General features: G+C 40.8%; 1 protein-coding gene and 1 pseudogene across 1 annotated transcript; both read right to left on the bottom strand.

The window, feature by feature from the left end:
- Nucleotides 1-24802: 24802 nt before the first annotated feature.
- LOC147001576 (large ribosomal subunit protein eL43 pseudogene) lies at nucleotides 24803-25381 on the bottom strand (annotated as a pseudogene).
- Nucleotides 25382-31306: 5925 nt separating this feature from the next.
- On the bottom strand, nucleotides 31307-64546 carry Papolg (poly(A) polymerase gamma). The gene is made up of 22 exons (XM_021175987.3): nucleotides 64147-64546; nucleotides 60891-61052; nucleotides 59359-59425; nucleotides 54859-54940; nucleotides 54536-54645; nucleotides 53472-53525; nucleotides 51613-51724; nucleotides 49151-49240; nucleotides 45586-45724; nucleotides 43182-43254; nucleotides 42495-42615; nucleotides 41924-42008; nucleotides 41125-41178; nucleotides 39461-39580; nucleotides 38923-39032; nucleotides 37097-37218; nucleotides 36692-36861; nucleotides 36240-36328; nucleotides 35937-36157; nucleotides 35372-35437; nucleotides 35154-35210; nucleotides 31307-32827 (listed from the first exon to the last, which is right to left on the bottom strand). Exons 1-22 carry the CDS (start codon nucleotides 64161-64163, stop codon nucleotides 32729-32731), a joined length of 2220 nt encoding a protein of 739 aa, XP_021031646.1. The 5' UTR covers nucleotides 64164-64546; the 3' UTR covers nucleotides 31307-32728.
- Nucleotides 64547-72089: the final 7543 nt, after the last annotated feature.

Raw genomic sequence — 72089 nt, 5'->3', positions numbered from 1 at the left:
GGGAGACTATTAATGACTGCTTCTATTTCTTTGGGGGATATAGGGCTGTTTAGATCATTAACCTGATCTTGATTCAACTTTGGTACCTGGTATCTGTCTAGGAACTTCTCCATTTCATCCAGGTTCTCCAGTTTTGTTGAGTATAGCCTTTGGTAGAAGGATCTGATGGTGTTTTGGATGTCTTCAGGATCTGTTGTTATGTCTCCTTTTTCATTTCTGATTTTGTTAATTAGGATGCTTTCCCTGTGCCCTCTAGTGAGTCTGGCTAAGGGTTTATCTATCTTGTTGATTTTCTCAAAGAACCAGCTCCTTGATTGGTTGATTCTTTGAATAGTTTTTCTTGTTTCCACTTGGTTGATTTCACCCCTGAGTTTGATTATTTCCTGCCGTCTACTCCTCTTGGGTGAATTTGCTTCCTTTTGTTCTAGTGCTTTTAGGTGTGTTGTCAAGCTGCTAATGTGTGCTCTCTCTAGTTTCCTTTTGGAGGCACTCAGAGCTATGAGTTTTCCTCTTAGAAATGCTTTCATTGCGTCCCATAAGTTTGGGTATGTTGTGGCTTCATTTTCATTGAACTCTAAAAAGTCCTTAATTTCTTTCTTTATTCCTTCCTTGACCAAGGTATCATTGAGAAGAGTGTTGTTCAGTTTCCACGTGAAGGTTGGCTTTCTATTATTTATTTTGTTATTGAAGATCAGCCTTAGGCCATGGTGATCTGATAGGATGCATGGGACAATTTCAATATTTTTATATCTGTTGAGGCCTGCTTTGTGACCAATTATGTGGTCAATTTTGGAGAAGGTACCATGAGGTGCTGAGAAGAAGGTATATCCTTTTGTTTTAGGATAGAATGTTCTGTAGATATCTGCCAGATCCATTTGATTCATAATTTCTGTTAGTTTCACTGTGTCCCTGTTTAGTTTCTGTTTCCATGATCTGTCCATTGGTGAAAGTGGTGTGTTGAAGTCTCCCACTATTATTGTATGAGGTGCAATGTGTGCTTTGAGCTTTACTAAAGTTTCTTTAATGAATGTGGCTGCCTTTGTATTTGGAGCATAGATATTCAGGATTGATAGTTCCTCTTGGAGGATTTTACCTTTGATGAGTATGAAGTGTCCCTCCCTGTCTTTTTTAATGACTTTGGGTTGGAAGTCAATCTTATCAGATATTAGAATAGCTACTCCAGCTTGTTTCTTCATGCCATTTGCTTGGAAAATTGTTTTCCAGCCTTTCATTCTGAGGTAGTGTCTATCCTTTTCTCTGAGATGAGTTTCCTGTAAGCAGCAAAATGTTGGGTCTTGTTTGTGTAGCCAGTTTGTTAGTCTATGTCTTTTTATCGGGGAGTTGAGTCCATTGATATTAAGAGATATTAAGGAAAAGTAATTGTTGTTTCCTGTTATTTTTGTTGTTAAAGTTGGCATTCTGTTCTTGTGGCTGTCTTCTTTTAGGTTTGTTGAGGGATTACCTTCTTGTTGTTTCTAGGGCGTGGTTCCTGTCCTTGTATTGGTTTTTTTCTGTTATTATCCTTTGAAGGGCTGGATTCGTGGAGAGATAATGTGTGAATTTGGTTTTGTCGTGGAATACTTTGGTTTCTCCATCTATGTTAATTGAGAGTTTGGCTGGGTATAGTAGCCTGGGCTGGAATTTGTGTTCTTTTAGTGTCTGTATAACATCCGTCCAGGATCTTCTGGCTTTCATAGTCTCTGGTGAAAAATCTGGTGTAATTCTGATAGGCTTGCCTTTATATGTTACTTGGCCTTTTTCTCTTACTGCTTTTAGTATTCTATCTTTATTTAGAGCATTTGTTGCTCTGATTATTATGTGTCGGGAGGTATTTCTTTTCTGGTCCAGTCTATTTGGAGTTCTGTAGGCTTCTTGTATGTTCATGGGCATCTCTTTCTTTAGATTTGGGAAGTTTTCTTCTATAATTTTGTTGAAGATGTTTGCTGGTCCTTTGAGTTGAAAATCTTCATTCTCATCCACTCCTATTATCCGTAGGTTTGGTCTTCTCATTGCGTCCTGTATTTCTTGGATGTTTTGAGTTAGGATCTTTTTGCATTTTACATTTTCCTTGATTGTTGTGCCGATGTTCTCTATGGAATCTTCTGCACCTGAGATTCTCTCTTCCATCTCTTGTATTCTGTTGCTGATGCTCGTATCTATGGTTCCAGATTTCTTTCCTAGGGTTTCTATCTCCAGTGTTGCCTCATTTTGGGTTTTCTTTATTGTGTCTACTTCCCTTTTTAGGTCTAGTATGGTTTTGTTCATTTCCATCATCTGTTTGGATGTGTTTTCCTGTTTTTCTGTAAGGACTTCTACCTGTTTGATTATGTTATCGTGTTTTTCTTTAAGGATTTGTAACTCTTTAGCAGTGTTCTCCTGCAATTCTTTAAGGGATTTTTGTGCTTTCTCTTCATTGTCTTCTGCCTGTTTAGCAGTGTTCTCCTGCATTTCTTTAAGTGTGTTATTAAAGTCCTTCTTGAAGTTCTCTATCATCATCAGGAGATATGCTTTTAAATCCATGTCTAGCTTTTCCGGTGTGTTGGGGTGCCCTGGACTGGGCGAAGTGGGGGTGCTGGGTTCTGATGATGGTGAGTGGTCTTGGTTTCTGTTAGTAAGATTATTACGTTTACCTTTCGCCATCTGGTAATCTCTGGGGTTAGTTGTTATCGTTGTCACTGTTTAAAGATTGGAGCAGAAGCTGTGTTCCACTCACCAGCAGTCTCTAAATCCTGCGGCGGGGGTCGTGGGTAGCTGACGGTACCCCGGTGCTGGTCCAGCCGGAAGAGGCCTGTGGTCCTACACAGGCCGTTTTTCTGCTTCCCTAACTAATGCAGTCTCTGGTCCCGTGTGCAATTGGATTGGAGCAGAAGCTGTGCTCCACTCACCAGAAGTCTTAGGATTCTGTGGCGGGTGTTGTGGGTAGCTGGCGAGTGTCAGCAGACCCTGCGCCCCAGCTGCCCCTGTGCTTTTCTGACCGGAAGAGGGTTGTGGCCCTATGTAGGCCGGATTTCTCTCTCCCCAACCAGAGCAGTCTCAGGTCCCGCGTGATTGGACTGGAGCAGAAGCTGTGTTCCACTCACCAGCAGTCCCAAAATCCTGCGGCGGGGGTCGTGGGTAGCTGGCGGGTGTCAGGCAACCCTGCGCTCCCGCTACCCCGGCGCTGATCCGGCCGGATGTGGCCTGTGGCCCTACTCAGGCCGGTTTCTGCTTCCCTAACTAATGCAGTCTCAGGTCCCGCGCAATTGGATTGGAGCTGAAGCTGTGTTCCACTCACCAGCAGTCCCAAAATCCTGCGGCGGGGGTCGTGGGTAGCTGGCAGGTGTCAGGCAACCCTGCGCTCCTGCTACCCCGGCGCTGATCCAGCCGGATGAGGCCTGTGGTCCTACTCAGGCCGGTTTCTGCTTGCTGGTGACTTCTTATTACTGGACATTCTCTCAGGGGTGATTTTCCCAAGTTCAGTGAAATCTTGAATCAATGAGAAACAATGGATTCTTTTTTTTTAATTTTTAATATTTTTATTACATATTTTCCTCAATTACATTTCCAATGCTATCCCAAAAGTCCCCCATAGCGCCCCCCACTTCCCTACCCACCCATTCCCATTCTTTTGGCCCTGGCATTCCCCTATATTGGGGCATATAAAGTTTGCAAGTCCAATGGGCCTCTCTTTCCAGTGATGGCCGACTAGGCCATCTTTCGATACATATGCAGCTAGAGACAAGAGCTCCGGGGTACTGGTTAGTACATCATGTTGTTCCAACTATAGGGTTGCAGATCCCTTTAGCTCCTTGGGTACTTTCTCTAGCTTCTCCATTGGGAGCCCTGTGATACATCCAATAGCTGACTGTGAACATCCACTCCTGTGTTTGCTAGGCCCCGGCATCGTCTCACAAGAGACAGCTATATTTGGGTCCTTTCAGCAAAATCTTGCTAGTGTATGCAATGGTGTCAGCGTTTAGAAGCTGATTATGGGATGGATCCCTGGATACGGCAGTCTCTAAATGGTCCATCCTTTCATCACAGCTACGAACTTTGTCTCTGTAACTCCTTCCCTGGGTGTTTTGTTCCCAATTCTAAGAAGGGGCACAGTGTCCACACTTTGGTCTTCATTCTTCTTGAGTTTCATGCGTTTAGCAAATTGTATCTTATATCTTGGGTATCCTAAGTTTTGGGCTAATATCCACTTATCAGTGAATACATATTGTGTGAGTTCTTTTGTGATTGTGTTACCTCACTCAAGATGATGCCCTCCAGGTCCATCCATTTGGCTAGGAATTTCATAAATTCATTCTTTTTAATAGCTGAGTAGTACTCCATTGTGTAAATGTACCATAATTTCTGTATCCATTCCTCTGTTGAGGGACATCTGGGTTCTTTCCAGCTTCTGGCTATTATAAATAGGGCTGCTATGAACATAGTGGAGCATGTGTCCTTTTTACCGGTTGGGACATCTTCTGGATATATGCCCAGGAGAGGTATTGCTGGATCCTCCGGTAGTACTATGTCCAATTTTCTGAGGAACCACCAGACTGATTTCCAGAGTGGTTGTACAAGCTTGCAATCCCACCAACAATGGAGGAGTGTTCCTCTTTCTCCACATCCTCGCCAGCATCTGCTGTCACCTGAATTTTTGATCTTAGCCATTCTGACTGGTGTGAGGTGGAATCTCAGGGTTGTTTTGATTTGCATTTCCCTGATGATTAAGGATGTTGAACGTTTTTCAGGTGCTTCTCTGCCATTCGGTATTCCTCAGGTGAGAATTCTTTGTTCAGTTCTGAGCCCCATTTTTTAATGGGGTTATTTGACTTTCTGGAGTCCATCTTCTTGAGTTCTTTATATGGATTCTTTCTAGAATAAATTTTTTAAATTTGAGAAAGACCATGTGTTAGTCTTCCTGAATCAAATGTTCACATTTCTGCTGTCTTTCCAGTTGAACAAAATACTACCTTATCTGCTGAGACTGGCTAGGTTAAAATGCCCATTTCCAAACATCTTGTGGTAACATGGATGGAAACATGTTTATACTCAAAACTAGTAGAGTTGATTGTTTAGAGAACACACACACACACACACTCATCAGATTGGATAAATCTATGAATTTTTAAAATCCCTTTTCTATGGATTCAACCCATTCTAGGTCAAAAATATTTGGACAGTGTACTGGCTAGTTTTGTGTCAACTTGACACAGGCTGGAGTTATCACAGAGAAAGGAGCTTCAGTTGGGGAAATGCCTCCACAATGTCCAGCTGCAAGGCATTTTTTCTCAATAGTGATCAAGGGGGAAAGGCCCCTTGTGGGTGGTGCCATCCCTGGGCTGGTAGTTTTGGTTCTATAAGAGAGCAGGCTGAGCAAGCCAGGAGAAGCAAGCCAGTAAGTAACATCCCTCCATGGACTCTGCATCAGCTCCTGTTTCCTGACTTGCCTGAGTTCCAGTCCTGACTTCCTTTGGTGATTAACAGCAATGTGGAAAGTGTAAGCCGAATAAACCCTCCCCTCCCCAACTGCTTCTTGGTCATGATGTTTGTGAAGGAATAGAAACCCTGACTAAGACAGATATTACAGCTGTACTGAATATGTGCGGACATTTTGCCATCATTATTGGCTGAACAATACATAGCAACAGTATGCATTGCATTTACATTCTATTATATATTATGAGCCACTTGGAGATATGCTGAAGTGTAGTCCTGTGTTCTGGAGGCTGAGCCCCAGATCCCCTGGACACTAAAATCCCAGACCTCGTATTTTCTTATTCTTGTGTATACATCTAGGAAACTTGTCACTTGTTTGGAAATCAGATACTATTTATCAGCTACCTCTCCTTACTTGGTTTTCCATCCAAAAATAACCAATAGCTCCATCAGCTGTTTCCCTAATATTTAAAACTCCTCTCACCTTGCTGGATATAATTCCTCTTGGGCAAATGAAAGCTGGGTGCATACGTCCAGCTTGTTAAATTCCTGTGTTGATATTCAGTTGACTCACCACTGTGAGGTTTCAGGAATGTCACTTATAAAATGATTAACCCTTTTTCATTTGGACACAGGTTGTCCCTGCCCTTTAGGCACAAATTGTGGTCAGAAGTGGAGAAGTTAGCAATGGGCCTTTATCCTTGTTTGTCTCTCTGTTGCTACCAGTCTACTTATAACAGTTGCCAGAAATCCCATGATTGGTCTCTGGCTGGGAGGGGGGTCATTGGGAGAGTCACTGAGTGGAAGATGGAACTGAGGTGTATACTACTAGATGAACCCAACTTGGGCAGGCATGTGGCATCCTGAGCCTGCTTGGTGATTCTCACTCTACAAGCTCATTCGGACATGGAGCTTGTCATGAACCATCCAGTAGGAAGACACAAAGGTCTGCTTTTCAGAGATTGCATTAAAGACTCACTCAAAAGTGGGCCCATCCACTTAATGTAAGCATTGATCTTTCCCTACACCCAGGAGGCAGTTTTCTTCTTTCACAAGCACAATGGATGATATTACTTCCTACACTCCACAGTCTATGGATGTTCAAGGCTCTTATATACAATGATGTAATATTTATACTCTGCATAGTCTCTCATCTATGCTATATCTTTTTGACTTATAAGACCTAATGTGTCATATAGTGGCTGCTATACTATATTATTTAGGGAGTCATGACAAGAAAGATGTCTGTACATATCTAGTATGGGCAGATTTTGCCAAAAACATTTGATCTGAGCTTGGATGATTGCGTGGTTGAGAATTTTGTAGCTATGGATGGATGGCTGTATAGTAAAACTCCGAGAGACTGATTCAAAATGACTTGAGAAGCTTTCTCGGCTGGAAGGCTCATATGAGGATCTCTCTCTAGGATGGTGGGTGGTGTCTGAGCCTCATCCCCCAGTCCTATCTTTCCCCTTACTGTCTCTACAGTAGGCTCAGTCCCCAACCTGCACACCAGTTATAAGAGCTGCTTGAGTCTCCATCCAGGAGCTACTTTCTCACTTAGAATTGTCTGCATTTACAGCTTCACTCCTTACCTCTGACTTGAGAGTTTCCAAATTTATTCTTCCATTCAGACTTATCTCAGTCTCTCAAACTAGAAATGCCTATCTGGGGTCTATTCTTGTTTTTACTTCCTACCCCATTTATTGGACAGGATCTCATGCTATAGCCCAGATGGCCCAGAATTTACTCTGAACCCCAGGCTGATCCCACACTTGTGGTTGACCCTCCAGCTTCAGCCTCCATAGTGTTGGGACTGCAGATGTTAGCCACCACACCAGGTCATTTTGGTTATCACAAACAAACTTGAAATGTTCTTCCTTCTTGATAATGGAACACCCATGTTACGTGTGTAGTTGAATGGAATATGTTTCCCAGCATCCCTTGCAGTCATGGATGGACAATGAAATGTAAACAGAAGTAATTAAGCCCAGCTCTTGGGGAAAGTCCTTTAGAAAAAGGCTAATGCACATAGAATTTCTCCATCTTTGACTCTTTGCTCTTCCTTGTGCTTGGAATGTGGACATGATAAATAATATGACAGTGATTGTCTTAGTTAGGGTTTTACTGCTGTGAACAGATACCATGACTAAGGCAAGTCTTATCACAAAACAACATTTAATTGGGGCTGGCTTACAGGTTCAGAGGTTCAGTCCATTATCATCAAGGCGGGAGCATGGCAGCATCCAGGCAGGTATGGCACAGACAGAGCTGAGAGTTCTACATTTTCATCCAAAGGTTGCTAGTGGAAGACTGACTTCCAGGCAACTAGGGTTAGGGTCTTAAGCCCACACCCACAGTGACACACCTATTCCAACAAGGCCACACCTCTAAATGGTGCCACTCCCTGGTCCAAGAATATATAAACCATCACATTCCACTCCCTGGCCCCCATAGACTTGTTCAAACACATGAGTCTATGGGGGGTGGGCCATACTTAAACATAACATAATGCAAAATGCATTTAGTCAAACTTTCAAAGTCCTCATAGTCTATAGCAGTCTCAGCAATGTTAAAAGTCCAAAGTTCAAGGGCTCTTCTGAGATTCATCCAACGAATTAACTGTAATCCCCAAAGCAAGGCAGGAAACCATCTGGACAAACTCCAAACTCTGCATCTCCATGGCTGATGTCAAAGCAGTCTTCAGATCTCCACTCCTTTTTCATCCTTGTTGACTGCAACAAACTGCTTTCTCCTGGGCTGGTTCCACTCCCTGTTAGCAGCTTTCCTCAGCATGTATCCCATGGCTCTGGCATCTTTGACATCTTTGAGTATCCAAGGCAATTTCAATGTTACAGCTTCTTGTTTCAGTGTCCGGGATTCCACTTGACCTTTTGGGATCCTCCTAAGGGCTGGCATCACTTCTCCAGCTCTGCCCTCTGTAGCACTCTAAGCTCAGGTTGATCCACTCCACTACAGCTGCTGTTCTTGATGATCATCCCATGGTACTGACATCTCTAATACACTGGGGTGTTCCACTCCAACTAGGCTTTACCTAGTCTTTCATAGGCTCTTTTCATGGTGCCAAACCTCAAATCATTTGCATGACCCCTTCTGTCCTGGGCCATCAACTACAGCTGAGGCTACACCTTCTCCAATCGCTTTCTATGACCTCTCACAGTGCCAAGCCTCAGCTGTTCTTCATTACACCTTCATGTCATCAAAACCAGTACCACCTGAGTGACTCTTACACATTACCAAGTCCAGCTGCAGCACGAGGTACAACCTTGGCTATCCCTGGAACACAGCTTCTTTGTACTCCCAGAAAAGAATTCCCAGAAGATTTCACCTCAGTGATGCTGGTCTCTTCTTAATCATTGCTAATTTCTTAGCTCCAGCTAACCAGCATCAATTGTCCCAGTAATTCCTTCCATTCTTAACTCTAGAGCCAAAGCCACATGGCTGAAGCTACTGAGTTCTGCTGCTTGTAGGAACTAGAACATGACCTGCTTGTACTATTACATTGTCACTGGCTTTCTGTTTTCCAAATCCTTCACTGCCAAGTTTGGCTATCCTGGATCCTTGAATGCAGAGATCAGCATGCCTGTCTCCTGAGATTAAAAGTGTGTACCACCAAGCCTGGATCTAAATTTAGCTGGGAAGGATCTTGCCCCAAGGTCCCACTCCCTTAATCTGTTATCTCCTATAACACAGGATTTTGCTCCATCTCACTTCCTGGTACCCCTTTAATACTCAAACTATATATTTTATATTTTTCCTTTCTAAGCTTGCTATGTTTGTTCAAACTTCTCTTCATAAGACTTAACCAGAGAACGCCGGGCATGGTGGCACACGCCTTTAATCCCAGCACTCAGGAGGCAGAAGCAGGTGGATTTCTGAGTTTGAAGCCAGCCTGGTCTACAAAGTGAGTTCTAGGACAGCCAGGGATATACAGAGAAACCCAGTCTCGAAAAACAAAACAAAAACAAAAACAAAACAAAACAAAACAAAAAAAAAACCCTTAACCAGAGAACAAAGTCACTGCTGGGCTTTTGTGAGACTTCCCTTGTCAATGCAATTAATCCACGGCTCTTCACCTTAGCCTCAGGCAAACTTTTCAGACAAGGGCAAAAAGTAGCCACATTCTTCACCAAAATACCACAAAAACAGTCTTTATGCCACACTCTGAAATTCTTCTCCTTTGAAATCTCTTTGGCAAGAGCAACACAGTTCAAATTACTCACAGCAACAAAGTCTTCCATACTCCTCCTAGGATAGCCCATTAAGCCCCATTTAAAGCATTCCACTGCTTTCCAAATCCAAAGTCCCCAAATCCATATTCTTTCAAATAAAAGCATGATCATGCCTATCACAGCAATAACCCACTCCCTGGCACCAACTTCTGTCTTAGTTAGGGCTTTACTGCTGTGAACAGACACCATGACCAAGGCAAGTCTTATAAAAAACAACATTTAATTGGGGCTGGCTTACAAGTTCAGGTCCATTATCATCAAGGCGGGAGCATGGTAGCATCCAGGCAGGCATGGCACAGGCAGAGCTGAGAGTTCTACATCTTCATCCAAAGGCTGCTAGTGGAAGACTGACTTCCAGGCAACTAGGGTTAGGGTCTTAAGCCCACACCCACAGTGCAGTGACACACCTATTCCAACAAGGCCACACCTCCAAATGTTACCACTCCCTGGTCCAAGAATATACAAAGCATGACAGTGATCATCTTGAGATCTTGAGACTATGCAAAGAGTCCAAAGAAGGGAGCTAGTGTGAAAACAGCAGAGTCGGGGCAGAGCCATTTTCTATATCTAGATAACTTTTAAGTGAGAACTTAAATTTTATATCTTACCTTTTCTTCTTACATGTCCTTAGCGGCTCATCAGAATTTCTGACAGACAGAATGGCCTCTTCTAATCTTCTAGTCATATCTGGTTCCAGCCTCTCTACATACTGACTTTTGTCCCTTAAAACTTAATTGTGTTCTCCCCTGCCACTTAGTCTTCCCATACACCATTTCTGATGCCCAGATCGCAGTCATCTCTTTCCTGACATACTTCCTGGGTCCATGAACCCCAGTATAGGCACTCAAAGCCTGTCACATCTGTCTTTACCAAAAATTTACATTTATTTGTATCAATTTCGACTCAATATGTGTTCCTCTCACTAGTTTCTTCTCTCTCTCTCTCTCTCTCTCTCTCTCTCTCTCTCTCTCTCTCTCTCTCTCTCTCTGTCCCTCCTCCACCTCTTTCTTTTTTTGAGACAGGATCTTACACTGTAAGTCAGGTTAATCTAGAACTCATGTTGTAGCCCAGGCCATAGGCATTAGCCTTCTATTCTCAAATCCTAAACTCAGTCCTGCCTCAGAGGCTCTGTACCTCTGTTCCCCTCTGCCCCAAACTCTGTAGATCTTGGTAAGGCTGTGAATGAAGCCAGCTTGGTTGCCATGAGCACATCTCTTGTTTATGTATGTACTATAAAGATCATGGACTGTATGCTGGTGAGCCTGAAATTCAAAGTGCTGGCCTCTGTTTCACAGGCCTTAAAGAAGAGGCACATATTCCTTCACCAAAGGTAGAGTCCTTTGGATGGCGCTTTTGGGGCAATCTTCAGCTACTTCCACGCACCACAGAAAGTAAGTGGTGGCTCATGACTCTGGCCTTCTTCTCTGCTGACCGATAACCCTGTGCCTAATTCAAGCAAAGGTCAATCCAGTTAGCACATCTGACTGAGGTAGAAGGAGAGAACTCATCTTAAAAGCTGACTCTGGGCTTTGGTTCAGTTCCTTCTTGACACCAAGCACTTCATTGTCCTGTAAGGAGATTCTGAGTGACAAAATACAATGAGCATCCCTGCAGGAAATGGTCACACCATGATGGGGCCAGGAGGGGGAGGAAGACGGAGTTCTGAGAACTCTTAGTGCAGTAGGAGTGTGTGTGATGGGTGTGAGAGAGAGAGACAGAGACAGAGAGACACAGAGAGAGTATGTGAGAGTGTGTATATGTGTGCATTGAGTGTGTGTGAATGTGTATGTATGAGTGTGTATATGCCTGAGTGTGTATAAGAGTGTGTATGAGGGCTGGTGAGATGGCTCAGTGGGTAAGAACACCCAACTGCTCTTCTGAAGGTCCAAAGTTCAAATCCCAGCAACCACATGGTGGCTCACAACCATCTGTAATGAGATCTGACTCCCTCTTCTGGTGTGTCTGAAGACAGCTACAGTGTACTTACATATAATAAAAATATAAATCTTTTTTTTAAAAAAGAGTGTGTATGAAGGTCTGTGCATGACTGTGACAGTGTGTATGCTTGTGTATGTGTGAGTGTATGTATGTGTGTATATGCATGAGTGTGTATGAATGTATGTGATAGTGTGTGTGTGTGCATGAGTGTGTGTGACTGTGTGTATATGAGTGTGTGTGTGTGTGACTGTATGTGTGTGAGAGTATATGTATATGTGTGAGTGTGTATGAATGTGTGTATGAGAGAGGGGGGAGGAGAGAGAGTTTGTATGTGTGTGTGAGAGAGATCTTTGAGCAATGAGGGGGGAGTATGAGATCAATGGTCACAGAAAGGGTGAGACCTAGTGGAATCTGGCCTGGCTCAAAGAATCATAGAGTCCTGGTCTCTAAGTGCAACTAATTTATTCCCACAGGTGTTGGGGCTTTAAGGAGAGAAAGGCTGTTCTTCATCGCGGGGGTGACTTTTGTAGACCATTGTAGAAAGTTGTATTTCAGAGTACAGGTAGAAACACAACTCATTGTGTTTTGGAGCAGGATCCTTAGCACTCTCTTCTCCAGCTCAGAACTCAATGCCATCAAGCTGGGCTATTTCTTCAAGAGAGTTAAACGCTTACCAACATGCCTGGCTGAGCATGGACCAATTCTGCTGTTTTCAAAGATGTTCTATATCTTTATAGAACACAAGTTCCCTTGAAAAGGTTGACAGTGTGGAAAAGTGCCATGATGATCCTGCCTGAAGCAGCCACAAAGAGATTCTACTGACTCCCTCATAGAAAATGCTCCCTGGAAATTGGGTTGAGGGAGTCCAGGGTGGTTGGACGTGGTCAGTCATTGTTACTAGCCGATCCCTTTCATGATCACTTATTGTTGCCAGGTTCTAGGTAAGCTCTGGACACCCAGCACCTCATCCCTCTCCCCTGGGGACCAGTACTAAGGCCATGCATACTTCCTATCCTGCTTGAGTCACTCCGGAGAAGTTAGGGAGCCTGAAAACACGAAGAGCAGGACACCAGCTCTGACAACATTCTGCTGGACACCTCCACCCAGTGATAGCGATGGCAGCACCTTAGGAACACGTGAGAGAGGGAGCAATCACGTGGCGAGGTGAAAACCAATAAGCATTTCAAGGGTGGAGCTTCCTCTCCTGAAAGCTACCAAATACTCCAGGGGGCAGAGCAGTAGACCACTTCCTAACCAACAGGCAACGGGCACCCTATGTTTTAGAAGCACCCCTTAACATGCCTACACTTAGTACCTAGCCTCCAGAACGGGTCTGTCCCGGGTACAATCAGACCACCTCCAGCATAGCAAGCGGTAACTGGAAACCCTAAAGAGCACCGCTGCAGAGGTTAGGGCTTCTCCACTTCATGTGGCCAAGGTGCCTACAAGTACCAGTACAGGTACTCAGAAAGAATCAAAGGAGCCCTTGCTGGAGTCAGCACAGGGACCAAATGGCCCAGGAGAGGAAAAGAGTATCTTATTCTCACCTTTTGTTGAGGGAGGAAGTGATGAATGTTTCTGCCACCCCTGCTACAGCAGATCAGATCTCCCATGGAGGAAACTCAGGAACCACAAGACAGCCGCCGCGCGGGAGGCTCACCAGGCGCCTCGTGCCTGTATTCTCCTTTAGCTCATGTGCGATGTTTCCGCCCCAGCAGACATTCCCTTGTGACAAGTGGAAAGCTAGCTTAAAAAAAAAAATCTGGAAAGAATGAATGTGGCAAAGCGAGAGCAGATACCACGAGCCTAACAAGAGGGGACACGCTGAGCCCTGGACTCAGGCTGGAAGAAGGGGGCTCCCCGAGGAGGCCCCTGCAGTGCTAACTAACCCAAGTTCTTGGCAGCCTGAGTTTCTGACAGGCCCTCTTGACTCCTGGGTAGTAAATGGTCAGCTGTGAGAAGGGCCACAGGACAGGTACTGCCTGCAGCCCTAAATTACACACACGGGCAATGTGGTACTCTGGTCAAACTTATAACCAGAGTGATCTCAGCAAGTCTCATGTCCCTTCTTAGCTTCCTGTGCCACAGTCTGCTTTGCTGAAAAGTGGGAGTGTTAATAACGGTGTATAAATTAGTGAGGATATAGAACAAAGCTTGGTACAGTCTCCCCATGTGAGCACACTGGCTTTGATTTCTGTAGCTGACATCTGCCCTCAAGCTGTTCCTACAGAGAGGCTACCATTTTAATACTTAAGTGAAAGGCTAATATAAGATAATGATTTTAATAATCTAGCCTATCCCTCGCCAAATTTCTACCAAGCATATCCCTGCCCTCACGGTGCCCCGGTTTCTTGTGTTGTGTGTCTCCTTGTCTTTTTTTCCTCACAGCCACACTCCAGAAGGGCTGGGAAGCAAACACTAACCTTGGGGTAGGGTGGGGTGGAGAGGAAAACTTGATGGAGCCCCTGATGACTCATGAACTGCTCCTTTTTAGACAGAGAGCCCAGACTGGAGTCTTTGGGCCATGAAATGAAGCTGTTTCCACCTGGGGCAGATGTAGGCCCCGAAAACAATGGTCTTATTCTTTTTGTTTCTAGACTGTGTTGGCTCATCTGGCTGCAGGTATGGCCTTTGGGGGACCTGGCTAATTTGTCTTGTTTCTAGTTTCCTAAAGATCCTTCCATCTTTGTATAAAGCCATGGGGTGTGTTATTCTGAATGCGCCCTGCCCCAAGTAATTCTCCAGAGGCCCATACACAGGGCCTTCAGTGGGGACTGCTCAAGGTGAGAACCGTGCAGGAAGGACCTGGGATAGATAGGAGAGGCCAAGCTCTTAGGTTGTCACAAAGGCAGCTCCCTCCAGCAGCACTTAAATCCCTGGAGCCCATGACCACTTGGAAAGGAGTACAGAGCTTCTAGTCCCCATATACATTGCCAGATGCTGCTTACCCTGGAATCAGGCAGTGGCTCTCAAGTCAGGGCAAATTCTTCAGAGGCTGTGGCTGCAAGCTGCAGCAGCCAAGCTGTCTGGCAGCTGCAGGTGAGCACCTATGCCCTGGAGCAGCCACCAGCTGAGCTCTGGGCCCCTTCTTTCTCTCCCTTCTTTTACATATTTTTTATTCTTGAAGGTCTCACAGTATAATAATGAATGCCGCCAGGTTTTTAGCAATCTATCAGGCATGTGCTCAGGTTCCATTTCTGCTGTTTGACTGATAAGATGGCAACATCTATGTTTCAGGTGCTGTTCAAAGTGCAGAGGTAAGAAAAAAAATCTCAAAACTTCTGCCACTGGAGCTGACACATGGAAGGGACATTGGTAAATAAAAACAAAACCCCTACTGCTAGGAAATGCAGCTGAGTAGTAGCAAGAATGCTCAGGCAGCCTGCAGGAGGCCTGGGTTGAAGCCTCAATAGCAGAAAAGATAAGACAAATACAGCAGGGTGGTCTGTGCTGTCTAATCCTGTTTACTTACATGGTTTCTGCCAGACTTGTAAAGCTTCAGTGGAGTGTTGGGGACCCACAGCAGGTAGGTGCTTTGTTTGGAAGTCAGGCCATGTGAGCATGAAGGGGGAACTTATGGCCACACAGAGACCCGAGAGTAAGGGCCACAGGCTGAGTGGAGGGTGCACTGGGATGTGTTCCTGGCCCACAGGGAGAGTGTGCTCAGGAGGGGAGGTAAAGACAGAGAACTTTATGTAGGAAATCCTAAGCAGGTGAATCTGCAGGCAGAAAACAAGGTTGCCCGGGACTGGGTAAGTGGGTGAGCCTGGGGAGGGAGGGTTCTTCCCGAAATGATGAAAATGCTCTATAGTCCCCTGATAGGTGGCTGCACAGCCCTGCCAATGCACTAGAGTTTCACAGTTGTTTATACCAAGTGCAGAAGCTTTTTGTAAAGTACCTCTTAATAAAGCTATCTAAAACCAGAGCCAATATCTGACTGGCGACAGGACTGTACCAGGAAGAGCGTACATATGAAAAGCATCTTTTCGTGCTGAAGGGGCAGGTGTGGGAGCAGAGAGCAGCTTGTAGGGAAAGGCCACGGAGGCTCCCACTAGGTGCTAGAAGCTGAGAACTTTGTGGTTGCTTATGTACAGTCTTTAATGGTGGTTCTACAGGAAATGCGGTGTGTGTGTGGGGGGGGGAGTGTGCAGATGGGGTGACTTTTGGTATTAAATGGTACAGTCTCCATTTACCAGGATGGAAAAGGCTGTGAGAGTAACTCATTTGGAGTTGAAGCTGAGACCTTGTTTTGATAAGTGAAGCTTGTGAGGTCTGGAGAAAGCAGGCTGTCTAGAGATGAATTCTACGGTCACCAGCATTATGTGTGCAGTCTAGCTGTGAGACTGATGAGATGAGACCTTAAGAGTACAGATCCAAGTTAAGGCCTAGTGTCTGGCCCTTTGAACCTCAGGTTTCTAAGCCAAGGAAGGGCTACCTTGTACAACCCAGTGTTGTCAGAGGCAAGACACAGAGCTTTCCCCTTGAGTTTCCATCCCAGACTTCTTTTTTTTTCTTTTTTCTTTTTATTAGATATTTTCTCTATTTACATTTCAAATGTTATCCCTTTTCCTAGTTTCCTCTCCAAAAGCTCCCTACCCTTTCCCTCTCCCCCTGCTCACCAACCCACCCACTCCAGCTTCCTGGCCCTGGCTTAACCCTATATTGGGGCATAGAGCCTTCACAGGACCAAGGGCCTCTCCTTCCATTGATGGCCAACTAGGCCATCCTCTGATACATATGCAGCTGGAGCCATGAGTCCCACCATATGTTTTCCTTGATTGGTAGTTTAGTCCCAGAGAGCTCTGGAGATACTGGTTAGTTCATATTGTTGTTCTTCCTAAGGAGCTGCAAATCCCTTCAGCTCTTTGGATACTTTCTCTAGCTCCTTCATTGGCAAACCTGTGCTCCGTCCAATAAATGGCTGTGAGCATCCACTTCTGTATTTGTCAGGTACTGGCAGAGCCTCTCAGGAGATAGCTACATCAGGCTCCTGTCAGCAAGCACTTGTTGGCATCAACAATAATGTCCGGTTTTGGTGGTTGTTTATGGAATGAATCCCCAGGTGGGGCAGTCTCTGAATGGTAGTTCCTTCAAGCTCTGCTCCGAACTTTGTCTCTGTAACTTCTTCCATGGGTATTTTGTTCCCCCTTCTAAGAAGGACCAAAGTACCCACACTTTGGTCTTTCTTCCTTCTTGAGTTTCATGTGTTTTGCAAATTGTATCTTGGTATTCCGAGCTTCTGGGCTTATCAGATGAGTTTATATCATGTGTGTTCTTTTGTGATTGGGTTACCTCACTCAGGATGATAACCTTCAGATCAATCCATTTGTCTAATAATTTCATAAATTCATTGTTTTTAATAGTTGAGTAGTATTCCATTGTATAAATATACCACATTTTCAATATCCATTCCTCTGTTGAGGGACAACTGGGTTCTTTCCAGCTTCTAGCTATTATAAATAAGGCTGCTATGAACATAGTGGAGCATGTGTCCTTAGTACATGTTGGAGCATCTTCTGGATATATGTCCAGGAGTGGTATTGTGGTATTGCTGGATCCTCTGGTAGTACTATGTCCAATTTTCTGAGGAACCACCAAACTGATTTCCAGAGTGGTTATACCAGCTTGGAATCCCACGAAACAATGGAGGAGTGTTCCTCTTTCTCCACATCCTCGCCAGCATCTGCTGTCACCTGAGTTTTTTATCTTAGCCTTTCTGACTGATGTGAGCTGGAATCTCAGGATTGTTTTGATTTGCATTTCCCTGATGATTAAGGATGTTGGACATTTTTTAGGTGCTTCTCAGCCATTTGGTATTCCTCAGTTGAGAATTATTTGTTTAGCTCTGTACCCCATTTTTAATAGGGTTATTTGATTTCCTGGAGTCTAACTTCTTGAGTTCTTTGTATATATTGAATTTTAGCCCTCTATCGAATTTAGGATTGGTAAATCTTTTCCCCAATCTGTTGGTTACCTTTCTGTCTTATTGACAATGTCCTTTGCCTTGCAGCTTTGCAATTTTATGAGGCCTCATTTGTCAATTCTTGATCTTACAGTACAAGCCATTGATGTTCTGTTCAGGAATTTTCCCCCGTGCCCATATATTTGAGGTTCTTCCCCACTTTCTCCTCTATAGGTGCGGGAAGCGGGTGCGGCCGCATGGGCCAAGATGGGGCCCTGGCCCATTGTCAGGCCCCGTGAAACCCACATGTTTACTGCCTTGCCCGAACATGCGCAGTGAAACTGCATGTGTAAGCTGCCTGCCAAGTTGGATCTGTCAGCCTATCTGTGACCAACCTGAACACGTGCATGGAGCGTGTGTGATTCTGATTGGATGAGGTGGTGTGGAGCGAGATGAGGTCAGTTACCACTACTGTATAAATATAGCCCTTGCCCTAAGTGGAGAAGCTGTGCCCCAAGTAAAAAAGCTGTAAGTAAAAAGCTGTGGAGGAAGCTGCAAGTACAGCGGAAGCTGCGTGAGCCCGTCTTGGTGTTCCTGTGGGTCGGAGACTGCGGCAAGCGGAGACAGCGACATATAGGTTTTAGTGTCTCTGGTTTTTATGTAGAGGTCCTTGATCCACTTAGACTTGAGCTTTGTACAAGGAGATAAGAATGGATCAATTCACATTCTTCTACATGCTAATCACCAGTTGTGCCAGCACCATTTGTTGAAAATGCTGTCTTTTTTCCACTGGATGGTTTTAGCTCCTTTGTCAAAGATCAAGTGACCATAGGTGTGTGGGTTCATTTCTGTGTCTTCAATTCTATTCCATTGATCTGCCTGTCTGTCACTGTACCAGTACCATGCAGGTTTTTTTTGTTTTTGTTTTTGTTTTTTTTTTTAATCACAATTGCTCTGTAGTACAGCTTGAGGTCATGGATGGTGATTCCACCAGAGGTTCTTTTATTGTTGACAATAGTTTTTGCTATCGTAGGTTTTTTGTTATTTCAGATGAATTTGCAAATTGCCCTTTCTATCTCTGTGAAGAATTGAGCTGGAATTTTGATGGGAATTGCATTGAATCTATAGATTGCTTTCAGCAAGATAGCCATGTTTACTATATTAATCCTGCCAATCCATGAGTATGGGAGACCTTTCCATCTTCTGAGATCTTCTTCGATTTCATTCTTCAGAGCCTTGAACTTGCTTATTCACATCAAGGTATTTTATATTATTTGTGACTATTCTGAAGGGTGTCGTTTCCCTAATTTCTTTCTCAGCCTGTTTATCCTTTGTATAGAGAAAAGCCACTGATTTGTTTGAGTTAATTAATTTTATATCCAGCTACTTCACTGAAGCTGTTTATCAGGTTTAGGAGTTCTCTGGTGGAATTTTGGGGGTCACTTATATATACTCTCATATTACCTGCAAGCAGTAATATTTTGACTTCTTCCTTTTCAATTTGTATCTCTTTGATCTCCTTTTGTTGTCCAATTGCTCTAGCTAGAACTTCAAGTACTATATTGAATAGGTAGGGAGAGAGTGGGCAGCCTTGTCTAGTCCCTGATTTTAGTGGGATTGCTCCAAGTTTCTCTCCATTTAGTTTGATGTTGGCTACTGGTTTGCTGTATGTTGCTTTTATTGTGTTTAGGTATGGGCCTTGAATTCCTATCTTTCCAAAACTTTTATTGTGAAAGCATCCCAGACTTCTTTACCCATTTTGCTCAGCACACTTTTGATCTTAGCATTGTTGGCTTTGCTATGCCCTGAGCACTGGTTACAAATCAGCTATTTTGCCAGGAACATCAGATTCCTATGAAAGATCTGGCTCCCATGTCCTGCTTTCCAGAGGAGCGCCTTGCCTTGCCTTCAGGACCATAAGAGTGCAGTCACCTCCTTCATAGAGTCTTTGTTCCTCTAAGTGTCTTTCAGCATGGCAACCACTGCTTCGGGGTGAGTGACCCAAGGGGAAGGGCAGGGCCAAGGCTGGAAGCTACAGTCTCTCTAATCTAATATCAGAAGTGGCATGCTATTGCTTGTGCGACACTGTTAGAAGTGAGTCAGCAAGTGTGACTCTTTCGGGGGATTATACAGAGCATGAACACCAGGAGATCATTGCGCAAGTCTTGGAGACTGTCCACACATTTTCCTCTCTTCCCATACTGCCGCTCCTCTTCCGACCTGGTCCCTCAGCACATACGTGTGTTCCTAAAATGTCTACCTATGTGCCTTCCATCACTCAGCTTTAAGGCATGTTCAGAAATCTCCTAATTTAAAAATAAATCTTCCACCTTGATCTTCGACCTTTGATCTCTCTTCCTTCCTTCCTTCCTCCTCGTTTTTCTTGAGAATGTGACCTTTATTCCTTGTGCAGCTTCCTCCTCCATAGCGGGCTCTGCTACAGTCACCCGCCACCTCCTAAATGCCAGGTCATATGGCTGCAGTGCTTTCTTCAATTTGACCTCTGCAGCATTTCCTCCTTCTTTTTGCAGTACTGAGGATGGAGCTTAGAGCCTCACACATCCTAGGCAGGTGCTGTATGTTCACCCCACCCCACCCTCTCCACAGCATGCAGGTGCTGCTGATGCTTTAGTCTCAACAGTTTTACCTTCATCTCTTCAACCTCCCCAGTCACTGGAGGGGAGAACTGGGTCTCTGGAAGCCCTAATGGGCTAGGTTTGGCCAGCTGCCCTCAATAAGCCAATTAAACAACTGACAGAGAAGCATAGAAAAGAAAATTTTTTCAATGTAGCCACATTGGGAAGAGGAGCAAATAACAAGGGCCAGGAAATCCCCAACGACCGTTTTCTGGGTCCCGATGCACAGATTTATGCTTAGCATGAGACAGGCCATTCTGCTGAAGGGTGGTACTGCCCATGGCTGTCTGGGCTTCAGGCTGTCTCTCCTGCAAGGTGATAAGTTGTGGGAGCTCAGTGAAATGTCTTTCTGGGAACCAAATTCCTCTTCTGGCATGTGGGCACCAGTCTTCAGCCATTTTCTTCCCTCAAAGTATGGGATTCCTGGGGGAAATTCCTGTTCTTTGGGGATCATTGCTTCAGGAGTTGATGGCCACAGGGATTCTACAGAGCGCACTGTCCGAGTCTCTTTATTACTGCCAGGGTGGTTGTGTTCCTCAGCTACCCCCAGTCTGAGCCGCCCAGGCTCTGCTGGCTGTCCCATGCTTCAGAGCATCTGCCCTCCCCTGCACCACCCCAGCAAGCCTATGTTTTGTAAACGCTACTGCAGCTCAGAATTTTAGTTTTCCAACTCTGATGTGAAGGAAATAACAGTCTTCTTGACTGGAAGTCAACTTCAGTCTGACACTGAGCTGGCAGGAAATTAATCTCACTAATTGTTGAATATCCTCCTGTATTAACTTCTTTTCTTGTTGCTGAGACTAAATATCTCACCACCAACAACAACAACAAAGCAAACAAAAAAACCCAAAGCAAACCAAACCAAAACCCACTTAAAGTGGGTTTATTTTGACTTCTGGGCAGACAAGGTAGCGGGAGTTTGAGATGGTTAGTATAGTTGTAGGAAGTACAGTCAGGAAGCAGAGTGGTGACCCCTGGTGCTCAGCCAGCTCTCTCTTCACTCAGCCCCTGGGCTTAATGCTACCCATATCCAGGGCAGGTCTCCCTTCTTCAGTTAAACTTTTTGGAAGCCATGTTCACAGGTACACACAGGGGTGTGCTTCCATGGTGATGCTAAATCCAGTCAAGCTGACCACGAAGATTAGCCATTACACCTCCTGCGGCCAGAAGTGTGCCAAGGCTCTCTCTGGGATCCCTGCTAGGCAAATCCATTGAGCTTTGGTTCTCACTGAGGGCTGCAGAGATGTTCCATGGTCCGGTTGAGTCCAGATTCACAGGTCAATAGCCTTGATGATTAGAGCAAAGGCATTTTCTGCTTGACCCTGGGTCAGCCCTCCTAACTGTGTCTACTGCCGTGCTCTTTAAGGCTGCAGTGACACAATAGCATCCGGATCCCAGCCCTTGGACACTTGGCTGATATTTTCTCTCTCAGCTCCAGGGGCAAGTCCTCTCACAGCACCCCCCCTCCCCCTGCCCCCCAGGAATCCGTAGCCCCTGCTTTGACCTTGTGTTGGACAGAATAGGCCTAGCCACCTGCTCAGAATGCAGAGGAGGGAGAAAGTACAGCAAATTAGCATATGCTAATGTGGGGGCTAGCAATCTGGTGATCAAGACTTTAACTTTTTCTTTTTTGCCCCTCAGTTTGCAGGAGGCAAAGATTCACATTCAACTATTGTAGAAGAAACTTGATCAAAGACATGATTTTGGGTCAGCTTCAAGTGGGCTTGCTCCACAGTCCACTGAGGGCATGACCAGAAAGATCTAAAGAGATCTTTCTGTGGGCTGGTCTGTGCATGCTCTGATGTCATCCCCAAAATGGCCAATTAGGTAAACCCACTTTGGCTGTGGGTTGCAGTAAGGGTTCAACCAGCCGAGAATTTTTTTCTGCAGAAGCCTGTTCCTGGAGCTGGGAATCCCCCACAGTGATCTGGAAGGTTGGTGGCTGGTGGTGAAATCTAGAGGCTCTGCACCAGCATTTCTCCTGATCTGTCACGGATTACCACATGGGGGCGCCAGACAGCGCTGATTCAACACTACTAATCTGAAGTCAGGAGCCTTTCTTCCCAGCCTCCTCTGGTGTTCTCAGAGTTGCTCAGTGATGGCGGCGTTTGCCTAAGAAAGGTGTGTATCATCTTCCACTCTTCCCATCATGTATTTTGATGGCAGAGCCCATCCTCCCACCCACCCCCTCAAAACCTCTCAAAACTCGTTTTGCCAGCCTGGTTTCCTCTAACATCTCTTAGGTGGTTCATAACAGCAACCTCATCTCTGGGCCTCTCCCTCCCTCCGGCATCCATGGAAAGTGGAGCTCTGATTACTTTTCCAGCCAAACACATCCAGTACTTTCAACTGGTCCTTCCAATGCTATCTAGTTTCCAGAACATTCATGCTAAACATATACGGAATAAGTAGGCTGGTTGACTACTGAATCCCTCTGGCCCCAACAGCATAGCCTTCTCAAACCTATGATACCCTCTCTTCCCTTTCCCCACCCCCTCACCATGGTACAACTGATTGGTTGCTGAATTTATAGGGAGTTTAATGGTGCTTTCCCTCTGGGTGTTCAGTTGGAGGCAGGCCGTGAGTGGGCCTTGCTGGGGGAGCCACTACTTTGTGTAACCTCAGTGCCTCCTGCAAATCAGACTTGCTCGCCTTCATTTCCTGTGCTCTGGGAGATTAGATACTGCCTAATCAAGGTCAATTTTTTTTTCTTTTCTTAATATTTGAAACTGCTAAATATCAGTTACCATCCAAGTGGGTGGTGTTCAGAAATCCCCACTTTTCTGATGTTTGACTTGTTGGTGAGTTTCAAGAAACCAACCTATTTGGAAAGAACCTGAACTTAGTTCTTTGAACTGCTATAAAGCTCTAGCAGGAAGTGAGCTGGAAATAGGGTTAGACAGTCTTGCCCCATGTCCAGGAGAGGTGGGAGGAGGGGAATACAGGTGCAGCTGGTATGGGTGTGGCTTTACGCTGTGGCACCCTCCCCACACGTGGCTGCTTACAGATCTAGTTGGATCAGAAGTGGGGATGTCAACATACAGATGTTTACATTGCAGAATGTTAAACTCTGTTGTAGCATCGGCTCAGCTGGACGTTCTGGGTGCTGTGCTGGCTGGTACAGGTAGTTAGATAAGTTCTCTAGCCCGTTGTAATATATAGATAGTGAACTTTGTAATGATTCATGAGTCCTACTTTCTTTTTTCCTATAAATTCAGCGCTGTTTTCTGAAAGGCTGGGTGACAAGGTGTTCAGGCGTACCCTCCAGGCTGAGTGCCAGCCTCTGCCTGAGTTCAGCTGTGCCTACTTGGCAAAAGATCATCACAGCTGGGCCTGTTGATCGTTGTTCCCACATAGAAGACTGAGTGTGGGGGTGGAGTCATGGGATCCTTACCAACCAATTGATTACAATTCCTCCCCAATTACATGTGGCCTCAGGGAGGTGCTGGGAAGGACTAGGGAGAGGGCCTTCAAGTCTGCAGCATGGCAGAAGAGTCATGCACACTTCCTGCATGGATTCCAGTATGGCTGTCTTAAAGTCACCTACCCTCCTGCTTGTAATGCCTTAGTCCATTTGTGAGCGTAATAAATGATTAGCTCTTCCAGAGTGAATCTTGGCAGAGCTCTACCCTAGTTTATCATTGGAACCTTGTGAGACGGGAGAGGAAGTAGATGTTGGCTAGTTCCCCACCTCCGACTTGCCAGGGAAAATTCTCACAACACAAGGCAAGAGCATCTCATGGGAGGTGGCACTCTACTGCCTAGGCTGGCTGGGGAGATGGATTTTGGCCTTTTTTCTTGATTCTCGGGCTGGATTTCTTGGAGAGGAGCTGTCCACTGTCAATCAAGTGCCATGTTATTTCATGTGTCTCTGGTCGTGATTCGTTGGATTCTGCTAAGTGCCAGGAACTGCTGGATTTCTTCTTTTGATTCATTGAGCTACTTTTTAAAAGTAGAGCATTTTATTATAACCACCACTTTTAGAAGACAGAGACATGAGAGATGAATTGTACAGTACTTCATAGTGCCTACAAAGTATAATGACTCTAGAGAGTCACTATACTGCTCTCATTTCAGGAAAGGCATTGGTGTTCCCACTGCACACTTTAGTAAACTACAGCCATCCTAAATGCACTGGTGTCCTGGCATTACAGACATATGATGCTGCTACAGCTGGGTCTTGGGATTTGAACTCAGTCCCTCCCATTTGTGCAGCAAGTGTTTTATCCACTGAGCCATCTTACCAGCTTCAGAACCTAGCTCATTACATAAAACATAAGCAAGCATATCTATCCTATTAGCATGCATATTTGTATTCATCTTTAATACATGGTAAAATTACATGTATATCAAGAGTTGTTTAAAATACACTTATGATTATCAGTACATGTTTTATTTATATACTTATTTTATTGGCTTATATAAATATGACGCAGGGTCTTGCTATATAGTCTGGACTGCATTTGAACTCATGATCTTCCTGCCTCTGTCTTCTGAGTGTGAGTACACATGTACCCTTCTAAATGACATATGTATGCTAGTGTACACTGTGTAGTTTTAGATATATTCTGATTTCTTTTCTTTTCTTTTTTTTTTTTACTCAACCAACAACTTTATTACAATTTGTCATAGGAATGAACTCATTTATTGCAGGCCAGGGCTGCTCAAATGGTAGCACTTCTACTGGTCTTTCATTTCCTTCAGTCTCCTGATGGCCGGTTTGACTGTGACAGCAGAAGTGATGCTGTAAATCCAGGACCCACCAGCCACTGTTGCCGTGAAGGAACCACAGTGCCAGATGACAGTGGCCCCCATTATTATCTTGGTCTTGCCACAGAGAATCCTGGTGTGCTGGTTGATTTCAATTTTTGTCACTATTTTCTGGAGAGAGGCACCACAATGATCCAGACCTTCTTGGTACTTTTAGCCAGGTCAGTGATCGACCTATGCCTGATCTTGGAGAGCTGTTGCAATGCTGGCTGCTTTGGCAGGTAATGTGGACTGTCCTGTCTGCACTTGCGGGGCTCGTCCATCCATCTGCACCACACATCGTAGCCATGCTATTCTAAACTGATGATAAATCCAGCTCCAGGGCGGACAGGGCGCAAAGCCGGGATCTCGCACAGATCTCAGGATCCAAGACGCCGGGCCAGATCTCCCTTGTGGAAGAACCATGGCGTTTCCTCCGAGGTGACTGTTAGATAAAGCAGCGTCTTCATGTTCTTCGTCCGAGAAAGAAGCATTGGCCCAGAAACCAACAGGATAGGGGCTAAGATAAAAGGAAAGCCCCTTTCCCATCTTTTTAAATTTCCCACACTCCGTTTTCTCTCCGCCTCCCCAACACCGTCTCTGCTTCCACCAGCAGCTCGAGGATCCCCCATGTTCTGATTTATTATTACCACAGATGAAGCGTTCATTCACATGCTGTCCTCACTCATTTTTGTGGGAGGGGTCAGTTCAGTATTTTATTTACATTAAGATTGTCAAAATGGCTAAGGTAGGAAAACCTGAAGATATAAGTTCTATCCCTGGGACCCACACAAGCACATACACATGTTTATCTGGAAGGATTTGAGGGTTAAGCATCAAAGTCACACAGCTTTTAGGGGCAGAGTAGGCACAGCATGCCATCATTGGCCCTGACCAGGATCCTGTGGGGCAGGGTACTGTCACTGGGGTTTGACACTCACGTCTAGCTTTCTTCCTAACTTGGAGATACTTCTGGAGTGTGCTTCTGAATAGTTAGCACTTAGAGATGGTCAAATTGTCTCACCAGGGCTTAGTTTCCTCACTTGTAACATAGTAGTGCTTCCTGATAGGACAAGGCTTGCCAGTGTTGTAAAGGGCCCTTAGCAAATGCTTAATCAATGAGAGTTATAGAGTCCAGAACTAATATTATTACATAATAGTTTTTACTGCAGGAACAATATAATCTAGCTTCTGGACTGTGTTGGGGTGTATGAGACATGAGTACAACAGGATTTGGAGTGAGTTTATACCTCTCACATAAGCAAATCTATAATAATTTATTTATGTGTTGGGCTGTGAAAGGCAGTCTGTGTTCTGGTCGAGTGAGGCTTACTCAGGAGACCCAATAGAAAAATCTACAAGGGACCGAGCCATAAGCTATGCTCCCAGACACAAGCTCCTGATGCCACATTAACTCCTCAACTCCATAATCCTGTGACTATCAGTCACACAAAGTCCCAAGCTCCTGGTATTCTGGCTACAGCCAGGTAAGCTCCTCCCCAACAGTTACCAGGCAACAGCAAAGTAGCCCAGCCCACTATAAAAGGGGCTGCTCCGCCCCTCGTCTCTCTCTTAAGCTCTTGCTCTCTTCTTGTCTCTTACCTCTTGATTTCCTTCTCTCCTTCCCTTCTCCTCTCTCTCCATATCTAACCTCCCGCTGGGAGGTCTTCCTGTGCTCCAGTTATGGCCACCAGCCAACCCAAGCTGCCCACCAAGCTAGCAGCCTGAGCTAGCCAGACTCTCTTCCCCATGGTAACCTGTTAGAGCTCTCCCTTACTTTCGTGTGAGGGTCTGTTCTCAGCTCTTCTGTGGTGTCCAGCGACGTCTTGTGATGCCCAAGAGCTAGAACCTGTCATCCCTGGACTCTATAAGGCCCAGGGACCCCGGATTGCTCCCTCTCCACCCCCCACGGACTCGGGTTCTGTGGATTCCCACAGCCAGACGCCCACTTGAATGCATGGTAGTCCCCCACGTCTACCTGCCCAGCGCCCCAGAGCTCTGGTGGGACGTGGGTCATCTCTCCCACCTCCTTTTATTTCGCCATGCCTGGCGCCCAACGTTTATGTGCATTTGTAGTTTGCCTGCATCTGTGTGAGGATGTTGGATCCCCTGGAGTTACAGGGAATTGTGAACTCCCATGTGGGTGCTGGAAATTGAACCAGGGTTCTCTAGTCAGTGCTCTTAACCACGGAGCCAACTCTCCAGTTCACTTGAGCAAATCTTTTTTTTAAATTTTTTAAAGAAGCTTTTGTTTAGTTTTTAGTATATGCATTACAGGAAACAAAACACAAGAAGGCAAGAACAAAGCCCCCAGTCACAAGCAGCTCAGCTCAATGTGTTATTCTAGATCCTGCAAGCGTACACACTTGGGTAATTGAGATTATACAGTATGTACCATGCTTTCCCCACCTACAATGTGGGGAAAGCATAAGTAGAAGGGATCTTCCCACTCAACAAATGTATTCCCATGGAGCAGCTGGTAGACGCACCTACGGCAGGGGCTCTCAGGATGTCAGTCTCAACACACCTGCAGACCTCGCCCTGTGAACCTCAGCCTAGCAACATGAACTTCCCCACACTGTCCAGACACGGCTTAGCAGTTCCATGTTCAAGAGGAACCCTTTTGTCAATTCTACCATATCCACTAGCTCTGCTCTTAACCATGTGCTCCACTTGAGCAAATTTTAACACACCACTGTTCTTCAGTTCAACTTTGACCCACTCTGAGCACCGTTGCACTCTGATCAATATTAAAATGTTCCAATTAATAATTTTTTTGTAGCATATTGGCTTTTGTTTTGTTTTTTGAGACAGTTTCTCTGTACAGCCTTGGCTGTCCTGGAACTCACTCTGTAAGCCAGCCTGGTGTGCGCCACTACCAGCATGCTAGGACTTTTAAAAATATAGTAAATAAAAATAACTGGTGTCCCAACAGTAAGGAAAGCTATTTCTCCAACCTAAGATATTCTTATATATACACACATACATACATTTCATATGCAGTTATAGTCACATGTGTATATGCAGCCATTAACATATGAAATGCACTTCTAAGGGTTACTATTAGAGAAACACATTTTAATGGCCTCTAAGTTTTGTTTGCTTTTTGCATCTTAGTCCATGAAGTCTTTCTTTAATTGTTTTGAAATTAAACAAACTCTGCTTCCTTCTTCCTTCCTTGGAGTGTTTTCTCCTTCACTGTTCTCTTCAAGTTTTCTCTAAGGGAAGGCTATTGTTTTTCCCATGAGACAAGGATGTAGCCCAGGCTGGCCTGGAACTGTATAGCCAAGGGTGACTTTCAATTTCCGATTCTCCAGCCTCTACCTTCCTAGTGGTAGGATTGTAGGTGTGTGCCACCAGGATCAAGCTCACGGCTTCCTGCATGATGGACATGCACTCCATCAGCTGGGGCACATCCCCAGCCAACCTCTATAGACAGATTCTTGAACAAAGGTTGTGTTAGTTTGCTTTCTGTTGCAATGATAAACACCAAACAAATATGTGAACTTAGTGTTACATCAGTCTGAATCATTTAAGTGTTAAGAGGTACAATAGAGATAGGCTCACTGTCAGTTTTTACCAAGGGAGATGTAAGAACATATGAAGTCCTTATGTAACTTGTGATTCTAGGAGTAGTACCCAATGCTGATTACTGACACTTCTGTTTTCAACTGGAGGCTTCTGGTTCCCAGAGTGACAGCATCTTCAACACTTGACAGATGCCTCAAGGATCCCTTTGATGAAAGTATGCACAAGGCCACCCGAAAGGACAGGAGGCTGGCATTTCTTTAAATTTAGATCACATTTGCAAATTATTACAGTTTGCTACTAAATATTGCTACTAAATGATTGTGTGTGAAGTAAACTTAGTCTGAGCTTTGCTTTCCTATTAAGTAGCTAGGGAATACCGTTTTCTCCCATAAACAACCTAAGTCATAAATGACTCGATGGATGTCAGTTTAAGAAATAAGTATATAGTGTTCTGGCAGTTCTGAAATACTCCCAAATAATATCACTCAAACATCACCTACTTATCAAAGAAAGTTTATTAGATTACTTATTCCAGACAAATGAAGCTCATGTGTACAATTATAAAATAAGACAAAACTAACAAGTACCACACAACTATCGAGAAAAGAGCAGCAGCTGCAGCCATTTTACAAACACTGTGGTGTGATGCAGCACCATGGACATCAAAGATAGTCTATATGGGTCTTTTCAAAAGTCAGGTTAAAATTTTAGCTATTTAGAGGCTAGAGAGATGACTCAGAAGTGAAGAATTCTGCCTGCTCTTCCAGAGGACCTAAGTTTGGTTCCCAGCACCCATGTTGAGCAGCTTACAACAGCCTATTACTTCAGCTTCAGGGGTTCTTCAGGTATCCTCTTCTGGCTTCTGTGGGCACTGCACTCACATTACACACCCACAATCACATAATCAAAAATAAGTCTTTAAAACATTTTAACAAATTTGATAATCTTGTGTTCAATTAACTTCAAATACAAAATTATTAGATTGTTTCCAAAACAGAAAACTTAGAAAGGACCTTATAAAATTCCCTTAGAAAATCCTAAGGAACAGTTGTCATTAGTGAGACTGATTTCCTTCAATCGTTTGCACAAATCCTAAGCTTTGTATGATTTACTAGGTAGTTACTGATTTAAACATAAATTTGTTTATATAAAATATATATGTAAAAAAACTATAGCATTTATATTTATTGGTAAGTTTAGTATGTTCTGGCCTGAACAACAAACTTGGAGGAGCAAGTGAGAGCTTGAATGCATGGAACTCAAAGGGTTCTGATCTTTACTTTTCTATCATCTTTGAGGATCATTCTAAGCTACTCTATTCTGAGTGACCTTGATAATGAATCTAAGTTAGCAAAGAAAAGTTGATGGTAAACAGTTTTCTAAATAGCAACCACATTAAGTTTCACCCAGAGTTTATAAAGTACCTAATGAATACAGTATTTCTGAGGCCCATCATAGCCTACCTTGTTTAAGAGCCACCTTCCATTTAGAAATCTACTGCAGCAAAATCAAATGAGTAAATTATAAATATTCTAGGACTGTTCAATCTTGATGGTTTCAATCCTCAGCCTCCTTTTTGAGGGCATGGACTAGTCCGAGAAACCGATGAAAACTAACTTCCCTTGACTGGAAAAAATGCACAAAACCTGATTGTCAGGTACTCATGACCCTCAAGCTAGAAATTCCCATTTTAAAACCAAGAGACAAGCCAGGTGCTGAGGAAGGAGGATCACCCAAAGCTGTAAGCCAGCATGATCTAAGCCAGCAAGGTTACAAAGTGAGATTTTGGGGGATGCTGTGGAAAAAAAACGTTGGCCTGTTAGACACTGTCCATTTTTCATTTAATTGCAAAATTAGTAAGCCTTTTACTAACTGAATGGCAGACTTCAGACAAAATTAGACTTATTTTAAGCATCAGTAAACTTTAAAAATGAATTCTTCCAGTTTTATAAGATGTTAAACCAAGTACTTTCTACCTCAGATTGGTTCGATTCTCAGAAGCTGAGGCAGGCTTCCAGGAATGCTTGCCTTTGTTAGTCTCCAGAGCACAGTCACTGAAAAATGAGCAGATTAAAGTCCAGCACCTTAGGAAAACCAACACTTGCCTAAGTGCTGCAGGTTATTTGGTTTATAGAATACATTTCTAGCTACAGCTATGCACTCGAAAACAGCCAGCACACATAAAACTAAATCCCACACCTTTTTACTTACTTGGAACCGTTCCAGACACCCCCTAAATCGTAATGAAATGTACGAAGTCTCCCCTACCAGTCAGGGAAGGAAGCTTTCACTTTTGAATAGCCCACCATATCAGACCCATCTAATTCCTCAGCTGCCAGACTGTTGATGAAGTAAGTCCCTCTTTGTAGATTCTGGTGCTGAACTACTAATCATGGCGAATGGACTCTTGGTGTAAGAATAAAGCTACTATAGTGCTGACTAGGCTTCTTTCTCAGACCTAAGATTTAATCAGGCCCCCCACCAAGTCATCTTCGTAGGCTCACAGTCAGGTGACAGTCCTCTCATAATCTTCAGCTTCACACTCTAGAGTATCTGAAGAACAAATCCCAAACATTTAGCTTTGCCAAGGAAGCTGAGACTCCCCGTGGCCTTTGATAGAGAATGTGAGTAGCAGGACAGCCCTTCTTTTTCAGCTCTTGCTATCTGCTTTCAGCAAGTTTTTTCCATTTTTCTTTTATATACATTAAACACTATTACCTGCCTTTCAGACACCCACAGATCAGGAGAGGGAGGATACAGAACTCTGACAAACAAAACTTAGGAATTTAAAATGGGTGAGAAAGGTTTGCTATTGCTCCACTAACTCTGGCTTCAGTGTACATTCCTTACCCCACCCCCACCCCCCGACCCCGCCTCTGCACCTGCTGAGCACTGAGTGAAAGCTGAAGGTGGCATGCACAGCATTCCTGGCTATGCATCTGTGTTCCATTTTAAATATATTAATTAGGTGTATTTAAAAAATTAAAGACAGACAGTAAAGGTTTTAAAGTTTCTCTTTGAAAAGATGATATCTTACAGTACATACAAAAATACTCTGAAAATACATACGACTTCATTTACAAAACACGGAGTCAACAGATTACAAGAATTACATGGTTGTGGATTTTTCATAAACTGAGCATGCATTCATGAAACTTAAAAAATATTAAGAAATGCACTGAAAAAAGCAGTGTAAAAAAAGACAACTCATATAGTTAAATAAAAACTACAAAGGTCCTGAGCCAATTAATGGTTGGTAACAATGTCATTCAGAAATGCCTTGAGGTTTCAATAAAATCCACTGCTTATTTCTGCATGCCTAATCCATGAAGAAACTGTTGGCGACTGTGGGGAGTTATGGTGAGCAGTTTCCATGCTGAGTTACTTTTATACTTCAAAAATACAAGTCTGCTATACTTAAAGGGATCTTATCATTGTTGGCAGAATGAATTCTTCCTCTGTAAAAAATACCAATCAACTAACAAGAATGCCATGAGATAGTAAGATATGTAACAATTTCACCATTCATATACTGACTTTCAGTATCCTGGTTATAGTTTGATTTTTAATAAAGATGCATTTTGAAGGCCTCCATGGGAGGCAAAACATTTATGGTGCCCAACTCTTGTGTAGTCAGTCACTGGACTAATCCTCCTTGGTAACTATGCAACATTTGGACAAAAGCACAAAAAATAGTTTAAATATTTATGTGCCAGTTTGGAAAAAATAATTTAAATAAACAAAATAGATATCTACACAAATGAAGGAAGCAGAAAAGATATCTCACATTCATTAATCTCAGGTTTCACAAAGTGGCTTCAATGCTAAAGTAAACACATAAACATTTGGAAAATTACAAGAGAAGGGCTTTTTTTTTGTTTGTTTTTTTAACTTTTTCAGCTCTATACAATGATTACAACATAACACTAAAAACAAAAAACAAAAAAAACAAAACAGTTCAGGACTTGTTTTTATCAGAGTCCAAGTGACCAAGAACTGGTTCCCATTACAGAGAAACAAACATCCAAAGTTAAGGCAGTAAAACCTCAAAATGCAAAGCCATAACACTGTAGGTGACACTTACTTACTAGCAGGTATCCTCAGAGTGGACTCAGCAATCAGTGAGAGACTGCTACGTCATCTCAGGGTTCCAGTGTGAGAGTTCAAAAACCACTCCTAGGTCATTAGGCTGACGACTGTCCCTGTCACCTGTCACCTATCTGTATGGCAGCTGGTTCTACTTCGAAGCCTGGCTGCCATCGATGCACTGCATGATGCATGCTCACCTAAGTGAAGAGGCACTGCTATTACCGATTAAGGGTCAGGCGGATCGAGTTTTTGATGACACGGATGTTGTTTGCTGGAACTGGAGATGATGAATCTGGGAGTTCTTTACTGGGTAGTCTCTATGAGAAAGAGAGAGACAAAAAAGTGTGTACATGCCCATGCACTTGAATTCGAGAGGGCGCACGCGCACGCACACACACACTCTACCATAACGGCTCCTACCACTCTTACCACTCATGTGTGCTTGACATCTCCTTCCTCTTCCCCTATTCATTCATTTTGCTCTTGGGCATTTTTTTTTTAAAGACAGTCAGAACTGAGAAGAGGAGGAATAGGGAAGAGTAAAAGCAGCAGCAAGGTGAGGAGGATGCTGGAGAAGAGGGCTTTGCTAGCTCAGTCTCCACTGAGTAAAGAGTAAACAACTCAGCCCTTCTTTCTCACAGCTGGGCAATGACACTGAGCAAGTGATGGTGATTAAAGCTGAGGACTAACAGGAGAGCGATGTCCTCAATTAGCTTTCAGATTGTGAAACAATATAAACCTTGTCAATAGTTAACCTGCAGAGGATGTGGTCAGTGGGAGGCCACTTGTGTGGCATGGAGTTCTGCGTTTAATCCCCAGCACCATAAACAAGTAAGTAAGTAAATGATTGGTAAAAAGTTCAGGCACACAAAAAATAGAGTAGGGCAATAAAATGTATCTAGCATAAGCAAACCAGACTATATAAAACTGTACTCACTTACACTTTATCCTTCTAGTTTTTTGTTTTTGTTTTGTTTTTAACATGTTTCTTTCTATGTTTTCTGGCTGGTCTGGAACTCAGATGCTGGGAGTAAAAATTCTTTAAAGCACAGTCATGCCATTCACTTTTTTGTATTTTAACATCCACTCCAATATTTTCTTGGATTATCATATTTAGTAAATCTTTCTGTAACAGTCTTACAGTGTGACTTGTGTAATTGAAACTGTCCATAGAAATATTACTGTGTTTTGAAAAGGTCTGACAAAGCCATCGTGGATTATATGGAAACGCACTTCCCTCTTTGGAGGCGTGAAAATACAGTCTCAGAAAAGGCTTTCCCATATTCTGTACAAAGCTCCTTTCTTAGCTTTCCATGCTTAATAATATTCTGTTTATTAGTTTTAATGGTAATTCTTCAGAGAGTAAATTTTAAAATTCAATGCTAGAATCTTTTTAGCTCACATTCTAAAGATATTCTCTGCATACAGTGCTACATTTGTCTCCTCTAAAATACAAATATATTTGATTTCTTTTTTTTTTAAGATTTATTGTATGTATGTGAGTACACTGTAGCTGTATCCAGACACATCAGAAAAGGGCATCAGATCCCATTACAGATGGATGTGAGCCACCATGTGGTTGCTGGAAATTGACTCAGAACTTCTGGAAGAACAGTCTTAACCTCTTAACCTCTGAGCCATCTCTCCAGCCCCAATATATTTGAATTCTAATAACTTAAATTCTGAAAGCCATTTATAACAACAGCTATCTCTGGTATTAGTAAGAAACTCCTGTGCTGAGCAAACAACTGTTCATAGATAAATATGACAGATTTAAATCTAAGTAAGTCACAAGTCTTTCTTTTTTTTTTTTTTCATTTTTTTTATTAGATATTTTCTTCCTTTACATTTCAAATGCTATCCCGAAAGTCCCCTATAGCCTCCCACCCCGCCCCCCACTCTGCTCCCCTACCCACCCACTCCCACTTCTTGGCCCTGGCGTTCGCCTGTACTGGGCCATATAAAGTTTGCAAGACCAAGGGGCCTCTCTTCCCGCAGATTAGGCCATCTTCTGCTACATATGCAGCTAGAGACACAAGCTCTGGGGGTACTGGTTAGTTCATATTGTTGTTCCTCCTACAGGATTACAGACCCCTTCAGCTCCTTGGGTACTTTCTCTAGCTCCTCAATTGGGGACCCTGTGTTCCATCCAATAGATGACTGTGAGCATCCACTTCTGTATTTGCCAGGCACTGGCATAGTCTCACAAGAGACAGCTATATCAGGGTCCTTTCAGCAAAATCTTGCTGGCATATGCAATAGTGTCTGCGTTTGGTGGCTGATTATGGGATGGATCCCCGGGTGGGGTAGTCTCTGGATGGTCCATCCTTTGTCACGAATCTTCTTAACTCATTTTCTCTTTTCTAGACTTTGAGGAATGCCCCCTGAGAACTATAAGCTATTTGTCATTTGCAGTCCTAACGAACCACACTGCCTGTCTCTGAGAACAGGGACATAATCATATCCTTTTCTGATCCTAGGTCTTTGTTTCTTCTCAACAGGGTTTTACTCTGTAGCTCAGGCTAGACTTAAACTTGAAGCAATCCTCCTGCCTCAGTCTTCTAAATACTTGGATTTAGTTTTAGTTTCTTAATACATTTTTTTGTACTTGTTTTTACGTATAGAGATATTATCATCTATTACCTTTTTGCGTGACGTATCAATAGTTGGAATAGGCATAGATTCTCCACCAATCGAATCCTAAAAACAGAAGAATTACAAATACAGGTTTAAATTTTCTTTCTGTATACAAACCTTATTCCTACTTAGAAACCCAATCCCTGAAGACTGAAACACTCCCTCTATACTTCTCACACCGCTGCTCTTTAAGCTCATGTTTGAGACAATGCCAACTCATTTACCATTGGTTTTCTTTTCCGATCCTCAGCAGCCCGGGACTCCTTAAATGCTGACTCAAGTCGAATGAACTAAAATAGAAACAATAAAAATGAGTTGCTATTATGTATCTGGAAAGATAATACAAATCTATATACATCAAGAAACTTATTAGTCTACCATCAGAAACTACAATAATTTAAGACTTCAATTAACTACAACTAAATTGAGACTGAGTTCAACTGCTACCCTTAATTTTTGCAACTGAAGTGATCTTTTTGGTTAAATCCATTCAGATTCTAACAAAATATATTTTATTACCATCTACTGGAAGCAGAGAAGATCACATAAAAGAAAAAACAGTATGAACACTATGGTCATCACTAATTACTTAGTTTTTGTGTAAATCAAGAAATGTATAGCAATCAAGCAGACTTTCAGACCTCAGTGATTTTAAATCGAGATGAACAATTATTGTTTCGTAAGGATTTAAAATACCTTTAAACAGAACAAATTGTTGGCTTCTTTACTATTATTTTAACTTACAAAACAAAACAAAAGGCGTGATCACCGCTGAAGGCATAATGTTACCTTTTCTATGTCTTTCAGCCTCTTAGAAGCCCCATCTGTAGGTGGCGAATGGGATCGTTTGGGTGTAACATTCTTAGTAATATTTGATATCCCATTTAGATGTGGTTGACCCTGGACAGGGTTGTGGGGTGTTGTGATTCTAGGAATAACATTCCGTCCTACTACAGTAGGAATGGTGCACACAGCCGGGGAGGATACAGCTTTTGTTGTAGGGTCAACCTCTGAAGAGAAAAACAAGTTTAGTGATCAAGTATTTCTGCAGTGGCACTGTCATTATGCAGTGGCAGGAGCTGAGATACCTACTTGCACCGATGACTGGAATGGATAGCCCCTGAGCTGGGGAAACACTTGGTAGCTTCTCCACAATCACAGCCACAGGCTCAGCACTACTCCTAGGAAAAATGTCAAGTTATCAGTATTAATGTATTTCCTCTTATGGATTTAAAGCTCTCACCTTTAACATTTTACATTACTTCTTTCTAGCATTTCAACCTTACACTAGAAGAACAGAAAATGACAGATAAGGTGGTGAAGCAGAAAATCTCTACATCCATCTATACAGCACGACTCCGTAAGTTCTTAATCATGGGGCAACCCCTGCAGCACTACACAAACTGTCAAGCATTCCTAAACAAGAAACTAGTAGCTAGCAAGAGAAAAGTCTCTGGATAATGAGAACAGGTCTTTTAGGAAAGGAACAGAAAGTTCTCATTATCCTTCAGTAAACAGACTGAAAGGACAGTTCTGGCCCATACCTTTCTATTTCTCCTGTGGGGCTGTCTGGGTTGGAAGGCTTATTTGCAGACACCGGAGAGTTAAAAGGTGTTCCACTGTCAGTGTCTCTGGAGCTATCCAGACAAGTGCTATCCAGAGATGATCTTTTGGACTGAAGGCCCCCTGAACTCCGACTTACATCAGAAAGACTCTGCCAAAAGAGAAAAAAGGCTGTTAGAGTTTCAAAAACAAATGAGAATACAGAGACTACTACCTTCAGTTCCGAAGAACACAAAAGCGTATTATCTTTGTGATAAGTGAGATTTCAGACTGACTGTCTACATCCTCTTTCCAAACAGGGTTAGAAGAGGTGTAAAATTCAAATTTGGTCTCAAGATCAGCTGTATGAGTGGAAGCACACTGGCGAGTTACGGCAGCACACTCACCTTTTTCTTCTTTTGCAGAATCTCTGCTGGTAGGTAATGATGAAGCTGCTTTTTCTTTACATGAGTTGCTTCAATTTTCATCCCATCCTTCAGCATATTTATATTGTTTGCCTGCCTGTATACTGTAAAAATGTTAATATGATAAAGAAGAAATTTCTTTCTGAACCATAAGCTGTTTTCCTTTTCTGAAATATATAAACCTCTATGCCCCACTAAAACCACACCCTCTTGTGGGAACAGATATTTCTAAAACACATCCATTGTGTTATAATACTATTTAAGAATTGATTGGTTCTATGTGTGTATCATCTAAAAGTTTTCTTACAGACAACCCTTATTAACAAAATAAATATGTAGCAATTATTTTCCCCCCAAATCTTGTTCGTTATTTTCAAAAAGGCAATCTTTCTTCACTTGTCTGAGTCTAAGATAATGTTTTTTCTTTTTCTTACACACACACACACACACACACACACACACACACATACACACACGCTGGGGAAAGACTCCCGGAAGAGCAGCCAGAACTCTAAATCTCTAGTTGTCTCTACAACTCCAAATGCAATTCAACTTCTCCTTCTACCCTAAGCCTGTCTTATGATTATGGGAATTCAGCATCTGCAAATCTAAAGTGTATAGGTGGAAGATTTGTCTTACAAAGCCTGAAAAACCTTGACTGCATCCCAAGATATATGGCTCTAGATTTCTGTTCTAGTGCTTTTCAAAACAGGTAAAGACCAGTTGTATTACCAAAATTAAGGTAGTTTGTGTCTAGCCATTTAGATTTTAAGTCCACTGAAGACAAGGAGAGAAGGGCTAGTTCTCAATGCAAATACTATGACATAGGGCATGAGTGTGCACATGTGGAAAAGATTATTTGAAAAATCTTATTAGCAGAATATCTCAGTGTTCTCCTTTTTAAGACATATAATCCCAATTTATATTCATAATTTCACTGAAGACTGCTTATGATTATCAGGAGTACTAGTTCAAACTGCAGGTTCTTGGGTTCCTTTCTTAGAGTGATAGTTAGTCGTTTGAAGGTGAAGAAAGGGAATCCTACATTACCATGATAAACATGAGGACTAGCTAAAAAGAATTTAGAAAACTCATATGTGCCAAGAGTAGTAACAACATGAATGTGCATACTACTACAGACCAATACTAGCCCAATTTATAACGGATATTCCAGAGAGATGTGGCTGGGGCTAGTTATGAAGGACAATTTCTTTTTCTGTTACTCTTGAAACATTTTCAGCATCTTCTGTATCTTCAGAGACATTTTAAGAAACATTTCTGTATATTCTGTTAATTATTTAAGATGAAAAACATAAAAAATACGGGCCTCAATTATTAACTTTGAGCAAACAAGAAAGTCACCTGAGGAGTTTAGTTTTATTTTAAAATAGAAAACACATTAAGATGTGTTTTACAACACGTAACTGACTTAGGAGTATCTCGGGTCTTCTCCCTCCTGTCCCCTAGGCACACTGATGGTTCCCAGACTAAGCAGCCAGCACTGCCTTTAAAAAGGAAAAAAAAAAAAAAGAAATCCTGCCAGAGATGTCCTCTGCACTTGAAGTATGGCTCTTGCATAAATGTCACAACCCTCTGTAAGACCATTACTCTGCAATGCTTTATTATGTGGAAAACTGCTTCATCATTTCTTTCCTTTTCCTAAACAGCAGCATCAATCTCTACAACAGGGGTACCATTTAATTTAACTAAATCGGGAATTAGAGAGTACCTCCAGCTACACCCTAAACAGATGAAACCGAGTTACAGTCATAGTTTAGAACCATAGCCCGATGATTGCAAAGTCTTACCTGTGTCAGTAAATGACTGGATATCATATGTCAAATCTATGTTAACACTTTCTGCATTTTCTACTCTCCGAAAAATTATCCCAAGGAACCACATTGATACGTAATTGTTGCTATAAAGTAAAATTTAAAAATTTCCATTAATTTTTTTCAGTCTAACAAATGCTACTGGACAATTAAACTTGGTTTCTATTTCTCTACCTTATTAGTAGATTTTAGAGATGTGACGAAATTCTTAAAACCACATCCAGAACACTGGTGTAGCTATATAATATTGTTTTAAAAGAAAATTAAGTCGTACTGAGATTTGTTGACCATTTAGATGATGTTCCAAAAACTAATATAAAGTTTTTGCTGAAGTTTACTGACTACAGCAGTGTATACTTATAAATAATAAATACATAAATAATAAATACATGATCACTCATATTGGAAACATATATCTTCCACCAATACCTGTTAAGGACAGTCTTAAAACTCATTTGAAACAATGCATATGTTAAATAATAATATTTTAAAAATGTATTTAGGGACAACTTACGCTTTATGATGTTCTTTATTTCCTGGGAATGACTGGGGATTCACATGGGCAAGAGTAATAAATTCATTCCGTTCCAAGTTTCCAACAAGTACACGGATTTTAGATTCTACTAATCCAACCCTGAGATATACAACAAGAGTTCTATGAAGTCATATAAAGTTTGACAAACTATACTGAATGAAGTAAACCAAGTAATACATCAACTATGAAGCTTTATATGTTCACTTAAGAAGATAGTCTAATTATAGACAAATGGGGCAGCAATGTGGCTCATAACAGGTCAAAGCATTTGCTATGCAAGGCTGATAACCTGAACTGAGCCCTGGAGTCACAGAGGAAGGAGAGAACCACTTCTGAAGGCTGTCTCATAATATTCATATACATGCTGGGGCATGAGCACACTCTCACACACACAGTAATAGTAATAATAATAATAATAAAGTAAGACATCAATCAGACAAATGTCAGATTTAAGTGTCTTTCTGCTTAAAAAGAACTGATCTAAATTTCATGTACTTCTGACTCTAACAATACCCAGTCTTGGTTAAGGCTCTAATAGTCAACTTGAGCATAAACAAAAGCTGTTATTTAATGTGGTCTTCAATCTTTTCTAGTTTCATATTTTTACACGTAATATGAACAAGAACAGCTAATGTAGGCACTTAACTCCTGAAAGAAGCAGACTGATTTTCACAAAATACTGGATTTTGCATTTTTAAAAGTCAATAAATTTATATCAGCTATCACAAGGTTTTGCCAGATTTCTACAACTTAATTTTCTCTCACTTAAAATATATAACTGTCAGCTATGTATCTATTAGTGACTATAAGTCAGAAAAATTTCAAGAATACTTTTAGACATTTTCACTTATAGAAGCTGACGTTACATTTGTGTTTCAGAGGAAATGCATGAAAATCTACATAACTGTAGTGTTGCTACTTAAATGAGAAGTCAACTTTTTCTATTATGTACCAAACAGTAGTTTTTGAGTGGTCTAGTCTCTGTGTAACTATTTACTTTGCTATATAGCAAAGAGTAACATCCAGCAGGACATTAATGAAGGATTGCCCTATACTAGTAACTACTAGAAACTACTATACTCTAGTTTCCTGACAAATAGTTCATCGATAAAACAATCAAAATTACCAGAGAAATAAATGCCCTCGAAACAAAAGGTCAGACTGGAAGAAGTTACAGGTAGCACATCTCTTACCTAGTGGGCCCAGGAATGAGAATATACTGACAGCACAGAGGATGAATTTACATACACTCAAAGATATAGTGTAGCTTGATCAAAACTACTGTCTATTGTCAGAAGATTTAAAATTCAGACATGTGTGCTACCACCTAGGTTAAGAAGATACAGAAAGTGCCTTCTTCCTTTTTGAGTTTGATGGGGGAACAATAACAGTGAGCTGCAGAATACTTCAAAAGTTTGCTTAAATCTGACTGAAAAATAGCAAGAAAAATCTGCTTCTACTGCCTTCTATCACTGGCGATGCTGAACTCAATGACGGAATCCCCGATGCCCCATCATGTATGTCAGTCACTAATGAAATACACTGATTTTGAAAGCCAAGCAAGACACTATTTTATAATTGGTGTGGCATTGTGTAACCATTGTTATCATGAGACATGAAAGAATGTGAAATATAAGTCTTACCATTCTAGATGGTTCTCTTCTGTTGATGCACTGGCAGTCAGTACTATATAATGTCTATATAGGATTTACAGCATGATCAAGGAGGAAAACAGCCAGAAACATCTGTTAGTCTGAGTTTTTTTATCTGTTTTCTTTCTTCTTTGCAAAGAACTAAACAATATAACTACAGTTTCTGAAAGCTACAGATTACTCTATTTTTACAAAACTATAGACTCCACAATTAAGAAACAGCTCACTTTAACAACTATCACTGATGCTAGACTAGCCACTGCTAGAATGAGGGCCCTGACCACTCAAGATTTCTACTGCCTATTCTCTACCTTGCTTAAGAAATGTGAGACACTGTCACCTATCATAATTTGCTTTCTATATTTAAAGCCCTATTGGACATGTGCTGGCTCACACCTAAAATCCTACCACTCATGAGGCAGGAGAATCACCATGAGTTCCAGGCCAACCTATGTTACAAAGTAAGTTTGAGGTCAGCCTGGAATACAGAGTGAGCCTCTGTCTTAAGAACAAAGCAAGGGTCCAGCAAAATGAGTTAGCAGGTAAAGGCACTTGTTACCAGGTCTGCTGACCTGAGTTTGATCCCTAAGACCCACACAGTCTATAGAAGGCAGATCTAACCCCTGCAAGTTGTCCTGTCCTCCACATGTACATGCATGCTCACAGGCAAACACAACCTAACCCCCTTAAAAATAAAAGATGTAAAAAAAACAAACAAAAATCATAAATATGACAAAAATTTATTTTTCCCCCAGATACATATATACCAAAATTATGAAAGTTAAGATACCTGTATTTTTGAAAGAAATTTGGTGGCTCTAATAGTTTGGACCAATCTGATTTCCCTTGAAGAATTTCATCTGTAACTGCAAGACCTAAACAAAAAGAAAAAACAATGGGTTTTTAGAAACTAGGTTGAATTTTGAAAAGTGCCTAGCTTTGTGTCATTCTACCCAAACCATCTAACCCAACAAATGCTTGACTTAGAGAATGTAAATACACGATGCTGTTTCTGAGAACATAAAAGTTAAATTCCACCATATTGGACTGGTTCAATTTTTGGCCTTTTTGTTTTTTTATTTTTTTAAATAACTATTTATTTATTTTATATATAGAAGTTCACTGTAGCTGCCTTCAGACACACCAGAAGAGGGCATCAGATCCCATTACAGGTGGCTGTGAGCCACCATGAGGTTGTTAGGAGTCGAACTCAGGATTAATATTATTTTGGAAAGAATTTGAAGTTTTAGAAAGAATTAAGGGTTACAGAATTCTGACAATCAGTAGCTACCAATATAGAATAAAACTGTCTACTAAAATCTTGGGAATATGTAAGGGACAACAGGGCCAAGCATATTTACCTTGTTTAAATTCTTCTACCATTACTGTTCGAGTTGATGTAGATACATTATACGTAGAATTCTGTTGTGGGTAGGCAGGGGTAATTATTGGCATAAGATGATACCTGTCTGATGGATTTACCTAGGAAATTAGAAGCAGAATAATTACCTATTCTTCTATTTAGTAGTCCTCATTTTATTTCCCCTAAATTATGAAGAATATGAAATATAAATTTAATACTAAACTCTCTCAATTCTAGGAAGTATATTTCTCTTCTGAACTGCATTTCTTCTTGAAGTCAGACATATTTATTTGTCAGAATTCTGCAGAAGTTAATTTTTCCTCAGTAAAGCTATTAAATGATGCATCTTAGAAGCAATAGTTTTTCAGAATTATTGAAGTATAATAACTAGAGACATAATCTTCAAATTTATATAGAAACGAGTACCTATTTTATTAAATTGGAAGCTATGTGAGAATTATCTGCTTTAAGCTGTACTACAAAGTATTACTTTATATATTTCAGTACTTTATTATAAACAACTACTGTGAATCAGTTTTTTACAATGGATTATGATACTGTTTTGATACAACCACTTATCTGGTCCTATATGAACAATTTTTAATGATATAACATTTGAAGTACGATTTAGAGAAAGGTCCGACTTCTAAATGATTAAATAAAATTCCATAATAAATTCTCCTACCCGAGGATCCCAGACAGGCAAGTTCAAGTTGCTTTCTTCTGGTTGCTTCAACAGCACAGGATTTGGCCATTCCCTAACATGAATAAAGTAAATTAATTCACAAACACTTCAGATGCCATATAAAAATATTAAAAGTACTAACTTGTCCCAATCTTCACATGGCAGCGTACAATGTACAAGGAAGAGTCTGTTTATTTGCCCTTCCTCAGAAACACCAACCAGGCTTTTGTTAGTTAAAGTAATCTGGACCTCCCTTCTCATCTGCTTTTACAGATTTGATTCTGATGGTATAGTAACAGCAATAACTAACATTTGCTGAAAATACCAGCACATGAATGAAGCAGCTATGATTATCATCTCCATTTTCCTAGGTGAGCTTAATGTACAAAGCCCAAATCTATGGGACTCATTCACAAACTCAAGTGCCGCCTTGCTGACTTACTTAAGAGGTACAGGGGTTATGAGCACCAATTGTCAGAGAGCATCACGGGACAGACATGTATAGCAGATGTGCGGCTGCGTCTCCATGTGGGACTTGTAATAGCAGGAGCAGGGGCTGTCTCTGACTCAACTGCCTGCCTTTGGATCCCTTTTCCCAACTGGACTGCTTTGTCTAGCCTTAATAGAAGGTGTGCCTAGTCCTACTGCAACTTGACATTGCCAAGGCTGGTTGATATCCATGGGAGGCCTCCCCTTTTCTGAGGAGAGGGAGGAGGAGAAGCTGTGATTAGGATGTAAAGTATATTGAGAGGACCAAGGCTCAAATCCAGCATCTCCATGGGAGGCTCACAATTGTAACTAGTGTTCCAGGGGACTTAGTGTACTCTTCTGACCTCTAGGTACCAGGCACACAAGTGTTGACTTCTAGGTACCAGGCACACAAGTGTTGACCTCTAGGTACCAGGCACACAAGTGCTGACCTCTAGGTACCAGGCACACAAGTGTTGACCTCTAGGTACCAGGCACACAAGTGTTGACCTCTAGGTACCAGGCACACAAGTGTTGACTTCTAGGTACCAGGCACACAAGTGTTGACCTCTAGGTACCAGGCACACAAGTGCTGACCTCTAGGTACCAGGCACACAAGTGTTGACCTCTAGGTACCAGGCACACAAGTGCTGACCTCTAGGTACCAGGCACACAAGTGCTGACCTCTAGGTACCAGGCACACAAGTGCTGACCTCTAGGTACCAGGCACACAAGTGCTGACCTCTAGGTACCAGGCACACAAGTGTTGACCTCTAGGTACCAGGCACACAAGTGCTGACCTCTAGGTACCAGGCACACAAGTGCTGACCTCTAGGTACCAGGCACACAAGTGCTGACCTCTAGGTACCAGGCACACAAGTGCTGACCTCTAGGTACCAGGCACACAAGTGTTGACCTCTAGGTACCAGGCACACAAGTGCTGACCTCTAGGTACCAGGCACACAAGTGTTGACCTCTAGGTACCAGGCACACAAGTGTTGAACAGACATAACAATACACTCACATACATCAAATCAAATCAAATAGGGGTGGGAAAGAGTCAAAACTAGATGTGGTGGTACACATCTGTGATCCCAATACTTGGAAGGCTGAAGAAAGAGGAATTCAAGTTGTATATAAGCCTGGGTTACAAAGTTAAGCCCTTTTTCCAAAACATTGGTGGGGAGTAGAAGGGAGGGGAGGGACAGCCAAGGGAACCACAACAAAATTGTCATTTGTGATAACATGGATGGTATTGGAGGCCATGACATTAACTGAAATAAATAAGGCACAGGATTTTCCTTCACTCATTAGAGAAATCTGAAATGTTGGCCTCATAGAAGGTGGAAGTAGACTAGCAGCTAGCGGAGACCAGGATAGAGAAGGAGAGGACAATGTCAGGCAATGGATATTAAAGTCGGTAAGTTCTGGTGTTCTGTTGCACAGGAGGATGACTACAAGTAATGTTAGTTGTACTATGGATTTCAACAAGCTAAGAGACTGTGTTCACCAAAAAGAAAGGAAAAAGGTTAAGGTCTGAGGAGACACACATGGTAACCTTCATCTGATTGTATAATGTACACTACCAAAATATCGTGGGCACCTCATAAATATATACAATTTTATATATCAGTTATAGGAAGAAAAGAAAGTGTGTCAGGTGGCTGTCCCATCCTCAGATAAATACATCTTAAAGCTTTTAATGAATGTAAAACAACACAGTTATCTATGCATAGGTTTGTTTTCCCTAACATTTCTCTCTATAGTCAGTACTAAAATAGACGATGGAGCCCAGGTTGTCCTCAAACTCATGGCAAAAGTCCTACTTAAAGCTCTCATGGCAGAAACCACTATGCCTGGCTATAGTTCTTAAAATTTCAAAAGTTTTTTTACACATTCACAGAAGTTAACAATTAGTCAAAATATATATGCTTACCATTTGGAAAAAACTAAAAAAAACTTGTGAACTAAAGTTGAAGCTGCTGCGTTTGGGTACAGTTGGCAAGTTCTGGCAACCAGCATTGCCCAGGAGACTCCACCAAGGAATCCCAGCATATTGGAATAAATACCACGACCTAGAAATATGAACATCTGTTAATTATTATTCTGATCTATTATGTTTGAAATACAACAGGATAACTTCATTCATAAAACTAAACACAAAATTGAAATGATTAGCAGAACCCAAACACTAGGCTCAGAGTAGGTCAGCAAACCTTGGCTTCTACTTGTGGCTCTCTGCTCTGTCCCCTAATGTACATACAAAGACGTCAGTCCCTGCTTTACTACCAACTATCCTGAATAATTCTACTGAAATTATTCCTAAGTGCCCCACCCTCACCCCCCGAAGTATCTGCAGTTAAAGAGAAATAAACAGAAGGAAAGACATCTGGAGGTAAGTAGGTAAGAAAGAACAGTTCACTAACAATTGTATACATGAGGAGTATTTTAAAACCAATCACAAAATTGGCAACAAACATCAGGATTTCATAGAAATTGGATAAGTTCTCATTGTGAAGAATATACGAATGATATTAGACTTACCTGTGAAATGATATTTTTATAGAAATTTATGGAAAACTATTACCATATCTCATTAAGCCTAATATTAATATGCCCTTATTACACAATGTGCTATTATTTTATGTCTCACACAAAGAGGGAGGGAAATCCTACAAAAATGTCAGTTTGGCCATTTAAACATAAAAACTATGCATGTAAAATTGAAAAAAATGCAGTGTTTGATTTATAAAGAGAGATAAATTGTTCATGTTATCCTTTCAATACAAATTACATTATTGTATTTAAGGCCACAGGCAAAAATCACCTGCTTAAACACTCATTTAAGCCTTCCACTGTTCAATATGGTAGCCACAAGCAACACATGGCTATCTTTTCCCCCGCAAACTTCACACCGTAAGACTGATTCATTTAAACTATACAGTTTAACACCTTTTGGTATATTCAGAGTTGTGCAACCCCACAACCATGTCTAGGATAGTTCATCATCTCCAAAGAAACCCAACCAGTCATACCACTCCCTCTTCTGGACCTGCAGACCTAAACAACCACTCACCTACTTTCAATCTCATACATCTGTCCTAAGTATGGACATTTTCATATAAATCAAAGCCTATGCATGTTGACTTTTGGGTAACTTCTGTCGCACTTTAAGTGGTGTCAACATTCATTTATGTTGTATCATTTACCAGCACTGCATTCCATTTTATTGCAAACCAGGATCTGACAGCAAGGATATGCCTGCCATGTTTTTATAGTCACTCATCAGAGTATGAATGTGTGGCTTGTGTTTACTCTTTTAGCTATTAGGAATGGTAAGACGATATATGTGACAACATTTTTTTAAATTTAATTTGTAATTCATTTTTTATACTCCATATTCCATTTCCCACCCCTCCCCTCCCCCACTTCAATTGCTCCACATCCCATACCTCCTCCCTACCACACCCCGTCTCCACATGAATGCCCCCACCCTCCACCCCATCTGACCTCAAAACTCCCAGTCTCTTGAGGGTTAGGTACATCATCTCTGAATGAACACAGACTTGGAACTCCTCTATTGTATGTGTGCTGGGGGCCTAATATCAGCTGGTCTATGCTGTCTGTTTGGTAGTCCAGTGTTTGAAAGATCTCGGAGGTCCAGATTCATTGAGACTGCTGGTCCTCCTATAGGATCGCCCTTTTCCTCAGCTTCTTTCAGCCTTCCCTAATTCAACAACAGGGGTCAGCTGCTTCTGTCCATTGGTTGGGTGCAAATATTTGCATCTGACTCTTTCAGCTACTTGTTGGGTCTTTCAGAGGGCAGTCATGATAGATCCAATTTTGTGAGTGCTCCATAGCCTTGGTAATAGTGATGTGACAAGATTTTTAAATGAACATTATTTTACCTTTCTTGGGAATCATTCTATTTTAATACCAATGAAGTAAAACACAAATTTAAAAATTCAGTTCCTTAGTTGCTTCAGTATAGTCATGAGCCAAGTAATGATGTCAGTCAAGGAACAACCACATATATAATGGCAGTCACTTAAAATTCACTATAATGGAGATGAAAAAAATGCATAGCTGAAGAGGAGGTAAGAGAAAAGGAAACACCAGGAAAGAAAAAAAATCAAGAAACTTGAGAGCACTGTTGGAGTGGAAAGGCAGCTGGCGTCTAATTCATGACTAATCCCGTGATCATCCTCAGCATTTTGAGGACCTGGGAACGTTGGTGGAGACCATCATTCCTGCCTGCATAAATGGGTTTTGTTTTTAAGACAAAGTTTTGCTGGTCTTGAATATGTGACCCTCCAACTTCAGTCTACTGGACACTGGAATTATTGGCTTGCCACCATGCCCAATTTGTGTTATTACAAAGGAATTAAATTTTTTTTTTAATTTAAGTTTAAAAAATTACAATAAGTTAAATATGTTATTGAAGAAAGAAAATACTTTTTATAAGTCAGTGAGTCATAAAGTCTACAGTAGTGGATATTAATGTCCCAGGCATCTGCAATCACTCACTGACTCACTAAGATCAACTCTGCCTTCAGCAATTTCCATTTATCATATGTCTCTCATCTAAACCATACTTTGTGTTTTTGCTATATGTTGTTATATCTAGGTATCTTCTATATGAAAGTACTTAGCACTGTGTTACAAAGGCCTACATTATTCAGGTAAAAGGCTTTATATAGGTTTTTAGTTTAGGGTCAATAGCTTTTCACAAAGCTGAGATAAACGGTAGACTGTACCAACTACGTGTATGTGAGCACATTCTATTTGTTTCATAGGTACAAAATCACCTATCGATTCATTTTTCAGACCGTATCATCATTCTTATTTTACTTTTAAAATCCTGTGTATGTGGTTATTTAGTCTTGTTGACCATGTGTGTACAGGTACACGCACATGTAGGGCAGAGAAGGCCTCTGGGTATCTTGTTCTATCTCTCCCTCACTGATTCCCTTGAGCTTTATCTCAATGAACCTGAAGCTAGGGTACTAGGCAGGCAGCAAGCCTCAGAGACCCTCCTGTTTCTAGCTCTCCAGTGCTGAGGTTACGGATACAGGCATACATGGCCATGCCTCACCTTTTGCACGTGTGCTGGGGACTCAAACTCAGACCATGCACCAAGTGCTCTTACCATTGAGCCCTTGCTTCAGCCCTCATCTCCCCATTGTCAAGCACTGTCTGACTATAGTGATAAATAATACAGAATGTCCTATATCAGATCAGAACTAGGCAAAGGGCATTTTATAAGCTATACACAAACACACTCACACTCTCTCATATATGTGTATGTATGTACATACATACATACATACACACAAAGAGAGAGAGACACATACACCATTACACCTGAGAACAGGTGTAATGCTTTTCTAAGTTTACAGACCATCAACCCTCAACATCAATAAAGTCAGAGTTTTCATATGTGTTTCAATTACTGGCAACAGAAAATTTAAAAAGACACATAAAGGACTTGGGATACTTACGCTTTGCCCATAATTTGACTGCTCTTAGGGTGAGTCTAAAAGTTTCTTTATTTGGCACTAAGTGCAAAATTTCATCAGTAACTCTACATCCTGAAAAAGACAAAACATTGATTTTTCACTAAGGCATAAAACTCAGTTAATTGAAATGGTCTCCTAACCTTCAGACTCTCAACTGAAGAACAGATGGGTCTCCTGTGTATATGATTTAATCATAATGTCTCCAAGTTATAAAACTTTCTTAATAGAAACCTTTTCACAAAGAAGTGTAATTTACTATCACATAAAATAAAATGAAATAAAATAAAATAAAATAAGCTGGGTGTGGTGGTGCTTGACTTAAATCTCAGCACTCTTGAGGTAAAGGAAGGTAGATCTCCGAGTTTGAGGCCAGGCTGGTCTAAGAGTGAGTTCCACAGAAAAACCAGGTTTCAAACAAACAACAGTGTAAAGAAAGGAGACTATAAATCACTGGCTCTTAAACCTGAAGAACCTGTAAGGGTAAACCTACTTTTTTAAGAAGTCTCTCGCCGGGCGTGGTGGCGCACGCCTTTAATCCCAGCACTTGGGAGACAGAGGCAGGCGGATTTCTGAGTTCGAGGCCAGCCTGGTCTACAAAGTGAGTTCCAGGACAGCCAAGGCTACACAGAGAAACCCTGTCTCGAAAAACCAAAAAAAAAAAAAAAAAAAAAAAAAAAGAAGTCTCTCTCTTTCCTTACCATTTTCACTGTGTGCTAACATTTGCCTTGGTGGAGCACTGGCAACCACAGTGTTACCTTAGAGGTCAAACACAGCAGTGGCAACAAAGTATACAAGTGTACAACACACTTCACTACTCTCATAGGCTCCCAGTTAAACAAAACAACCAAAAGGAAAGTGGTGTGTCATCATTTCAGCTGCATGCTAAAATAGCCTTATTTTCAACCAATACTGGGTTGCCTGAAATTATGACTAAAGATAAAAAAAGGTTACACAACTGGGCATTCAGTAGTCTCTGAAAAGTAAACTAAGTTCCTTACCTCAAGGAAAACAATGATACTATTTACTGTGGATAAGAGTAAGCTTTCAAGTTAAATTAGTTATAAATCACTTTTATCTACTATTGCGAACCTGATAGCTTATAAAACTTTAAAGACTCTCATGACAGAACTGGTGCTAATATTAATTAATCAATATAATTTAAAACCCAGTTATAATGAAATCTGTGTTAACATTTTGAAGATAAAAATAACTGTGAACTAACATTTTCCAAATAGCCAGAGTATGACAGCTAAAAACAAACAAACAAACACCCAAAAAACAAAAATATAACAACAACAAAAAGTCAGGCAAAGGCAAAAGGACGAGATCACTAGATATTAATGTGATAGAATAATTCTACTTCTTTTTATAGTTTAATATAAACAAGATATTAGGTGATATGTTAACTATAGAAGAAGATAGGGTAATCTGGAAAAAAAGTCCATTTTACATATAAAATTATTAATTTATAATTGATTTTTACTTCTAGTAAATTATAAATATTCTAAACATTTTTATTCATAATATGATAAATATTAACATATAATCCAGATGAAAAAATATTTTGGGGTTCTCAATAAATCTTTACAGGCCTTCTGAGACCAATATGTTTATGAACCACAACTCCAAACATAATCTTTCAAGAATTTAAAAATAATTAATCATACTATTTTTATAAAGAAAACCAGGACTTTAAGATTTCTGGTGTTGGTGATGAAATACAGTGTTGGAGCACACTAAGCCTGTGCTCTAACACTGAGCTATACTCCATGCTGCTCTTGGGTTTTTAGTTTGCTCAAGTCTTTAAAATAGTCCATTAACAATTCTATAAAAGGGCTCTTGTTGTGGATTTGGTTTAATGCTTGTATTATGGTAACTGGGCTCCCCAAACTGCACAAGAATCCCACATGTAAGATGCTGAGGGTCTCTGCCCCCAGTTGGTTCTGATTGGTAAATAAAGTTGCAGGTGCCCAGTGACGGCTGGGCAGGGAGACAGAGGCAAGACTTTAGGATTCTCAGCAAGGGGATGGAGAGAGAAGAAAGGATAGAACTACCATGCCTGGGAAGCAGAAAGATTAGGCTTGAGAAGTGCAGGACAGAGAGACAGCCAACAAGTAAGAGTAATGGAGGGTTGCAGGCCAGGGTAGCCAGGATGGAATATAGGTTTTAGTAAGTAATAATTTAGGAATATCAAAGGGGAGAATTGCTAGCCATGTGGAGCTTTGGAAGTGGTTCCACCATTGAGCTGGTTAAAGCATATTAAAATATAAAGCTGTGTTTGTGTCTTTCATTAGGGAATCCAGAACATTGGGGCAGGTAGTGAGGAACTCCTGCTGCCAGGGCAATCTTTAGAGCACATTAATCAGTTAATCGTCTACAACTACAGGCCCTATTTACCAAACTGTTTTCAAGCAGGAATCTAAGATTTCTTTATAGGAACTTACCATTTAAACTTCTAATGCACCGTATGTCAAGGCTTCTCAGGCGAGAGTCATCTCTTAGGTCTAAGTTATCTGATATGGTTTGTATTGCCAGTCTTGCAAAGACAAGGTCAATCTTTGGAAAGAGATAGAAAAGAAGAGAGACTGATTTACTTCTCCTGGTCCATTCTCCCCGACCCTAACTCCAAACATAAAAAGTCCCAGTTATTAGTTTGGGATAGTCTACTAAAACATCGGAGGCCTACGTAGGTGACCTAATGTGGGGCAGTCATTGCATATCTTGAAATAAAGATGGAAGATACAACACACATTTACTTCTCTTGAAACTCAACTAAGATACTGGGAAATGTTTTGGTTTTGGTTCAGTTTTCTTAGAGTTTATGGCATAATCCACTAGGAAACAGACAATAGAAACATCAGCAAAAGTCATGGAGGCTGGAGAGCACACGGGCAAATGCTAACAGGCCCAGTGACCTAAGATTTAAACATTTTATTTGGGGAATAAAAACAGGTAGCTATGAATAAATACATAGATAAATTTAAAAGAACATTTAGAAAATATAATTAGTATTTTTAGAAACTAAAAACAGGGTAGTGGATATTACAAAGCTTGAAAGACAGGGAAAAAACCAGAAGAAGAATTAAAATATTAAGATGTGGTTAATTAAGTAAAGGAAAAAATGTGTGTGCTTTTATTTATTTATTTTTAAAGAAAGCTGATCTCTGGAGACTCAACATACAAATTTTAGGATTCCATTAAAAAGACCTGTGTGTAAATAAAGGCAGGGAATCCAAAAGAACTCAATAAAAGTTCCAAGAACTGAAGGCCTATTCTAAAAGACTATTGTATGCCAAGCATATCAGTTAAAAACACATACCAAAGCATATTATCATCATGAATTCTATAAGTATAAAGACAAAATAAAACTAAAACAACTAAATAAAACAAGAGACAAAACTGACCATATATACAAAGAAAGAGTCAAAACAGTAATATGTTTTTTTACAGCAGAGGCCACAAGACAATGCAGGCCTTTGAGGATGCAAAAAATCATTTCCTACGTAGAATGATGCACTCAGCACAACTATGGATTCAGTGCTTTTTAAGCATGCAAGATAAGGAAAACAAATTCTTATTTAGGCATTCAATGGCTGAGCTCCAGTAAGATGGTAGTATATCAAGAAAGAAGGAAATTCTAGAGTAGGGAGAGAAACTTCCATGAAGATCATAGTGAGATCGACAGGATGACAGCTGTACACAAATGATGGGCCACACTCAGCTGAGAACAGGGCGAAGACCCAGCGGGCTTTCCCTCAAGATGCTGATAAGTCTTAGCTTAAAGGAGATTATGACAACCATAGAAGACTGAGTAAGTTAGATATAAGTATGACAACCAATCAGAATTGAACAGTCACTAACTCCCAAGTGAAAAACCTGTTATAGGGCAAAGGAATTGTAGTAAGTCAGTATAATCAATACTGAGATTTGAAACTGTTTTTAAGATAATACTGTAAATACAACACTGCTCCAAACAAAATTATAATAGTGCAATTATTTTCGATGATTATAGGAATGAGAAAGGTTCTGTACAAAAAGCATGAGGAAACAAATGGAGGTTTGTAAGTTTTCCATGATGAGTGGTCAAGAGAAACTAGAAGAAGGCGAAAAGACTACTATTAAATTCTTTAAACTGTGGTTAGTACCAGGCAAGCACTCAGGAGGCCAGCTAGTGAGATTATTTCAAAACCCCAAACCCAAACCCAAACCAAACCAAATAAAACGTGTCCATGCTAAGTCTGATTTTGAAACAAAACATGTTAAATATTTCAATTGTACAATTAAAAATATATTAAACACTTACTTCAATACCATCAAATTCAAATTTTATAACAGGTACAAAAGCATCTTCTACAGCCTATAAGAGAGGAAGACAAAAAAACAAAAACACACACACGGGTTAGCCTTTTATTTAGGTCATACAGGTTTGTGCCTGCTATTTAACTTATCCTGTTAAGAATATCTGTCAGAAATGCTAAAATAGAACTGTTGTTATCTTGATATCATTTCTGAAGTCTTAACTGAAAATTGATTACTAACAAAAAGTATTAAGTATAAAATATATGGTGACCCACTCCTGTAGTCCTGGTACTCAGGAGACAGATCAACAGTTCAAGGTCATTTTTAGCTACACAATGAGTTTGAGCCTGGGATGCATGAGACTCAAAAAGCATTAGTGTAAAATTTTTAAAAAAATATTTATCAAACAAGTGTGCTAGGGGCTGGCTCAGTACTTGACCTGCAGACATGAGACAAGAGTTCAGTCCACAGATCCTAAAGCAGGGCACAACGGTGCATTAGGGAGGAAGTAGGAGGACCCATCCCTAGGGCTTACTGACCAGTGAAAGTGTACCCTTTGTTGATGATTCTGGGCCAATAAGAGGCTCTGTGGCCTCCATAAACACCCCCCCCCAAGCATATGATAACCTCCAGACAGTTATAAATATACAAAATTATGTTGTTAGAACTGAGGTCAGTGTTTTATAGTTTGTTAGAATGGAAATGTTACTTGTCAATGAAGGGCTAGATATACACATAGTTATTAACTGAACCTCACACATATCACCCACAATTGGATATACATCAATCACTTATCAAATATTACAATAAGCTGTCTGATCCTCAAAACTAGCTTATATTATCACTAATTCTCTACTTTTATAGATGGAAAACCAAGCTCAGACAGATCGCTGCTTGACTGAGATCTCAGAGCTACAGGTGTGTCTACAGAGCTATAAAATCCATGTTCCTGATGCTTATGCATGATATTAGCAAGATACAGCAACTCAGAGATATGTCATTAATTCTAAGTCCTTGCTTTTATAGCTGTTTCTATGTTCAAAATATGAGATGTCAAAAGATACTTACTCTTAAGTTTCTAATGCCATCTTGATGTTTTAATTTTTCAAAAAAGGACTGAAAAAAATCTGATCTCTCTACATGTCTTGGGGCAACACAAAGTGCATCAATATCAGCTCCTACAAAAATAAAATTACTTCTTATTAAGAATGATAAATTATATTTTCATTAAAGTTTACATAAACATAAATGCAGAACTAGGTATGAAAGATGAGTATAAGACAGTGTTTATTAACGGTAGTAAGATATGGGAACTATGTTCAGTACTCGCTAACAAGTAAAACGGTTTCCTAAAAATTCTTATCACTAGAACATAACTAAAAAGCAATTACCTTTGGTGTGTACTCCAAGCCTGTAAGATCCAAATGTGAAAATTTTACCACCAACAGTAGCCACAACAGAAGGTGGGAGATTCTAAAATAAAGCAAAAGGCATTCAATCATTTAAGTTACTTTGCATAAAGAACATGTAAAAGTTTCCAGGCTGTTACTACACAACTGATACACTGTACATTTGCCAATCCTGTTGAAGAGATGTGTAAAAGCACTTTAAGGCCCCTTTAAGGAACTCAACTATCAAATTAATGAACTGCAGCTCTTTCCAGTAAAAGTCTCAGCCAATCCCCGTCTTCTCTTTAGTTTTTGTTACATCATTCTTGATGGAGGCATTTTATGAGAACAAATAGAAAGATTTCACTTTTATTTCTTTGATTGTATCATAATTAAAAAGTTACTTTTACCTCTTTCCAGGGCCAATTCCAAGTGCTTACTAGATATTTCTTCTTTTATTCTGATTTGTTTAATACCCATGCTTTAAACATTCTTCCATGGTAAACACCAGATAGCCCTTCTAATTCATTATTTCTGTTCCCTAAAGGCACTACTGTGCCAATGTATCATCACTATCCCTTTATGGGTGAGTTTTCTGTGTTTGAGACAGGCTTCCCAGTAGCCCAGACTGGCTTCAAGCAAACTTCTAACATTCTAGTCTCTACTTCCCAAGTGCTGGGATCACAGGCCAGCATTACCATAGTCAGTATCATTTATACATTTTTAGTTTACATTCCTCACAGATGTTGCTTCTCTTCTCAATTCCTATTCCCCTTATTCTCAAGTTTATAAGAGTTATTATCCAAAACTACACATTTGCCCCTCGCCTTCTTTTACTGTTGTAAATACTCACCTATTCTAGTTTATGAGCCACCTGCATAAAGCCAACCACCAGTGCATTTTTCTCAACTATTGAAGTATCAATTCTTGGGCTTGCTACTAAAAATCTCCACAATGTGCTCCTATAGTCTTCCTTTCCTCATGTTTAAACTGCCAACTTATTTCATGACCTAACCTCCTTCCCACATCACTTGTCACTGTCTTTCTCTTGAATGCTCACTTTCTTATCCCATCAGTACCTTAATACTATCCACTTTTTTCTTTATTCATTATTTTATTTTATTTTACTCAAACGTATGGTATGTCTGTTAGACATATATGTGCCTAGTCCCTGTGGAGGTCAGCAGATCAGCTCCCCTGGAAGAGGAGTTATAGGCAGGTGGCTGTGAGCCACTGTATGGGTGCTGGGAATTGAACTGGGGTCCTCTGCAAGAGCAGCTAGTGTTCTTAACAACCCATCTTTCAAAGTTCATTTTAATTTTCATTTCCTTCTATGAAGCATTTCCTGATTATCTTCAACTCTATAATAAGCTTCTTCTTTTGTGTTCCTTTGCCATTAAAATCTTTAAGTTATTTTACACTACATTTACTTGTTGTGTGTAAGTGGGTATAGTGTGTGTGTTCTTGTGTGAGTAATGAAGGTCAGAGGTCAAGTCAAGTGTCTTTGTTGATCACTCTTCACTTGTTCCTTTTTTGGACAGGATCTTTCACTGACCCTGTAGCTGAGGTTAAAGAGTATGGTGCCATACTCTATCAACCTACCTACCTACCTACCTACCTACCTACCTACCTACCTACCTATTCTATCTATCTACCTACCTACCTAGCTATTTTGTTTGTTTGCTTTTATTTGACATAAGGTTTCTCTGTATCCTGGCTATCCTCTGTAGCTTTATAGACCAGGCCAACCTTGAAATTATAGAGTTTCACCTACTTCTGCCTCCTGAGTCCTGGGATTAATGGCATGCACACCATACTCAGCCTCACCTATTTATTTTTAATCAGGTTCTGGGGATTTGAATTCAGGCCCTTATGCTAGTGTGGCAATCACTCTATCAACCGAGCCCTCTTTCTAGAGATATCTTTCTAATATATAACTCTGAGCTTGTCAACTATACTTAAACTTGTCAGAGGTGAGAACTGGATCTGCTACTCTTCTTTATCTCCCCATCCACAGTTCTGGTGACAAACCTGAAGAAAATTACCTGCACAACAAGACACAGTTACTCCTCTGTTTCATGCATAGGAATGTTTCAAGAATCTCAGAATTTTAGCTAGGAAGGAGCCAATAAAATTATTAAGGCTCACGTTAATAAAAAAGATAAATAAGCCAGACCATTAAAAATATATCACTTTACTTTCTATGTTGAAAAAAAAGTCCTTGCTGGGTGTGATGGTGGTGAATGCTTTTAATCCTATCACTTGGAAGGGTATCAGTCAGAGGCAGATATCTGTGAGTTTATGGCCAGCATGGTCTACAATAGAGAGTTCTGTAACAGAGTGACATAGTGAGACCCTGCCTTAAAAAGAAAATAAGAAAGAAAAAGAAAGTATGATTCCTACATTTTTTTTTATAAGAAGTGGTATTATAGGATACAATTTTTTTTTTTTTGGTTGTTGTTTTGAGACAGGGTTTCTCTGTGTAGCCCTGGCTGTCCTGGAGCCCACTCTGTAGACCAGGCTGGCCTCGAACTCAGAAATCCACCTGCCTCTGCCTCCCAAGTGCTGGGATTAAAGGCGTGCGCCACCACGTCCGGCACAATATTTTTTTTATACAACTACAGAATTTAAGATAATTTTATCTGTGAAAAATACTAGAGTATCTCAACAATTATCAAATGATCTTTGATTTAGCTTAGCTTAAATCCCTTAGTTATCTATTTCCCAAATTAGAATATTTATAAATGACAGTATAATATCGATACAATAGCTGGTTACTTTATCTACTCGATAGCTGTTATAGTTGAATTTTTGATTACCTCCAGAATCTACTGTATCCAACAACCTTAGCTTCTGATATAACCCTTCCTGACAAATCTGAAATGAGCCAGATACCCTTTTGGCAACAAAAGTAAATAATGTAAAGATTAAATTAAATTTAATGACTAAAGTCTAAGTCTTTAGTGGCTCATTACCTTATTCTAAGTCAAAAGAACCAACCTTACAAATTCATTGTAACTAAAAAGAGAATTCTAACTGAAAATTCTAACAGAAAATACTGAGATACTTACTTTAAACTGAGCACTGGTAAGGGAAATATGAGACTACTGTATGAACAAACAAAACTGCTTACTGCTTAAACTCTAAGAGTTAGAGCCACTCGGTGAATGGACAAATAAATGAATGGTTCAATATGAGTAGTGTTTCCTCAAGGTTCCATGGTAACAGGTTTGGTTCTAGGATGGCAGTATGGATCGTAAGAGGCTAGGTGGCTGGGACTAGGATGTGGAGGATCTTAGGTCACAGAGGAGTGTCCTCAAAGGGGATGCTGCTGGATTCACTGGTTATTTCCTAGGTGGAGTGTGACACTTGCTCTGACCCTCACTCCACTCCTGTCACAGCCCTCTGTGGCCCCTGCCTCCCACTACCACCCCAGCTTGGAGCTGTCTGAGCTTGGACCTGAACCTCCAATGCTGTTTGCTAGCTTAATCTTTTCTGCCTAAGTAGTCTATCTCAGGAATCAGTTATAGGGATAGGAAGCTGACTAATAAAAAGTTTTACCACCTAGTTGAACATGCCCAACCTCATCCTAGTACAGTCAGTAAAATACTCATGCAACAATAAAGAAAACTCATAATCCAAACCCTCTAAAAAGGCAGGAAACTGAGTAAGTTCCATAATTATGAACTAGGACTTGCAAACTTCTATGTCTGAGGGGCCAAGAAAGTGCAACTAAGAGATTTCCACACAGGAAACATGGATAAATGGCAGTCACCATGACACAGAAAACAGATCCTGGGGGCCATGAGGTGCTGGAGAACAGGAACCTGATCTCATCCAAGCCTCTTTGTGTTGTGCTCAAGAACAAGCCCAGTGCTGTCAGATGGAATACATTGTAAATCTAAAGTCTGGCTTTTTAAGTAAAACCTCCTGAAACTGGAAACTCTGGCCTGGTACATAGGAGTCAAATTAGACATTTTTATAGACTTGTCACCACAATTGGCTATCTCTGGGTTAGAACCTCATTTACCTAGAAATCCAGTTGTCTGGATCACTTTATTCCCAAGTATGCCAGAGAGCCTGTTTTTGTTATTACTGATGTTCAATATGGAAACCAGTAGCTAACCTATTGTAAACCAAAATGGAGAGCTACAAAATTATAATACCTATTTAAAATGAAATGTTTCTATAAAGATTTGATATAATTGTTAAGATATGATAGTCAAAATTAATGGATTGAACCTGTATTTCATTTCCCACAACCTGGCACACACTACTATTCTGCAAAAAGACAAAGGAAAAGAAAACTGCCCTTTGCAAGCAAGGCAAAAAGCATCCTTCCAAAGATACAAAAGTAGACAGTTATATACCGTATAAGGTTATATTATTCAGAAATGCGGGATCTATTTTAAAGTATTTAAGATAACTTGGCTCTTATATATCGTTGCTAGGATGATACTGAAACAAAAACAGTGAATGAATTCTATGCAGTTTCAATCTTACCTTACTTTCACTGATGTCAGAAATCCATTCTTTTACTAAATTGTTCAATTTACCAAGAACAACCAGCCTATAATAAAAGATGAGAACTTTAAACTTTTAAACAACATTAAAGAAATAAACACACAGGTAGAAACTTGATGTTGATGCTCTGTTAAATGCATATATATATATATATATGTCCATGCTATCACATCTGTTGATACCTCATACATCTGAAAGATCTAAGAGTGCCAGACATGATAAATGTGAGGATAATAGTTTGGTCTTTGAATTGTCTTCAAATATTAAAAAATCTAATATAAATCACTAAGTTACCTTCAATCAGGCTACAGAGGCAAACTGAATTGTCAGTCCGCTTTACAACAGAATTACATCAACTCACTGTGATACTAGAGACTAGATTCTCTCTCACTGGTACTCTCACTGGTACTCTCACTGGTACTGGGGTTATATATAATTAAAATAGGTAAGTTAATTACTGGCTAATTTTTATGAAATAGTACTTAACTAATGCAGTTTGATATTATTAAACTTAAAACCAATGGCAACTCACATTAAAAAAGAACGAGAGAGAGAGAGAGAGAGAGAGAGAGATGCGTTTAGGCATCCTATAAATAAGAAACTATCTCCTGATTCTTTCAAACTTGCTTCTGTCTCAGTCTTCCCCAGAAAATGGAATTCCATCCAGTAAGATGCAGGTACTGAAAATCTTGTACTCCTCTTTGGAAACTGCTTCTATTTGTCCTAAAAGAACCCTACCTTTAATACATCTAAACTACACTATTATTTCCACTGCCATCCTCAGGTTTCAGGTATCATTACTTCCAACCTGGGCTGTTATAATGACCTTTTAACTCCTTCCACTCTTGTCCTCTGACCCCTCTTCCCTTCTACACTATTCCCAACACACTGACCAGAGTAACTGCTAAAACACGAGTCAGATCATGCCAATCTCCTTCTCAAAACCCTAATGAGTTCAATTTCCACAATCTTATAGTGCCTTACAAGGTGCCCTTGTCCTAAGTTTCTTCCTACCCCTCAAATATACCAACTACACACTCATCTTAGACTTTCTGCCCGGAGCACACTTCCTTCAAACATACACATGGCTCCCTTCCTTTCAATGAGGTCTTCTCTAAAGACTTCTACCCTCAGGCTGGGCATGGTGGCCCACACCTTTAATCCCAGCAGAGGCAGGAGGCAGGCGGATTTCTGAGCGAGGCCAGCCTGGTCTACAAGGTGAGTTCCAGGACAGCCAGGCTACACAGAGAAACCCTGTCTCAAAAAAACAACAACAAAAAAAGACTTCTACCCTCAAATTTATTTTTCACACCAGTACTCAGTCATGTTTAACATTGTACTTATTTGACAGTCTCCTTTTTTAATCCATATTAAAAATTTAAGTCCCAAGAGAACTAAGATTTTCCTTTTTGGGTAGCATTTTTATGGCAGTGATCACTGGGTATTCAATATGTATAAGTTAATGATTAAATAGTATACTGTAAAAGTATTTTATAGTTTCAATGATATACCTGTGGTTCAATTCTTCCTCATCTTCAAATACTCCAAATGGTTTCATGGCATCAATTAATTTCTGTGTATAAATATGATCAATTTCTTTAGGACATGCCAAACTAATTGGAGAGGTAATTCCATAATGCTTCTGTTGACGCTGGCTGTCCAGCATAGTGTTTCTGTTCAAGAAAAAGAAATGGTGAAAAAATTTTAAGTATCATTTCATATGGACACATTGACCCTCTTAAGTTATTTGAGCCACTTAAAAGTTTGTGGAACATTACCAAAGAAGTCATTTTAAAAAAAAGAAAGAAAAAGAAAAGGAAAGGCGGGTATTCTGTCTTTATGAAGTGTTTTTCATACAGCTTCCAGCTTCCATGGTCAGGATGTCTTTTCAAGCCCAAAGCAGTATGTGTTGGAATCAAGACAATTGTATCAACACCACTCAGTTTAACTGCAAAGACCCTGAATGGGCTTTATGCCAGGGCTCCCTTTACTATTCCCTGCAGGCTAAGTCAAATACTATCTAGGTTATAGAATCTTTGAAAAGAAGTCAAACACTTGAAAGACACTGTTAGTAAAACAATGGTCTTCCTATAAGTAAGGGAACAAAACATCCATCATATGGTTCTCAGAACATGATCTAGCCTTAAAAAGAAAGCTCAACTAGTCCCTGGAGAAACTTACATTCACAAACATCTTTTCCTGGAACCTGAGTTTACATTTCTAACACTTTGTGTCTGTACTTAATATTCTTCATTTTAGATTGGAACTCATATCATTTCCACACTGAATAATTGTCAAATTCTTTACATTAAACAGCAAATTTTGAAGGGTTCAAATGACCCTTAATTGCCCTTAACTAGTAGAAAATTACAATCTTCAATAAAGCACCACAGAATTCTGACTACATGTATAACTAAAAGATATGGGGTAAATTTTGTTGCAAAAATAAAAATGAGTATATACTCTCAACCTAACCACCTTTCTTCATATTTGCATAAAGAACTATTCATAACAGTAAGAATATAATCTCAAAAGGCAGTCTTTTAATGAGAAAATTAGCTCTTTAAAAAAAAATAACAGAGGAAGAAAGGAGGGAGGTTAAATGGGACAGACATAGTGGCCCATGCCTCTATTCCCTTCATTCAGAAGGCTGAAGTAGAAGAATCTGCAAAGCCTGAGCTACATAGCAATACTTTCTCACCAAAGAAAGGTATAACTGGACACTAGGACTTCTTTCTTTCTTCTTGAAACAGGGTCTTACTATATAACTCTGTCTTGGAACTTACCAGTCTTGAACTCAGAGATCAGCCTGCCTCTGCCTCATGGGGTTTGGATTAAAGGTCTGTGTTATGCCTGGCTCTACAATTAATTCTAAGCACAGTAGGGCAACTGTGATAAATAATAATTAATTACAGTATACATATTTATATAAGTAATCAGTAAATGTGATAGACAAGCCAATTGCTTTAAACTAGTCACTGTACAAATTGTGTCCAAGTTTATCAATTTAAAATTTAAACACCACAAAAATACAACTGTAGTTAATTCTTTTTGCATTTTAAATGCTTAAAAATTGCCTTGAGGTTGGAGACGTACCTCAGTGACAGACTGTTTCATGTGTAGTGCCCTGAGTTCCATCTCTGAACCAAAAACCGAACTAACAAAACAGCAGTGGCTTGTAAGTCCACAAACTAAAACATGTTTATCAGCTGGAGGTTTTACAGAATGGGGAGAAAGAAAGGACAATAGAGAAGATAAGATAGCTTAGCCAGGTTTGGTGGCACAAGTCAAGAGGTAGAGGCAGAAGCAAGCTCATGGCCATGTGAAACCTCATCTCAACAAACAGCCTATATACCTTTGAATGACTTAATGAAATATAAGGGAGTATTTAAAAAAAAAAAACCTCTAATTTCTCTCCCATTTTTATCTTGTTGTAGAACAAACAAAACCTCAATTAATTATTTCAAGTTCTATCTATCTATCTATGAGAGAGAGATAAGGTTGTCTGAGCAGATTTGTGTGTGATTAATACACGGCACAGACAGATTTTCACAAAATCAATCCAAACAGGAACTCTAAGAAGTAGGTCTCAAAAAGTGTTATGAATTTCACTTACAAGGAAAAAAAACCTTACAGAAATGTTACTGAAGGTACAAAGATAGGTAAATAGAATGCTCACTGACATTCTATAAAAAACTTTTAAATAGCTCAAAATAGTCACTAAAAGTACTACACTGGGCTGTGTTTATAAACGGAATACATTAGTTAATAGAAAAATAATTAATAATGAAAATATTAACATAGCAAAAGGTCAGAGAGATCATGTTCTAAAGAACCAGCCTGAAGACTAGTAACTGATAATAAATACTCTATAAACAGTTTAAAACAGGTACACAGTTTTTATGGACACAGGAATAGGTACTACCAACATTAAAAATGCAGTAACAAGAAACACCAAACTCAGTTCTCTGGGGCCTTGGAAGAGCGTCGTGAATGCAATCAGAGAAAGGATAGGCGAGTCTTGAGATGTATTGGAATGCTTGACTTCTTTTCAAGAAAGAAAGGTTAAAGAGCTAAGAACACACCCCATGTTAGTCTTAGGGAAAAATGGGTGGTGGCTACACACAATTGGTGTTTTGTTTTTCTGTGCATTTTTCTGTATGTTGAAATTATTTCCGGATAAAGTGAAAGGTAAGAAATTCTAATAAATTCTTGACAAGTACAGAAACTGCTTCCGACTTATCAAAGTGTGAGCAGGGGATAGATACAGCCCGGTAGATATTGTGGGTCGGTGGGAAGGAACGGGGTAGAGGGTTTAGCCTTTCTCCTGGAGCAACCGCAAACCTAGGGGCTCCGCTAGGTCAGTCCCTCTCCGAAAGACCTGAGAGATAGCGGGTCCGGCCGGGAGGAGGGGAGGCAGGGGGATGGTATTTGCGCCAATGCAGACAGAACAGACGGGCTCAGACACGGCTGGGGCAGGAGAGTGACCGACCGTTTTTTCTCCTCAGCCACACGCGCCTTTCCCCCTCATCCTGGTCTGGGGGCGTCCTCAGAGGCGGGCGGCAGGGGGCTGACGGCGACTCCCGAATCCCCGCCGGGCGGCCAGGTGAGCCCCGGGTAGGGGAGGTGCCCTTGCGGAGTGGCGGGCAGCGGAAAGCAGAGGTCCCGGCCGGCTGCGCAGGGTGCCGGGCGCAGGGGCTGGAAGCCGGGGCTGCCCACCTCAGCGCACCTCTCTCCACCTCGCCCTCAACCGCCGCCCCCACTTACGCAGACATCTCTTTCATCGCTTCCTGCGTCTCTCTCCAGCGAGTGTCTTTCGCTTTGGGGTCCTGTTCTTGCCCTCTCTTCCTTCCTCTGTCCAATTCCCTTCGCTCGCTTGTAGCTCGCTCACTTCCTCACTCTCTACAGCCGAGGCATTCAACCGAGTAGTGAAAACACCACAAAACCGGCTCTATTTATGACAATACAGCGCGGCCACCGCCAATATGGCGCTACTTCCCAGGCTGCCTCTCGCCTTCCGCGGCTCCGCCCTGCAGCCCTGAGCCCGCCCTCGGGCACACCCCCAGCCTTGAGCTCCCGGGACCCGCCCACCTCAGCGGACTTGCAGCAAAAGCATCTGTCAGAGTGTCAGGTCTCCGTGCTCTGTGGGATTGTCAATTCAGGCAAACCTCTGGGAAGGTTATTTGTCAATTTCCCCTTGTTTCTGCAATAAAAGCATCTAGAAAAAACCACCGCTTTCCCTAACACCGTTTTAACTCTTCCGTTATCCCACATCTTAAAGTCATAGACTTAATAAGTACACATTGAGAAGATTTTTGTCGCCGAGCGTCACACCCAAGAAAGTGCGACTTTAACACAACCAATCCAGGGAAGAAAGCTTATAAATAAATCAGCTTAACTTGTATTCTTTTCCCTCGGAGTACCACCTCCAAGTCCCAATTTATGACTTTGTGGTATATAGCTGAGATGCTGAACATAATTGCTACTAGTTAGCCGTAAGATAAACCCAAGGATTTCCACTGCTCTGCCCCAAAACCTCGCATTTTCAAATAGTGAAAATCATGTTCTGTGTGATTATGACGGTGAAAATGAGGGAGAAAATGACCAGTGTTTAAATGTTAAAGGATAAAAGTAATTTCAAACCCTGTCTTTCGTCTCCCGAGAGTCAAGCACGGTTGTTTGGGGAATGTGACTCAGTCACGGGAAAGGAGGTTACTTTCTGAATTATTCATTTATTCACTCAAAGTATTTATTGAAAATCTGGTCTGTCAGTTTGTTTATGCTCCATGTTTGATGCACAAAAGCAGGTCTGTTGTTTGACCTGAGCAAGTTCAGAGTTTTCCCATCAAAAGGTGGAGAAAAACTTCAAATATGAGTGATATTCTGCTGCTGCAGAAGTATGTATCACACACTGTAGAAACTAGATTCGTATCCTCAAGACAAGAGTTTATTGTCTACTGGATGAGAATATATATATATATATATATATATATATATATATATATATATACTATTTAAATACAGATGGGGTCCAGTTGTCATTGGGGAACCAAAAGAGGACCATCTAAACATGGTGGAAAAGTCACTAATAGCTTCATAAAAGAGAGGATTCTGTATATTAGCAGGATTTGGGAGTACAGATTTTGGTAGGTTATGAGAAGACAAAATGGAGCTCAGGAGGTCGCTAGACTGGGATTTGATTCGAAGCAGACCCACCTTTGTTATTTGCTAGCTTTGTGACCTCTAGAACTTTAAAATAAAGTTTACGTTAACCTTGAACTTTTTCTTTAAGAAAAAATTTAAATTACATTTACTTTAGCCTGCAGGGGGAAGTCAGAGGATGACTTCTGGGAGTCTGTTCTCCTGTTCTTTTCACCATTTGAGTCTCTGGGATCAAAATTAATTCCTCAGATTTGGCAGCAAACAGCTTTATCTACTGAGCCTTATTCATAGTCCCAATTTTAAACTTTAAAAATACTTTGATATGCATATCTAATAAGAACACTTTGCTACACAACCATAATATTACTGTGCTCAGGCACCATTGCTAGTATCAGGAGGAGGAGTGACACCCCAGCCTTGCAATTCTTAAAAGCCTCTTAGCTTACTTTCTCTCAACTTTGTTCTTCATTGTGAATTTTGGAGGATGCTTTACAGCATCTTTTGCCTTCATCCAGTCTATTGTCTCCTCAAAGAGGAAAGATTGCCTTCTATGGTTCAGTTTTATTCACTCAGCACTGAATTTTAGCATACGTCTCTGGTTTCTAATGTAAAGTTCTTGTTGCTGGTAGAGTTGTAGTCAATTTTCCAGATCCACCAGCTACATCTTCAGATTCAACCAACCTTGTATTTTAATTATTCAAGATAAAATTCTATCCACACTGAAGATGCACACACCTTTTTCTTGTCATTCTCAAAACTACTTATTTTTTTAAAGACACTTCTTACTCTGTAGCTCTGAACTCACTATGTAAACCAGATTGACCTTGAACTCACGGAGATGTGTCTGTCTTTGCCTTCTAAGTGCTGGAATTAAAAGTATGTGCAACTATGTCCTGCTGCCCCGAATTATTTCCATTGTTTGAGGTATTGTTAATAATCTAGAAATTATTTAAAATGTACAGGAGTATATCCATGGGTTTTATACAATGTGTTAGATTTTTTGGCATTACTCTCTATTTACATAGCATTTTAAATTGCATTAAGCTTTATAATTAATCTATAGATAGTTTAAAGTATGTGAGATGATGTTTGTAGGTTATATGCAAATATGGTGCCATTTTATAGAGGGAACTTGAACACCTCTTAGTGTGAGTGTTGGAACCAGTAAGAGGCTCTCAAACTAGCTCCTTAATACCAAGGGATGACTGTATTCACACAATTTGCCACTTTTTAAAACATCAAGTTGGTGCAGAGGAAGGAGGACAGGAGTCTATTTACTTTCCTGAACCTAGAATATATAAAACTAGGAACATAATTTGAACAATTGAAGAGCCTATTGTGTTTTGCCTTTTATAATTATTTTTACCTTCGTTTATGTGTATCCGTGTGTGTCTGTGTGAGGATATATGCACATGTGTGCAGGAGTCCATGGAGGCCAGCAGAGAACATAGGACACCCTGAAGTTTCAGGGGGATGTGACCTGCCTGATGTAGAAGCTAGGAATTCCTCTCTGATCAGTCCATGCTTTAAAACACTGAGCCATCTCTCTCTAGCCCACATTAATTAAAAAAATAATAATACACCTATAGAAAATAATGCAAATATGAAAAAAATTAAATGAAAAATTATTTATTATTTGTGTGTGTCCATGTGTTGTGGTAAGAAGATAACTTTGTAGAGTGGAGCCTCCCCTGCCAACTTTGTATGGGTTCCAGGAATAGAACTCAGGTCAAACACTTTTACCTGTTATGTCATCTTGGCAGCCCTCAAAAGTCTGTTGTTTAAAAGAGGTAGATATTTAAAAGATTTCCAATGTCGAACCTCTGGGTTTTCCTGGTCTGTGATTATGTGGTAAGGCTCAAGGCATCTCTGAATAATATTTTTTAATTAAAAAAACTTGCTAGCATTTAGGCATAATGGTGCATGCCTATAATTGCAGCACTTAGGAGGAAGAGGCAGGAGGACCAGGAGTTCTATATCTTCCTTGTTTCCATTGTATTTAAGGCCAGATCAGAATACATGAAACTTTTTAAAGGAAAACAAAACAAAACAAAAACAAAAAACAACAAAACAAAACAAAACCTTGTTTCATTATCAGAGGCTTTGTTCTGTATGTTGAGATGTGAGTTGCACCAAACCAAGCAAGGTAGCAATCAACAGCATTCCAGGGAGGCATCTAAGCTGCCTTCAGTTAGAGAACTCAGCAGCCCTTCCCAGCTGTTTATTTTCCCCTCCATGTGTTTGGAAGAACAGAAAAAGTCTCTCCATCAATTAAAAAAATTTCCCCCAGAACTCAGGGGATTAATATAAACTCAAAGGGCAGGGAGGTAGATGTCTTGCTTATTTCCAAATGGAAGTCAAGATTTCTTATGGGGTTCACCTGTTTCTGAAACAGGTTGCATAATAGACACTGGCTGTGCCCTACCCAGAAGCAGCCTTGGCTCCACAATTCTAAGCAAACTCACTACCTCTGATCAACTTACTCTTTCTCAGCAGGCCAGAAAGGTAGGTACTGGACACAGCACTTGGTTTACAATCATGTTAATTTTGCTTTTTGTTTGTCTTTAGCAGTTGGAGATTAATGAGTAAAAAAGGATTTAAAATATTAACCAGCTTTTAATTTTTATTTATTTATTTATTTTTTGGTTTTTCGAGACAGGGTTTCTCTGTATAGCCCTGGCTGTCCTGGAACTCACTTTGTAGACCAGGCTCGAAACCTGGCTGGCCTCGAACTCAGAAATCCGCCTGCCTCTGCCTCCCAAGTGCTGGGATTAAAGGCGTGCACCACCGCGCCTTTAATGCTCAACCAGCTTTTTTCTGAACACTTGACTGCATTGTCTATGGCAGTTTCAACATTCTGACTTCCTGAGCCAATCAGGTATACAGTTGCTTTTTCTAATATAATGTATATTAGAAAGATAAGCCTCCAAAGAACTTCAGCTACCACAATGGATCCCACAAAAGCTACTGTGAAAATATACCTTTGTCAGACTTTACATGTTTTAGTTGACATTTTGAATAAAATCAGACATTTCTAATGTGTTTTACAAAGACTACTGCCATGTGCACTTGGGTGTGGCTTAAGCATCTGAGACTCACACTTTGCCCTCAGTGACCATTAACTCCAACAAGGCCAATGCCAACTCCGACAAGACCACACCTCCTAATACTGCCACTCCCTGTGAGTCTATGGTGGCCATTTCCTTTTAAACCATCACATATAGAACATGATCTGAGATGCTCTTTATTATTTGACTTTATCACATGGCACCAGAGTGTATTAATACTAACTAAAAGGCTCAATATCACTAGATAACATAAAAGTAAGACACTTTTGAGAGAAGCCAATTGCAGCCAAATAGAGTGGAGCCTCATCAGAGACTGAGTGGAACTGCCCAGCTGGGCAGTATAGAGGAATTTTAATCCAGCAACATGGCTACTCTGGCAAGGGATAACATCCAAAGCCCTTGCTCGCTCTGTGTGAACTGGATGGAATTCTGACACAACCTTAGTACATACCTTTAATACTCTGGCTGGAATATTGACACCCCCTTAGCACATAGCCTGAATCCTTGTGGCTGGAATACAGACACGCCTTTAGCACACACCTTTCACCCCCAACACTGACATCTAACTGAGGGGCAGACAAAGTGACAAACTGGAGAAAGATTTGACAGAATGAGTCAGCGATAGCATATGCCCAGCTCTCATGAGGACACACAGGAAAGAGAGGCTACTTAAGAGTAGAGCAGGGAGAAGTGGAGTTGAGTTCAGCTGAGTTCATGTAGTTCTGTTCAGTTTGTAGTCAGTGCAGTTCAGTTTGTGGCATTCAGAGGCAGTTTTTCTAAGCAGAGCAACTCAGTCAAAAGCCAAGAGAAACCAATTTGAATCTGTCAGGTTGGAAAGGAGTTTGAGCCAGAACAGCTGTGTTGAATCAACCAGCCAGAATTCAGAAAGAGCTAGAAAAAGTAAGTTTATTCAGCGGTAAATCTAGAAGGTTGAAAAATCCTAGACCTAGGTTAGCAGATGGAGACTGGAAGCTGAAACCTCCAAGATGTGGCCTTGCAGAAGATCAGAGCCCAGAAGCTTCCAGGCCGAGGCCTAGGGATAGTTAGAACAGAGAAAGAAACACGAGGGAGGAGCACTGCCCAAGCTGTGTATGTGCACAGGTGGAGTACAGCTCTCATCTCACCCCTTCTTCTGAGGAAGTAAAAGCCGCATTTACAGGGTAGCTCTGGAATTAATTATTGACTCACAGGAAAAAGAGGAATGGAGGAGTTGTTGTTTTTTCGACTTCTCACTGTTGGGGTGATCTGTTCTGTTGTCATTGTGTTTGGAATAGGAGAAAGGAGCTGGAGAGCAGAACCGGCTGCTACCCGGGCCATAGAGCTGAAAATATTTATCATGGAGGGTTACTAGGAGTTATTCATAAAGACTAAGACTCCTCCTCTAGCAGTTATACATGACTAAACAATGTTTATCCAAGAAGTTCAAGGCTGGGTCAATATTGAAGAGTTTGTAAATATAATTAGCGTCTGTGTGGAATAAAAGTAGACTCAGAAGAGGAGGTGTGCAGTATGACTGATAGGCAGCCATGACACTGAAAACAGCCAGTATTTTTTATTCTAAAAAATCTACAGAGAATATATTAAATAGTAAATTATCAAAATCTTCCTTCATAAATCTGGTGATGAGACAAGGATATCCACTATTATATTTAATACTGTTTTAATTAATTTATTTATTATTAAATTAATTATTATTAATAATAAATTAATTATTAAATAAATTAAATTAATTTAATTTAATTTAATACAAGGATATCCAGTATTGTATTTAATACTGTTCCAGCACGTACAAGAGACAAGAAAACAAAATAAAATGTATAAGGCATGAAACAGAAAGACATAAAAAGTAAAGATTTTAAAATAATTAAGATGCTTGAACAATAACTAAAATAACAATTAAAACATCTAACCTACCATGTTAATTTGTTATAATCAATTTAATTTCTACATAGTATTAATACCCGTAAATGACATGATCTTAAGTTTAAAAGACTCCAGAAAGTTCTCAGATCTAACTAAAACTTTCAGGAAAGTAGCAGGATACAGAACCAAAACTCAGTCGCATTTCAAAAGACCAATAATTAGTTCTTCAGGCAGGCAGGAATTCCATTTACATTACCTTCAAAAACACCTAGGGATGGATCTACCTAATGAAGAGAAAGACTTTGTTTTAAACACAGAAGAGAGACCTGAATTGGATCCCAAGTCTCATGTAAAACTAGAGCAAATTAGCCAGGTCCCCGGGGAAGGACTGCTGGTACTTCAGCCCCCGGGGCCATAGCTCCAGCCCCTTTGGGGGAAGTTTTGTGTTGAAATAATCCACTCATCTACTATTTCCTCTTTTTGTTGTCTTTGTTTTTGTTTTTTTTTTTTTTTTTTTTTTTAATATTTTTATTACATATTTTCCTCAATTACATTTCCAATGCTATCCCAAAAGTCCCCCATAGCGCCCCCCACTTCCCTACCCACCCATTCCCATTCTTTTGGCCCTGGCATTCCCCTATATTGGGGCATATAAAGTTTGCAAGTCCAATGGGCCTCTCTTTCCATTGATGGCCGACTAGGCCATCTTTCGATACATATGCAGCTAGAGACAAGAGCTCCGGGGTTCTGGTTAGTACATCATGTTGTTCCAACAATAGGGTTGCAGATCCCTTTAGCTCCTTGGGTACTTTCTCTAGCTTCTCCATTGGGAGCCCTGTGATACATTCAATAGCTGACTGTGAACATCCACTCCTGTGTTTGCTAGGCCCCGGCATCGTCTCACAAGAGACAGCTATATTTGGGTCCTTTCAGCAAAATCTTGCTAGTGTATGCAATGGTGTCAGCGTTTAGAAGCTGATTATGGGATGGATCCCTGGATACGGCAGTCTCTAAATGGTCCATCCTTTCATCACAGCTACGAACTTTGTCTCTGTAACTCCTTCCCTGGGTGTTTTGTTCCCAATTCTAAGAAGGTGCACAGTGTCCACACTTTGGTCTTCATTCTTCTTGAGTTTCATGCGTTTATCAAATTGTATCTTATATCTTGGGTATCCTAAGTTTTGGGCTAATATCCACTTATCAGTGAATACATATTGTGTGAGTTCTTTTGTGATTGTGTTACTTCACTCAAGATGATGCCCTCCAGGTCCATCCATTTGGCTAGGAATTTCATAAATTCATTCTTTTTAATAGCTGAGTAGTACTCCATTGTGTAAATGTACCATAATTTCTGTATCCATTCCTCTGTTGAGGGACATCTGGGTTCTTTCCAGCTTCTGGCTATTATAAATAGGGCTGCTATGAACATAGTGGAGCATGTGTCCTTTTTACCGGTTGGGACATCTTCTGGATATATGCCCAGGAGAGGTATTGCTGGATCCTCCGGTAGTACTATGTCCAATTTTCTGAGGAACCGCCAGACTGATTTCCAGAGTGGTTGTACAAGCTTGCAATCCCACCAACAATGGAGGAGTGTTCCTCTTTCTCCACATCCTC

The sequence above is a fragment of the Mus caroli genome, unplaced genomic scaffold (genome assembly GCF_978045245.1).
Source record: "Mus caroli unplaced genomic scaffold, Mus_caroli_1 scaffold_13, whole genome shotgun sequence".
NCBI classification, from domain to species: Eukaryota; Metazoa; Chordata; class Mammalia; order Rodentia; family Muridae; genus Mus; species Mus caroli.
Note: the sequence above shows the minus strand (reverse complement) of the source record. Positions and strands in the feature narration are given on the sequence as shown.

Bases quoted from the DNA above. Each gene is read 5' to 3' on its own strand.
- Papolg (XM_021175987.3), bottom strand. The intron at 51,725-53,471 runs GTAAGTGTTTAA...CTCTTTCCAAAG, and splicing joins TTGAATTTGATGGTATTGAA to ATTGACCTTGTCTTTGCAAG. The intron at 42,616-43,181 runs GTAGGAGAATTT...CTAATTTCCTAG, and splicing joins TGCCTGTCTGGGATCCTCGG to GTAAATCCATCAGACAGGTA.